Source organism: Pleurodeles waltl, chromosome 3_1 (assembly GCF_031143425.1).
Source record: "Pleurodeles waltl isolate 20211129_DDA chromosome 3_1, aPleWal1.hap1.20221129, whole genome shotgun sequence".
Taxonomy (NCBI): domain Eukaryota; kingdom Metazoa; phylum Chordata; class Amphibia; order Caudata; family Salamandridae; genus Pleurodeles; species Pleurodeles waltl.
The window spans coordinates 949366733-949438821 of record NC_090440.1 but is presented as its reverse complement, the minus strand read 5'-3'; positions in this window follow the sequence as shown (position 1 = coordinate 949438821).

Below are 72089 nucleotides of genomic sequence, written 5' to 3'. Positions count from 1 at the left end.
CCCCATGGGATTGAAAGAGAAATGCTTTGCATTTCTCTTTCAATCGCGCTGGAAGCAGAGCTTCCAGCGCGATGGGGGAGACCCTGTGACTAATCAGCACGCGCTCACGTGCTGACGTCACAGGGGGGGTTGGAGGGGTCGGGGTCGGGGGTGGAAGGGGAAGGGCTTCCCCTTCCATCCCTGACTTGGGGGGATGGGGGGGAACCCCACAGAGGGAGCGCTAGCGCTCCCTCTGGGCTCTGTGCACAGGACGTAATGGTTACGTCCTTGGCACAGCAGCACTGTGCCTCAGGACGTAACCATTACGTCCTGGGCACAGAACCGGTTAAAAACAGAACATAATTTTAGAAAATAATTAATTGAGGAATCCAAGTAAGAATGACTTGAGCATCCCAAGCAGAGATTAATGTACGGACAGATTTAAGAAAAGTGGCGCTGCACGCAGTGCCCCTTAGCAACCCCTTAATACCACCATATGTGTGCTGTATCTAAGATACGTGCCTCATGGCGGTAGTTAGGGAACTAGCATCAACATTTTTGAAGCTAGTTTGGAGATTTGGCGCTAATCCTGCAAATCCCAGTGAGGCCCATTGTATACAATAGTGTGCCTCCTTTTAACGTCTGCTCTGAGCAGGCGTTAAAAGTGCTGAGAAAAATGACACAAAGAAATCCCTCAGATTTATTTGGGCCATTTTTCCAGCCCCCATAATTGGGAAACGCCCCCTTTGCATACATTATGCCTGGCACAGGCATAATGTAGGGCAAAGGGTTACTAAGTGGAGCAATGCACATAAGCATAAAACAACTATGCTAATGTTGTGCAAGGAAGTGCTAGGGGCTTTTAAATCTGCCCCTTAGAATTCCAAAAAGCAACTGTCAGGGGGTTCTAAAAGCCGTCTTCACTGTTGTTTGCTGTCTTCTGTAGGAACAGCCAGGCGTCTCTCCCGGTCCCGGACCACGTGAGGAGCTGCAGCGGGCCGGGCCATCTGAGGCAGGGGGGCACAGGAGAAATGTCTCTCTGGACTGCAAGTGGACCACATGAGGACCTGCAGGAGCTGCGGGAGGAGCTGCAGCCAGCAAGGCAGGCTGAAGAATCGGGATTTGATATATCTCTCCTGGACCGCGTGAGGAGCTGCGGCTGGCGGTGGCCAGCGGCTTTATGGAGGAGTAGGCAGGCATCCCTCCCAGGCTGCAAGAAGAGCTGTGGCCGGCCATGCCAATTTGGAAAGGCAGGCAGGCTAGGAGTCTCCCCCCGATCTTGGGAGGAGCTGTGGCCTGCTCTGCTGTGCCATGCTGGTTGGGTAGCCTGATACGGTGTGTTGAGGGGAGCGAAGGGTCAGAACAATTGGAGATTGCGCCTGGTCCCACCCGTTCTGTCCATGCCTGTCGCAGAAAGTTGCGAGGGCAGATTATGCCGTGGAGATACCCCTGCAGAAGAAAACAGGAGTAAATTAGGTCTTCCTGGGCCAACTTAGGAGGATTTAAGAGGTGAGATGAGTGTGCCCTGTGTGCCCTGTGCCTTGTGCTTTGTACTGCTCCAACATTGCCATACATATTAAACTTTACTCTACCCTGGAGTAGAGTGACTTGCCCCCTCATACTCTGGTTAAAATAGAATTACCTGCAGAATCACCAGCAGTTAATTTGAGAGTTACGGGGATTTTTTCTTTGCATCACGTATATTCCAACTTTGCTGTACCGTGCTCGTGCCCACCACCTGTGCCTTTGTGTCTCCATGCCCCTGTGTGACTGCATTACGATCCTGACTCCGAGATCCCCTATCCTGGTGGAAAGTATAGGTGTTGTAGAAAAATACAGAAGTTGTGGGTTAGCAGGTGCAGGAGTTGAAAGTGTTGAACTGTGCTGGGGCAGAGTATTAGAGACTTAACTCTGAATGCTTAGTGCGGAGTAAGATAGTTGGTGGATAAGAAACTCGGGGCTCTATTTATACTTTTTGGTGCAAAACTGCACTAACGCAGTTTTGCACCAAAAAGTTTTGCACCGGATTGCACCATTTTTAAGCACCAGCTGGGCACCATAATTATGGAATGGTACAAGCCGGTGCAAAGGGTAGGCTAGCGTAAAAAAAAAATGACGTTAGGCAGGTTAGAGTCAAAATAAATGACTCTAACCAGATTAGCGTCATTTTTCAACGCTAAGGGGCATATTTATACTCTGTTTGCACTGAATAAGTGTCATTTTTTTTAACTCTAATTCGGTGCAAAACTAACTCCATATTTATACTTTGGTGCTAGACCCGTCTAGGGCCAAATTGATGGAGTTAAAGTCATTTTTTGGAAGTGGAAACCTGCCTTGCCTTAATGAGATGCAAGGTAGGTGTTCCCGTGCAAAAAATGACTTTATGGCCTGAACGCCATATTTAGGGGCATATTGATAATCTGCAGAATATTTATACTCTGTTTGCACCCAATTAGTGTCATTTTGTTTAACTCTAATTCGGTGCACAACTAACTCCAAATTTATACATTGATGCTAGACCCGTCTAGCACCAAGGCCCTGATTTATACTTTTTTTGCGCCGCATTAACATCATTTTTTGATGCAAAAGTGGCTCAAACTTACAAAATATTGGCCCTTATTTATACTTTTTGCTGCAAAACTGCAATAATTGCACATGACCTTAACTCCATAAATTTGACGCTAGACGGGTCTAGCACCAAAGTATAAATATGGAGTTAGTTTTGCACTGAATTAGAGTGAAAAAAATATATGCTAATTTGGTGCAGACAGTGTATAAATATGCCCCTCGGTGTGTGGAGGCGGCGGTAGCAGCATTCAGAATTTGGAGGTAGAGGAAAGTTCCATAAACCATATAGTCCAATTGTCTCCTGAGAAAATGTAAATATAGTATGCCCTCAAACAAAATGCGGCATGTGGGGCATGTGGCCTGAAGATGGGCCTGAAATACATCACTAGGAAAAAGGAAATCCCTAAGGAGTGTCATCACTTTGGAGATATTGATATCAGCCTGAAGGAGGAGATATGTTCCCTGCTCTGCATCACAAGGATGCCATCAGGGAAGAAACTGCTGTAATGCCAGTGTGTGCGTCAATTAAAGAATTTGTGTGGAAGTATTTTAAAATGAAAGGTAATGTATCCCAGGATACTGAAAGTAAAACATATTTTAAAGTGGGTCAGAGAGAAGATGAACGGATTGTAGCAAGTGATTCTATTATTCTGATTTCCCTGCAGAATGAGGATCTACCCTTAGGGGGAGGGATGGACAAGAATATAGTGGTGGTGCTCTTACTGGACCTTAGGTTATCCTTATCGCATTGCCACTCCCCCGTTATGGTGAATGATCACATGATGACCCCTGTTTTATACTACATTAGAGAAAGAGGGGTTTAAGAGGAGGGTAGAGGTGCCCTCAGAAAGGATCCTTCCTCTTTCATTGATAGGCAGTGTGTTTTAGACTCAGATACCACTGCAATTCCAGCAACATCCTTATTAGAAGCAATGTTCTTAATGCAGAAAACCTTACAGGCCATTTTAGAAGAATTAACGGTGAATAATGACCTAGGTAATTCATATAAAAACCAGCTACAGGGGATTACGGAAGAGCTAAAACAAATAAACAGCTGTATGCCAGTACTGGTGAGGTCAGTGCCAGAGAAAAGTGACTAGGAGTTGGGTATTCCTGTAGAAGATAGTGAAGAAGAGCCCATAGATACAACGAAGACAATGAATCTGCCAACAGACTGTATTTCTCAGCAGCCTGTGATAGTGATAAAAAGGGGTCGAGGTTGGGGAATAAGGGGTTATACCCCCTATTTCAATATATTAAGAAGTAAACATATGAATATTAGAAGGAAAGGCTCATGAAAAGAGGGGTGAGGATACATTGGCGTAAGAAATTAGGAACATCCCCAGGACAGAGGCATGTAGTGGGCTTCCCCAAGAGAGGGAGTGCAACTCAAAGGGGACCTAGAGTAGTAGAAACAGAAGACACACAGTTAGTTAAGGAGAATAGGTATTCCCAAAGGGTCATTATGAAGGAAAGTAAGGAAAATAAGAAAGTTACTGGAATCAAAAGGAAGGTAAATAAGTGAAAAAACAGGGGGGAAGAAAGGTTAGAACAGTAGAAGGGTGGCCCTTTATTACTATCTAAGGGTCACGGAAACACAAGGAAGATGGAGGACTATAATGGAAGTGAGAGTTTGTGGGTAAACCTGGAATCCTGTGGAAGGGAGATTGGGAAGAAGAAGCGTGGAGGAAGCTTAAGCCCTTGAATCGCTCACGCCTCTTAGAAGTTATGGGTAAATGCCCCAGTCTAAGTGGGATCGGGTCAGAGGATATAAGGCGAGTAGGATTTACAACAAATCTTATAGGGAATGCAGTGACAAAGGCCCTTTTTTATTCAGGATGTGTTAGACAATTGGTTTTGAGGGCAGAGATGGAATTAGAGAAGGAGGGCATAAGACTGGTCCAAGTGAGGGAACTGGAGAAAGAGGAGAGAAATTATAGAGCCCTCAACTGCCATGCAGGGCCGCTTCCAGATCAAATACAATATAGTCTAGTAGGTTCTCAAAATCCAAGAACCTGTGTGGACGAAAGTAAGGGCAGGCTAAGTGTAACCATAGCAGCCGACCCTAAAGGCACAACGTTGAGGAATTGTTTTGAGCCCTTTTTAAACGCCCTTGATAATTATAGCAGGGGAGTTGAGTGAGTTGGTCTAGGGATCAAGCATTTCGCACAGCCTCTTGATTTTTGCATGGACCTTAGGATGACATAAAAAACATTTTAAACAGGATTCATTTAAAGTGAGGTTGGAAAACTATGATATAGTGTGTTTTCCGGAAACTTGCCTGTGAGAAGATCCTGGATCAGTAGATGGCTTTCTGAGACTCTTTAAGGATTCCACCTGTTTGGGCCCAGGACGACCCTCGGGTGGCCTAATTACTTTGACCTCGACTAGAATAGCCAACAGATTTACAAAGATAAAAACAAAAAGTAGCTGGCTCGTGGCAGATCAGTTAGACCTTTATAATGATGTTGGAGGGTCAAGGCAACTCACTGTAATTAATGTATATATCCAGCCAGGGATGACAGCTGATTATAATACCCAGCTGGGTCTGCTTGAGGAAGATTTGGAGGCAATATGTATAAATAAAGCAGAGCAATTGGTATTGATCCTAGGAGATTTTAATAATACATTAGATCAAACAATTGTGATAAATTGCACAAAGAGTTGCTGGCTGCTGCATATGTGTCGCAAGCTATTTTCCTGAGATCAGAGGGTGCGGCACGTGATAGGGCCTTAGTAAGAATTTTAGGGTCTCTAGATAGTTTTGCATCAATGGACGTATGAACACAGACCACCCTGCAAAGCAGACCGTTTGAACAGATAATCAGGTTTGCCCTATTGATTATGCCTTCATAAATGTTTGGCATTTCAAGGAAGTGGCGGGATTTAAAGTAATGCACCTAGAGGGTAGTGATCACTGGCCCCTGCAGTTAACAATCAGAGCAGGGAGTAAAGATTTAAGAGAAAGAGTGGTTGCACTGCAGGTGGAATGGAGTACCTGTGCCAGATAACTACCCATATCACAGAGAAGAGCTTAAAAGTACTTAATGATCTGATGATAAATAATATGGGTCTCAGTGTTATTGAAGATCCTACCAATGTGTTTATGGGATATGAAAGGGTAATTGAACAAATAGCAGATTGTTTGAAATTAAAATAAAAAATAATGCATTAGAACAAAGATCAGGGAAATGTTAGAAGTGAACATAAAAATACCTGGTATAATCAAGACTGTAGGATTCAGAAGCTGAAGGTTGAAAGTTGGAGAGGGAATTTAGGAAAAGGCGTACTAAGGGAATAGAACAGAAGCTTTGCATTCCCAAGCAAGACTATAAATATATCTTGAGAAAAAGGTAATGCGAATATATAAACAGGAATTGAAAAGTTATGTTAGACGTGATATGAACCCACAATATTAGAAGGTTTTGCCAGTTGATGAGGGATGGAAAAGCCTTTGGGAATATGTGGCATTGGTTGGAGAAGATGATTGGAATAAGCTTTTGTGCAATTTATATGGAGGGAAGGATGTTGGTTTAGACCAGGAGAATGAAGTTGAGGTAGGTGGAGATATAAGGGCATATTTTTCCCTTCAAAAGATAAAAGAAATAAATGTGGCTCTTAAGTTAACTAAAGCAGCTGGCCCAGACAACATTCCAGCCATAACAATAAAAAATAATGGGGGTCATTTTGATCTCGGCGGTCTTTTTGAAAGACCGCAGAGGGACCGCCGTACTGAAGACCGCCAGTGGTGGCGGTTTTTCGCTCGGCGTATTATGACTGTTGGCAGCTCTCTGTCCTTTTTCGGACAGAGAGCCACCAACAGCCATACTGGCGGGTGGCGGGGAAGTGGAGGTTGCTCCACCTCCACTGCCACGTCAACAGAACACCGCCCACAGAATCACGTCCTGTGATTCGGCGTGGTGGTGTTCTGTTGACGGTGTGGTGTCGGCGGAGCAGCCCCCATGGATCCCATCCCCTCCCGGAGGATCGACGGACCAGGTAAGTTGATCGTCCGTTAGGGGAGGGGGTGGGGGGGTGTTGTGTGTTGTGTGCATGCATGGGGGTGTGCGTGTGTGTATGCAGAGGGGGTGTGTGAGTGCGTATATGCTTGCGGGGGTGTTGTATGTTTGGGAATGAGTGCATGTATGTCTGTGGGTATGTCTGTATGGATGTTTGCGTATATGTTTGAATGTGGGTGTGCGAGTCTGACTGTGTGTGTGGATGTTGGCATGTATGTTGGTGTGTGTGCGTGTATGTGTGTTGGTGGTGCCTGCGTGCGTGTCATGTGTGATTGAGTGATGTCTGATGTTGGGGTTCGGGGTGGGGATGGGGGTCCTGCCACCTTTGCGGGATGGCAGGGGTGGTGGGGGTGTAGGGGAGGGAGTCGGGTGGGGGTGGGAGGTGGGGGAGACCCCTATCAGTGCCAGGGAAGGAGTTCCCTGGCACTGACAGTGCTTTCCGCAATGGATTTCATGGCGGTTCCAAACCGCATGAAATCCATGGCGGTCAGCCGGGTCCAAATACCGCCGGCAGTATAGTGACGACTGCCGGGCTGGAGACCCAGTTCTCCAGCCCAGCGGTCTTCTCCGCCCTGGCGGGCAGAACAAAGAAGCGGCGCATGACCATGGTGGTAACCGTCATGGTCATAATTGCAACAAAAAAAACGCCAGCCTGTTGGCGGTCTTACCGCCGCTTCTCCGCCGTCCGCCAGGGTCGTAATGACCTCCAATGTCAATTGGTGGGCAAGACTTTTTTATGTTATCTTTCTTAAAATTTTTGATTCCACCTGCTTCCTTGAGAGCTGGAAGGGTGCAATAATTAGGCCAATTTATAAGAAGGATGATCCAACACAACCAAAGAATTATCGTTTAACCAGCCTGTTGGATGTAGGCAAAAATATTTTTGCAAAGCTACTGATAGGCCAAGTGATGTCTTGGGTAGAGTCAAATAATATGATTCCAGTAGAGCAAGGTGGCTTCAAAGAAGGTCACTCTACAATAGCCCACTGCTTTAGTCTTTGGGCACTGGCAAAAAAGTCAATAGAGGTACGAGGGTATCTATTTTGTTGTTTTGTGAATTTTCGAGCTGCTTTTGATCTGGTAGATCAGAATTTGTTATGGGATATGCTGAGGTGATTCGGGGTCGATTCTGAACTTCTTTTCCTCCTCCAAGGTCTACAGATGCAAAATTGGGCCCAAGTGTTTTTAGATACCGAGGGGTCGTTATCAAAGAAGATCCCTATAAGGAATGGGCTTCCACAAGGTTGTGTTTTGGCCCCACTACTGTTGCTATATTTTTGTCTGACTCGGAAAACATATTAAAGGAGGCCAGGAATTTTTGCCCAAAAATGGATGGGACCCATATCTTTTAGTTAATATACGCTGATGACTTGGTGATAGTTGATATGACAGAGCAGGGATTGCAAAGAAAATTAGATGCTTTTTATAATTATTGTCAAAGTAAAAAAAATATTGTAAATTTTGAAAAAACGAAAACAATGGTGTTGGGAAAAAGGAATAGGGCATTTTCCTAGTACCTGGGAGGTGACAAAGTAGAAATGGCTGATAAATATAAATATTTAGGTATGTGGTTTGACTCGGAATTAAGATGGAAAGAACATATAGAGTGACTAAAATCCATGGCATTAACATCGGTTTGGGGATTAAAGCAGTTTAGTCAGAAGTATGGCGGACCGTCTCTGTGCCCTGTACTGTCCACCTTTAATGCCAAGGTGCATCCTCAATTTCAACATGGGGTGGACGTTTTAACTCTTGCTGGAAAGTTGGATTGGGATGCAGAAGAAAGTAAATGTGTGAAACATATGCTTACGCTTACCCCCTCAAGTATGATTCAGGCTATAAGGACGGAATGCCAAATGACGGCGTGGAGTTACCAGGGAATGCAAGCCTCATTGAAATTTTGGTTGGGTTTGTCTGAAGACGGTATTTCTAAAATTGCGCACTTATGTAAAAGGGAAGTAAGGACAAGCGATTTGAACTGGGCATCCCAAGTGAGAGGTCAGCTAGAGAAGATCTGTGCTACTTTAGGTTTAGCAGATAATCAGTGGCGCAGAGGACAAATCCCAAAGCAGGAGCTGTGCGCTGTGGCAAATAAAAGTGTTATAGAAGAAGATTTAGGCTATTTGGAGGGGAAAATATCTACTCAGTTTATGGTGCATTAGCGGAGAAATGAGGAAAACTTCCCCTATTTAGAGGGTTGGTCTAACCCCAAGTTAAGGGATACAGTGTTAAACTTTATGGTCAGGTTCAACTCATGTTATATGAAGCTGAAAACAAGAGCCATAATGAGGGATGATTTAGGCTTCTATACATGTGGCCTCAAACAAAAGGTAGTAGTGCCCAACATATTTTATTGGATTGCTTGCGGTTTTTAGAGGAATGGAAAATGTTTTTAAAGCAATTTTTAGGGAATATAGGGCCTGATTACAACATTGGAGGAAGGTGTTAATCCGTCCCAAATGTGACGGATATACCACCAGCCGTATTACGAGTCCATTATATTCTATGGAACTCGTAATACGGCTGGTGGTATAGCCGTCACATTTGGGACGGATTAACACCTCCTCCAAAGTTGTAATCAGGCCCATAATGTTCAAGCACTCAACCTATTGGTAGATATGAGATTTTTGAATGTGACATGTGCCTGAGGCTGATTTTTAAATGTAATCCGATGTTCCGTAATGGTGCTCTTTGGTGCTTTGTGTGGGATAAGAAAGCAGGTATGCGAGGTATTATTAAGTAGAGGTATTTCATAAGGTATTTTGTAAGGTTTTGTAAGGTTTAAACTATCCTAATGATTGACTATATGATAAGGAATGCGTAAATGTTAACCAAAATACATTTAGGGTTACGTAGGTCTGCATCCCCAAGTAATACAATTAGTGGTACCTTGGGGATCTGTGAAGAATTGTTGTTATATTATATTATGCTGCCTTGTATGATTTAGTAAGACTAGGAGATTATGATACTTTAATTTCATATTGTGAGCATATTGTATTTTAAGTAACGATGTAAACGTGAAGTTAGGTTTAAGCTATTGTTCTTATTTAACTGTTCTTAGATTAAAATTGTATGTGTGTTAAAGCTGCTCGCAATCCGAGGGACTTGGAAAAACAATTTATCTCCACGTTATTAGAACTTGGTTTTAAAGTAAAGCACATGTCACTTTATCTAGTTCTGTGTGCTATTTGTAATACCTAGATCAATGCTTTTATTATCTTCACTGGGTCTGGCTGGTTTCGCTCCATGAAAGTCTGCAATGAAATCTATAAAGCCTTATGTGATGAGGGATATGTTAGGTATTGAATTGTATTGAATTTTATCAAGAGGGCATTACAATCCCAAATCAAGATCAACTAAGAACAACTATGAGGTTGTAAGCTATGCGTCAGTTCAGTTTTATGAATTATTATATTAGGTATTCATGTATTATGGTTTTATGGCTTTTTATGCAGAATAAATAATTTATTGACTGACTGACTGACAAAAGTCAGAATCCCCAGTAGAAGTGAACTCATTATCTAGTGCAGGAGTCACAGAATTCTCTTTCAGAGAATGACCAAAACATGCCCAATAAAAATGAATCAAACACATTAAGTGAGATGCACCTAAAATCTAGGTCATTAAATAACATCATCCTGTTAAATAATGAACTTTGCAGACATAACATTAGTATTTTGGCCAGGAATGAACTTAAGATCCACAGAGCACAAATGACCTCAGTATCCCAGACAGGAAAGATCTCGGCATGTCTTACAGGGAAAACCTCGCCACATGCACTGGGAAAGATACTAACATTTATGGTTCAATTACCTCACAAATCCCATTTTACATTGGAAGTATTTCTGTACTTCAAACAAGAATAACCTCTGCATCACATTCAAACAAGACCTCCACATTACAGGTAAAAAAGAGCTTAGAATCCAATGAGGGAAGAAAGTTTCCTTCACAGCATGAAAAAGTCTTTATTCAAGCAATGATTAACACCAACATACACAAAAAGAATGAGGACAGTCTCTTAAACAGAACTATATCTGCATTGGAAAAAAAATCAATATCCTCAAGCAGCGACAGGAAAACAATACCATTCTAAGAGCGGTAAGAACACTGTTTGCCCTCAGTCTGAAATTTGAAGTTGGGTGCATATTAAGCCCTCTTCTGGAATTCTTTTCCATGAAAATTCTTCCAAGAAAACTGGATAGAGAAACATGCCACAAAAGAGGTAGTAATATTAGTCACCCAGACTTCACATTTCTTCTGAATCCCACAGGGAAAAGTAATTATCATAAAAACTGTTGGGTTGATACTGCTGCCATGGGGTAACTGTATTTCCTTCGGTGGCCTTTACTACCAATACTTGCCCGGTAAACATAACGCATGCCACTGTGGTCCATGACAGAAACTAGGTACACAATGAAAAAGAAGAATGTTCACCCTGAACTAGTTTGGTATATTAGATATAACATTTTAAAGCTATATAGCAACAAGTCTCATGTCAATGAATAGTTCTTGAGTGTTTTAAACAATTAAAATTGTCAAAAATAGCAAGAAAGACCTTGAATGTAAGGCATGGGCATACACAATCCCCCTTTGCACCCCTCAGATTTCCTGACATTTACTTTCCTCACTTTTTGGCTCTGTGTGACTACTACATTCATGAGTTTTCTGATCTGCATGCTGATTCCATCTTTAATTTTTGTATGAAATGATGATTCTGAATTCATTGATGGTCAGGTATTTTTTTCATGGGTGCTTCATTTCTCCTGATTGTCATTTACCAAGGTTCTTCTGTCACTAGCCAATGGTGTTTTTATTCCAGAACCTAGTTCTTGCAGCAGATCTCCATGGGATCAGTCTTCCCTCCACCAGAAATGGAGGGAGACAAACATGGTTCTCTTTATTTCTTTGCTGCACAGTCATGGCTCAAAAAAGTGACCCACTTTCCATCCACTGCACAAAAGCACTCCCCAAGAGCTCCCCTCCTCCCTTGTGCTGCAAAGGAGCACAACCCACTTCTTTTCTCCTCTGCTGTGCAGGAGTGGTTTCAATCAGCTGCCTTTGACTCCGGCAAAGCATGGGAACAAGAGAGGGGAATGGTCCAGTTAACGGATCGCAGACTTCCTTGTTCCTTCTAACCAGCGGTGGTGACTCCGCTATGGCGGAGGAGCATCACCTCCAGCCAGCAGCAGCAGCTGCAGATTTTTTTACAAAACAGTGATAATAAACCGTGTTTAGTATTGGTTTCTTGTAAAAGGGGTGTCTCAGGCCGGCAAAACACACATGCACAATGTGCTTTCTCCAGCCTGGCACTGTGTTGCCAGGCTGGGGAGAGCAGGCACAGGCTCCCAGTTTGCCTGGGGGCACCCAGCCAAACCTAGAGGGGCTTTCTTGCAGCATTAAGATTGACTGCAAGGCAGGATGGGCGCCTGAGCCTCCAGTGACCAGGAATAAGGAGAGGTGGTGAGGCAGGTACTTTTTTTTTTAAGCTTAGTATTTATTTTGCCCCCTTTGGCCTCCTCTCACCTCCCCACATGCGCCACCTTGCCCCTTCACCACACAGCGAGCTGCAACTGCTTCTAACATAGGCAGATGGGGGATGAAAAGAATGGGTGATTCAGTGAAATGGCCCATGCCATGCCTTACTTGGGATTTCCTGGTGTCTCAGCTTCTCATGTGTTGAAATGGTGCATTAACAAACAAAGCCATACATTGAGCACACAGCTATGTTCACAGTCCCGACCACACTAACTTTTTCTAAAACAAGGGAGGAACTAGGATTTATAGGGGGGAGGGCAGACACAGCCTTATGGTAACTCAGTTACACACAGTGTAGAAAACCTTTGAAGTGAGGAGCTACTCATTTGAATTTCCTATAGGAAATTTGTGGGACAGGTTAATGGCCACACCTCTGAGTTGCCTATATAACCAGCACCATCTTATCAGTCTTTGAGAAGGTCTCAGTCAAGGATACTCAAAGTACGGCCCAGGAGCCACATGCAGCCCTCCTAGTCTGCAATTGCAGGCCCCTGGTGAACAGCAGTACTGGGCTGCTGTGCACTTGCCAGAGCAGGAACATTCAGAAAGCTGTAAAACAGGCATATTTTATTTCCACATTAACTAAGGTAACAGTAATAGAGAGTTGGTGGTAGATAGAAGTCACATGAAGGCTCGGCTTGTTGGCTGCATCTGCTTTGTGTCCCCTTATGCCCACATTTCAGCACCATGATCCTCTCACTGCTGGCATAGGCGCAGCACTCGGGAATGAGGCAGACAGTACTTTGTGGCCCTGTGGAAATGCTTGTGAGTACCCATGGTCTAAGTTGACAAGACGAGTGAGGATGGGAATGTCTTTCTCACAAGCAATTAGGAATTTTAGAAAAAGTCCTATGGAACAAAGGAGGAGAAGACCTGCAGGTTTGATAGGATGAGTGCTGAATGAAGCTTTCTTTTCCTGAAGAGTGGATAGAAGCACACACCAAACTAAGAATAGGAAGATAAAGAGGGGAGGAGAAATGCAAAACTACAATGATTACTCTTGAAGAGTATAGGATAAATGGACACTTTGACACTTGTGAAACCACTAAGAGACAGTATTTGACATCATTAAACAAGTGAGGATATTAAATATTGACTTGCACTATTGAGGCCATATAAGAAGGAATAACGACCTCAGACCCATAAGGTTCCGTCCACTGAGCACAGTCTTTTTTCTGGGAGGTCTATGTGAGGCTTTAAAGCTTTTTCTGATAGTGCTGTCCTGAAGAAAAACTTGAGCAATACAGATTGTAACTAATTATTTTGAATCTACTGCACCACAACAATAAGTTTTATTTCCTTTTAAAACTAATTGATGTATTTTGGTTTTCTTGTTTGTTTGGCACAAATGTGTTGTAAATTAGTCTTTGACAATACAACATCAATTAACTGCCACACATTAATATTTTATTTCCCAGGCCTCTCATGCCATCATTTTTTAACTTTATTATAATTGATGAAATCATTCAAAGACTTTCTGTTGACGTTGGATCGGATGTTGTAAGTTTTCATAGCCGATTTTATCTTAAACCAGTCCAGACAGATTATTGTTTTTTTTATGATATTTCTATTAGAAATTCTTGAGTCCAATATTCCTTTTAATTCTGGAATGAGAGGTGAAATTTTTTAGAACACTTATGCGCTCCACTCAAGGGCAAGGGAGGGTTTATTCAAACAACAGTCAAAGACCTTTAGAAGGATAACTGTTGGGCAGAGAGTGAACTACATTTCAGTCTTCTGTAGCATAAGAAACTATGTCCGAGGCAAAACGGTCTTTTAAAAGCACCCATTGGTTATCTAACCGCTTAATTCCCCAAAGGCCATTTTAACTCCCTATCACACCAAACAAAAAGCACCAACTAGCTCCTTCAGTGTCACCCTGTAGTAAATCCATTGCAACGTGTTGTATTGTTATTCCGGGGTCATTTTACTGCACATTCAAAATTTCTGAGGTCAGAATGTGTGATAATGCGTGCATAGGGTCATACACATTTTGGTGGTGATTAAATGTTTGGCGGTCTCGGGACTGCCATGTTGGCGGCGGCGGTCGCACCACCAATGGCCTGAAGGTGAGCATGGCGGTCTTCACAACTGAATGCAGTGAATACACAGCCAGTACCGCCAGTGCGGTTTAGTCCAACCACAGGGGCTGGTGATAGGCATCTTCAGACCAGCAGGGCGCATGTTTCCTCCAGACATATTATAGAGCTGTACACCACCAGGGTTTCTGCCACGGCCACACCACAACCAAGACCCTAGTGGAAATGAATGCTATAAAAGGAAATGCTCACCTTCAGGAGCATACAGCTGACCTGAGCAGCCACCAGAACTCGAAGTCCTCCCACTGCTCTTGCTCATACAATGACTCTGTATCCGGCAATGGTGATGAAGACAACTGTGAGTACACACTCCTAGCACACACTCGAGGGAAAGGCATTAGTACACACCCACACACAACACACGCAGCCAGGACGCCTTGCGATGGGCACAAATACCCGCACACCCATACAAACACACACACACCTCGACCTACACACACGCACACACATACTACACACAAACTACACACACCACAGCCAACACACACATGACATACACACACCAACCCACACACACAAAACAGCGCCACTGTCAAACACATTCATACACAACAACACTGACTCACACAACCACATCACAACCACAACCACAACCACACAGACTCTCACTGCACACCTCCACATCACAACACATACACACAACAACACGCAACACCACACAACCAACCAACACCAACACACACCCTACATGAATGTGTTGTCACACCGCACCCACACCAAACACAACAAATAAGACATAGCCAACACCACACATTTGAATGTACACACAACAACCACACAATGGCACACAACACCAACATAACATATCACACCATGAACAATACACAATATAGCTGCACACATGCATGTGACTACACATTCATATAACAAACACAATACACACTCATCACAGCGGGACTGATGCCAGGGCTTCACACACACCCGTAGGCCATGCACAACAGCACGCACAGCCAACACACACATATCACACGTACAAACCAAGGATCAAAAACAGAAATCTGACTTGGAGAAAGAAAGGTAGGACAAGTAGTGTTCGATGGATGTCAACATCTAGTTGGTCCAGATGTATTAATTATTCATGATAAATAGAAAAATATAAACATGTACATATTAGGCCTTAGGCAAGTCCAATGTCTGACATTCCAAAGGCACATAAGGCATCTCAATGTGTCCCCCAACTTGACTCCTGGCAGCAAAATGACCTCCACAGGGTAGGGGCATCAAGTGGGCAGGGAGGCACCTCAGTGGCGGGGGTGGTAGGCGGTTTGGGCTTGGATGGGGGTCCTTGGGTTCGGGGTTGTGCTTGGAGGGGATCCTTGGATTTGGGTTTGAGCAGGGGGTCCTTGGGTCTGGCTTTAGGAGAGGGGGCCTTAGCCTCAGTGGGGTTGGCTTTTTTGCAGAGGGAAGGGCAGGGGCACTACCAAGGGTGGCAGAAGAGGACTTTGAGGTGGAAGACCTGGACTTGGGGAGGGACACAGAGGGCTCCAGGATCTCACAGGATGGAAGAGAGGTAGGGAACAGGGAAAACTCATACAGGAAACATTTCTTTAGCACACAATGGCGGTCATGGGAAAAGGGTTTGGGAGTAGAGAGAGGGAATGGTCGTACAATGTGTCTTTGTGGTTGTCTTGGGTGCATGTGCATGCGAGGAATGATTGTGTGTGCTGAGTGTCTGTTGAATGCGTGAGTGCTGGTGTTTGGGTGTTTTGGGAGGGGGTGGGGAGGAGGTGCTGCGAGATGCCATGCTGGATGGGTGACTGTTTGTTGGGGTGGTGTCTGCAGGTATGGTACGTGTGCTAAATGTGGGGGTGTCTGTGGTTGTGGTGCGTACTGATATGGTGACCGGAGTGGATGCCTGAGGGTCTGATATGATGGTGACTGTGGGTAAGATGGGACTGGTGGCTGGATCTGCAAATGATGATTTGTTACCTTCTGGAGTGTTAGGTGTAGTGTTCATGAAGGAGTGGGTGGTGGGGGAGTCTGTGCAGGGAGTGGATGTTGTTGTGTCTGCAGGTGGGTGTTGTCTGTGTGCATGCCGGTAATGGGTCATGTGGTGCTTGTGTTTGTCAGTGCCAACCATGTCTGTTGAAGTGGATGCATGCCTGTGTGAATGTGTGCTCTGGATGGGAGTAGGGAGAGGGGTTTGGGACTGGGAAGAGTTAGGTGGAGTGGGGATGGCTGCCGTCAGTGAAGAGGCCAGAGCCTGAAAGAATCTCTGGAGGCCAGCCATGACACTGTGAATGCCTTCCAGGAACGCATTGCTCTGTTGGACTTGAGCTGCCAGTTCCTGGATGGAATTCACAATGGTTCACTGACCCACAAATATGGACCTCAGGAGGTCAATAGCCTCCTCACTAAGGGCAGCAGGGCTGGCTGGGGCAGGGACAGGGACAGAGGTGCCTGCAGTGAAGGCGATGCCCATACTCCTGGGTGAGCAGGCACCAGCAACTGGTGGGGAGCAACTGTGAGGGCAGTGCTAGTAAAGGGGGTGGCAGACAAAGATGGTGGTTGAATGGTCACCAATGGGTCCACCAGGGAGTGTCCACGGGAGGAGGATTCTGAAGATTTTGTGTTGGATACGGTCTCCTCCGTGGTGCTCCCCTCACCCTCTGTCCCACTGGGTCCCTCGGTATTGGTGGTGCCACCTTCCTAGGTCCTGTGGGCTGCTACTTCCCCACTCACCTGTGCCCCTTCTCCTCCGCCAGACGATGCTGATGCACACAATGAGAAACAGAGAGAGGCAGAGAGAGAGAGAAAGGGGGCAAAATGGTTAACATACACCTCCCATTGACACAGCTAATCATGTACATCCATCACTATACATATCATGGCTTGGCAATCTCATTTGCAAGGAACATTACCTACATCATCTTTTGACATGGGACTACTTCCCACACGTGCCAGCCAACCCTCACACCTACAAAAAGAACAGTTGATGGGTGAAATGTTGACCAAATCAAACATTCTCCCCCAGTCACAGACCTGGGTTTAATCCATCAGTTTTTTTGCTCACCATGCCATTCCAGTTTGGACCCAGCCATATACAAATCAGTCTTGACCCTGCTCCCCATGGGAACAGCCCAGCCCGAACTGCCAGGCCAGGTCATCCCTGGACCAGAAACAAGCATCCTGAGACAGGTTTCGGAGTATCACCCCTCTTCAGCCAGGTTAGCTTGAATCTGGTGGCATAGTGAGCACGAGACACATGTCTGGGCATACCCTTCCCACATGGATTGACAAATGCAAAAAAACACCTACAGCAATACCTAAGTAGTACAGCACTACTAGATTCATCCCCATGAAGCCCTCTTAAGCTGGCACAGCATGCCCTGGAAGCACTATCAATACCATACCTGATTACACATCTTACCTCACCATACCCCTATCACCCATTGGATGTGCAGATTACACAACAATACACTGCAGTCCCCTGCAGGGACAACACCTGAATAGTCCATGTCTGCTGTCAAATGTCCATCACAGTGAATACAACTCAAAACACTGAGCACAAAACACTTACCTGTCTTTACACATGGCTGCCCACTCAGTATAGTGAGGCCATCATGAAGGACAACTCAGATTTGGCCAATACCAGTCAGGCACCTAGACACTTCACATCAGATGTGTCATGCAATACCCAAACCACTCCCAATTTGCCACAACTCAATAGCCAAGCTGTAAGAGTCACAGGCCATCAGAAGTTCCCCCAGCCATCCATGTCGACATAATGTAGGAAGTTAGTCAGCAATTCAGCAGAGGACAAGCTAGGGCTTTGTTATACATGCCGTGTACACACCATGGTGACACATCAGGGATCACCAAGGGAATTTACCACCACCAATACCAACCCATACTTTGGAAAGACACATCCCCACAAGTATAGTCCCTAGGAATGTTAGAACTGTGCAATCATACCTCATCAAATCTACATATATCAGTGTCCCAGGTTGCCTACCTACACATACCCTACAGTCAGCATGTTAGACTTGGCATCATTGGCATGGTCTCCCCTAACTTTTTGCCTCTACTTGCCAGGTTGTTTCGTTTTTGCTGTTTTGTTTGCTCTGGACACTTTACCACTGCTGAACAGTGCTAAAGTCTAAGTGTTCCCTGTATAAATTGTATATGTACATTGGCTTATCCATGATTGGCATATTTGTGTTACTAGTAAGTCCCTAGTAAAGTGCACTAGAGGTGCCCAGGGCCTGTAAATCAAATGCTACTAGTGGGCCTGCAGCACTGACTGTGCCACCCCCCTCAGTAGCCCTGTAAACATGGCTCAGACCTGCCACTGCAGTGTCTGGGAGTGCAATTTTAAACTGCCAATTCGACTTGGCCAGTCTACATACTTGCCAGGCCTAAACCTTCCCTTTTTATACATGTAAGGAACCACTAAGGTAGACCCTAGGTAGCCCCATGGGCAAGGTGGAGTGTATGTTAAAGCTGGGGCATGTATTTATGTGTTTTACATGTCCTGACAGTGAAATACTGCCAAATTATGTTTTCACTGTTGCAAGGCCTATCTCTCTCATAGCTTAACATGGGGGCTGCCTTAAAATAATATTGAATCGGAGATTCCCTTTGGGAGCAGATAGACATGTGGAGTTTGGAATCTCTGAACTCACAATTTAAAAATACATCTTTTAGTGAAGTTTTTTTAGATTGAGTGTTTGAAAATGCCACTTTTAGGAAGTAGGCATTTTCTTGCTTAAACCATTCGGTGACTCTACTTGTTTGTGGATTCCCTGTCAGGGGTCAGTTTGGCAGTTGGGTTTTTGCACCTCTCCTCTAGACAGTGACACAAAGGGAGCTGGGGTGTAGCCTGCATATCCTGATGGGCCATCTGGGCTGAAGAGAGAGAAGGATTGGTCACTTATACCTGAAAAGGCTGTGCCTGCCCTTGCACAATGCAGTCTCCAACCACCTGGTGTGTGTCTGGGGCCTGCCCTGGGCAAGGCAAGATCTTGAAAACAAAAAAGACTTCTCTTTGAAGTAGGCCTACTTCAAATGCAGAAAGGGGTATAAGAACAGCACCCAAAACCCCTGAAAATCGGATTATTTCTGGAACCAAGAGGAACCTCTGCCAAGGAGAAGAGCTGAGAGGCTGGAGGAGGAGTACTGACTGTGTTTTCTGGTTTGGCCTGCAGTAGCTACTTCTGCCTGAGAGAAGACAAAGACTGGCTTTTGTGTGCCTTCCCACTGGTGAAGAATCTCCAAGGGCTTGAACTGAGCTGGCCTCCTGTTGTTGAAGTCTCAGGGACAACAAAGTCTTCTCTCTGCCAGTACTTGGGCTTCCTGCTGAGAGTCCTGCCTGCCAAGTGGTGCCCTAACCTGTCTCTGGGCCCTTGAAAGGTTCAGCTGGTGGAAAAGGACAGAAATCCACACAAAGACCGCTGTGCGAGGGAACTTTCAGCGCACCAGTCACCTCGCTGCTGATAAATGACGGGCCGCCGGCCTCGCAGCTAAAATCGATGCTCCACCTCCATCGTACTTTTGAGCGCTAACAGCATTCTCACTGTTTCCTAAGGATTTAAGACTAGCGTATGTTGGATTTTGTTTAGATAAATATTAATTATTTTTCTAAACCTGTGTTGTGTCATTTTGTACTGTTTTCACTGAGTTACTGTGTGTGTTGGTACAAATACTTTACACATTCCTTCTGAAGTTAAGCCTGCCTGGTCGTGCCAAGCTACCAAGGGGGTGAGCAGGGGATAACCAAGGGTGATTCCTCTTTACCCTGACTAGAGTGAGGGTCCTTGCTTGGACAGGGGAAGACCTGACTGCCAACCAAAGACTCTATTTGTAACACAGCACATCACCTATATATACCTAGTCAGCTCCCAGGCCAGTACACCTGTCCCATGAAGAGCAGTGCAGTGGTGGCACTGTAATGCCAGCCTCACAATCTATCTATACCAGTTACAGTATATGATTTACACAGTCCCAGGGATAGAAGGAGAGTCGCACAGTTGCATATACAGTTTGGTTACACAGATGGGAGTGGACTGACACCTCAGAACCACTGATGCACATGGCTGGAGCCAGTTATTTCAGCCAGGCCCTCGTGATGCAGGTTGTGTCTAGGGTGCAGTGTAAGAGCTTGGTGGAGTGGGGGTGTTTAGCAGTGACTGGTGGTAGATGCTGCTGTTTGTGTTTAGTTGTGATGTGTGCATGGTGTTGGTGGTGCTGTGTGTGGTGAGTGTGAAGTGTATGAGTACCTATGGTTTATATGTGCTTTATGTTTGAATTGTGGCTTCTCCAGGTCTGTGTTAATTGTTAGTTGTGTAAAGGATTGTGGGTTTTGTGGGAGTGTGTTATATAGTGCTGTGAGTAGGTTGCCTGGTGTGTGTATGTTTGTCTGGTGTGAAGTATTCAAACTATCCAATGTGGTGTTGTGTTCAGACAGGAGTGTGTTCTGAGCGCGGCAGTTCAGAATGCCATTGGTTTTCTGACCATGGAAGAATGGTGCTGATTTGTGGGTCATAATCTGGTGGGTGGAAAGTTATTGCAGTGGCGGTGCAGGGCGTGCAACCGCCTTTTTCCCGCCCTCCTATGTCCTGGTGGTGTCAGATTTGTGGCTAGTTTTCAGCGGTATACTTTGTGGACGGTTGTAAACTGACAAGTGGAATATCACCAATACTGGCTGTCTTTTCGCGGACGCCAACGCGGCGGTCTTGCAAAAAGACTGCCAAAGTCGTAATGAGGGCCTTTATGTATGCTGTGAAATTGGGAATCAGAAATCAACAGTTTGCGCTGGACCTCCTGGGACCATCCCAATGAGAGGCCAAGACTAGTATATGTTAAAATACTAATGCAGACAATAAATGCAAATGTAACACAAAAGAGGGGGAAGCCAAAACGTGTATAGCTCAAGCATTAAATTTAATGTACCCAAAGCTGACTCACGAGAAAAAGTGTGTTTATTTGTGATGAGTAGCTATCTTGGAAACACAGAAACACGAAAGAACAGTTTTGTCCTGTAATAAACATACGATGATCAACTTAATGTTCCATTTGTCCAAATTCTCCCTAAAAGAAAATCCTGTAGCTCTTATTATCAAGCACGTCAACTGAACATTCTGGCAAAAATAAGGTATTTGGAAAGGTACACAGGAGATCTAGGGAGATATTTTAGAATAAAAACCGGGCTATGGCTAGTTGGGTCAGCTACTACTGTTACACACGCTATCCATTAATGAAATATTTTACAGTATTTCATCTTTGAACATGAAGTACATTTCGCATACTGCATCTACTATGCATGATATGGGAATAACTGGCATTTAGTCTTAAAAGTGCAAGAATCAATTTTTAATGCTTGTGGGTTAAAGGAGCAAATATATATTTTTTAGAGTTTGCCCTCCATTGAATGTGGTAGGCTACAGCAGAGATTAATGTTCAAAAGATACTGTTAGAGGCATGAGATATTCATTCATCATTGAAAATTAAAGAACACAGCTGGAGGTTTTCTGTTGGATTTAGAAATAAAAATTACTTCATAGACATTTTCAGTTTGGTGTTTAAAATATGATTGCATGTTCAGATATATCGAACTTGTTGCTGCAGAATGTCAAATATATTATTTCGTTTCAAATATCATGTCTCTTACACCCATAATGTTTTGCAGTGGTGTGTCTGAGTACGAGTTTGTCAGTTTCCTACAATCTTGCTAATTTAATAAATCTTGCTCTTATAAACATAAATCAACTCAGAATTTTGTAGATAAAGAAATTAAGGTACAAGTAGAAGATGCAATTTTCCCTTAATATCGTTTGACTAAGACCCTCATGTAGAGGTTGATGGAGGAGATGTGGGCTAGTGGCTGGGGCTGCAGACCTTGGACCGCAGGGAGACCGGTTTACCTCCCATCCTTCACTCAAGATGTTGCGATTCTGGACAAATCACTTAGGGCCATATTTATACTTTTTGACGCAAAACTGCGCTATCGCAGTTTTGCGCCCAAAAAATTAGCGCCGGCTAACGCCATTCTGAAGCGCAAAGCGGGCGCCGTATTTATTGAATGGCGTTAGCCGGCGCTAGCAGACCGGCGCTGCCTGGTGTGCGTGGAAAAAAAACACGTACACCAGGCAGCGCCGGCGTTGGGGAAAATGGCGTTAGGGCGTCTTAAAATGGGGCAAGTCAGGTTGAGGCAAAAAAATCGCCTCCACCCGATTTGCGCCATTTTTAACGATGCCCAGACGCCATTTACATGACTCCTGTCTTAGTAAAGACAGGAGTCATGCCCCCTTGCCCAATGGCCATGCCCAGGGGACTTATGTCCCCTGGGCATGGTCATTGGGCATTGTGGCATGTAGGGGGGCACAAATCAGGCCCCCCTATGCCAAAAAAAAAAATTAAAAAAAAAAAAATTATACTTACCTGAACTTACCTGAATGTCCCTGGGATGGGTCCCTCCATCCTTGGGTGTCCTCCTGGGGTGGGCAAGGGTGGCAGGGGGGGTCCCTTGGGGCATGGGAGGGCAGCTGTGGGCTCATTTTGAGCCCACAGGTCCCTTAACGCCTGCCCTGACCCAGGCGTTAAAAAGAGGCGCAAATGCGGGTTTTTTTGCCCCACCTACTCCCGGGCGTGATTTTTGCCCGGGAGTATAAATACGACGCATTTGTGTCGCAGTCATTTTTTTAGACGGGAACGCCTACCTTGCATCTCATTAACACAAGGAAGGCGTTCACGCAAAAAAATGACGCTCATTCCTCATACTTTGGCGCTAGACGCGTCTAACGCCAAAGTATAAATATGGCGTTAGTTTTGCGCCGAAATTGCGTCGAAAAAAACTACGCAAATTTGGCGCAAACAGAGTATAAATATGCCCCTTAATTTCCCTGTATCTAAAAAGAAAATCTACTACTGTTGTAAAGTGCTAGAATGACCTTGAGCCACGTTTATGTTAGAAAAAAAAACTGAAAAAATCTGATTAGGTAGGAAACAAGGGCCCATATTTATACTTTTTTAGCACCGCATTTGCGTCATTTTTTGACGCAAAAGCGGCGGAAACTTACAAAATACAATTGTATTTTGTAAGTTTGCGCCGATTTTGTGTAAAAAAATGACGCAAATGTGGCGCTAAAAAAGTATAAATATGGGCCAAGGTTTTTAGTCAAACTGAGAGTTACACGTTATGAGTCCCGGTTCAGTGTCCAGGGGCAATTAGAATTGACTAAGCTCCCACTGCGACCACTGAAGCAATTCATAACAGTTGTCCTGGGGCACCTTACTACTGAAGCCCAAACAGGGTTTCAAGTACTCCCCTTTATAATGGTCTCTCAGCGGTAAAATAGTAGCTCTGGCCATGATTTACTCAAGGAAGTGATGAGGGTTGGAACCTCAGAACTCAAAATAACACACTGTTGCCTGATTACTGAATGTCAGCCAGTACATTATTTTACATTAAATTAAATACTGTATATATCCTGAGATCCGAGGTCAGTTAAGTTTATATTGGTATTTGCTAAGTGCTATAAAAGTGTTTAGCATTGAATACAATGGCACAGGCAAGTTTCAGGGGATACTCATACTCGGTCCCCACTAACACAGCGCAACAATCTCAAAACAATTATTCTGGTTAAGTCTCCATTGGGGTGCGTAAAAATGATGGTTAAAGTCATGGTCTAAGCCCTCCTAAAAAAAAAAAAACCTGGACCCCCTTTGTCGAAGGAACTACAGACCAATCTCACTACTCCATGGTCGGGGAAAAGTCTTAGAGAAACATGTCAATCAACATCTCTCTGATTTTTTAGAAACAAATAATGCCCTACCACCTACCCAAACCGGGTTCCCCCTAAACATGGTATAGAAACCTCCCTCATGGCAGTTGTAGAGGAGTCACAAATGTTGCTTGATCATGGTGGCACTGCTGCCATCATACTTCTTGACCTCAGTGCAGCATTCGACACAGTAAACCATGATATCCTCATTAACATAATTAACAGTATATACCTTAAAGGACTGGTATTGAAGTAGCTCTCCTCGTTCCTGAAAGACAGGACATTTCAAGTTTTTAGGGATCTTGTGCCTCGGATACCATCCCACTACAGTGCAGAGTTCAACTGAGTCCAACACTTTATTTATATATATATATATATATATATATATATATGCATCCACTAGCAGATATTGTCCTGTCACACAACATATAGTTGATGTTGTGTGCCGAAGACACACAACTGTAACTCCCTCTAAGCCAAGGACAGGATCCTCTTGTCCAAACTTTGGGACCATGTTTGGAGAAAGTAGCAAGATGGATGGCAGATTCCTGCCTCAAACGTAATGGGGAGAAAACACATCTCATACTAATAGGGAACAACTTCAACTCCCATCTAATCCTAGGCTGGCCAAATTGCCTGGGCAAGGTGGTTATCAAGAGTCTGGGTGTATGGTTGGACAAATCACTTAGCATGGAAGTCCAAGCCACTAAACTCTCCACCTGCTGTTTTGGCATTTTAGGAATGCTCCGCAAAATACTACACCTGCTTCCCCTCCTTTCTTGGAGACTCATAGTTCAGGCATTAATTCTCTTCCACCTGGTCTACAGGAATTTGCTATACCTGGGTGGCCTGGAGTTGTGACCAAAAAACTGCAGGTGGTGCAGAACGAATCTTCAGGAGTCCTCCTAAACATTCCTGGATGCAACTCAGCTTGGTGGGCCCTAGCCACTCTTCACTGGCTACCCATTGAACAGAAGGTTACATTTATAGCCCTTTGAATCAGCCATAGGGCCTTTCAACAAAATGGCCCTTCCATCCTCAGACCACTGATCTTCCCCTACATGTCAAACAGAGCTCTTCAGTCCTCCAGCGCCCATCTGACTACAGTTCCTTCCAAGTGAAGTGCAAGAAGTGGGGAGTGCTCCTTTGGCTACAATGCAGATAAAATATGGAACACCCTCCCTCTCACTCCAAGACCCACTGACAATAAACACAGATTCCACAAAATGCTAAAATCATGGTTATTCGACAGCTGATCTTACCCCTGAACATAGCAGTTGGATTCTGTGTTGCATTTGCCAGCACTGGGGTGCCCACAGGTAGCCATGCGCTATATAAATGAAATAGAATTGCATAGAATAAGTTAATTCAAGCATACCATCTGAGCGCAACCATCAACAGCCCACTAGTCCACTGCAACATCCAAAGCTGAAAAGCATCCTTTGCTGAATATTTACAATGCACCCATCAGTTGCCACCAATTGACTGCAGCTCTTTAACCTACCGCCATTTTGAAATACAGATGAGAAGTGGTCTTACCGTATTACTGGTTTCTTAATGAAACCCCAAACCAAGTCTAGTTCCCAGCTTCCAAAATGAACAGAAGAGGCCACCCAAAACCTTTATAAACAAAATAGAGACTAAGGAGAGGGAAGGGTAAAATCCACTGCCCTGTCACAGGTGTTCATCAGGCAAACAGTTGTTTAGTGGACTAAAGGAGCTTTCAGTACATAATCACCAGCATCCTTGTGCTTGACATAAGGGATCCCTGTAAAGTCCAGTGTCCATCTGCCCACCCCTATAAATGGTCTGCCCCAACATGCCCAGTCTCAAGTGGGGACTGATTTCACATTTTAAGGAACATTCCTAAGTAAACTGTCTGCCAATTAGCCTATGTAGGAGTGTTTTAAAGATGTATATTTTGGTGCATATTTAACAACATGTAGTTTGCATTTTTACACACAACCTTACATTTACAGCCATAGTGTAATTACTTTCAAATGAAATTTCTATGATGCATAGATGTTAATGTAACAATATGTTTTAGCTATGCCACATTTCTGTGCTAACACCATCTTGAACATGATGGACACCACCTCTGTCACTCATTTGTGCTCCCCCCTCTGGCACACATCCTCTCCTCACATGCTCCACAGCACGCAGTCAAGTAGAGGTCATATTAGTTTATTTTCATTGATGTATTTTTTTGTTTAATATGAACTTTTGCATGGTGCAGATGTAAACAATTGTTACTTGTAACTAGGGGCCAGATGTACAAAGCCTTTCACTGGGCACAAATGGCCCACTGGGCCGTTTGTGACTAGTAAAATGTTTTTTGGTATGTACCAACCCTATTTTGCGAGTTGTAACCAATTACCGACTTGCAAAATAGGGTTTGTGACTTTCTATTAGGAAGGGGCGTGCCGAGGGCATCTGTAGGAATGTTTTGCGACTGGGAATGCGATCGCAAAACATTCACAGATTACCACCAACTTCAAGTTTGTGGTAACCCATTCCCAAAGGGTCCCTTTCCCTTTGTGAATGTGGATGCAAACAGCTTTAAGAGCAGGCAGTGGTCCCACAGACTGCTGTCCACTGTTAGAACATGAAATGAAAACTTTTCATTTTAGTTTTTGCAATGCATCCGGTATTACTTTAAGGAAAATGGGCAGCATTACAAAAAAAAGATTGCTTTATTGAAAAAGCAATCACAAACATAGTGGTCTGCTGACCCTAGCAGCCCACAATCTCTGTGATTGTGGCCATTCCCAATTGGGTCTCAAATTGCAACCTGCCTCATGAATATTAATGAGGCAGGTCTCCTGTGACCCATTTGGGAATTGCAAACAGTGTTAAACACACTGTTGTATATAGCTGTTTCCGATTTCCTTATAGTGAATCACACAAATTTGCTGTTAGGAAATCATAAACCCTAAGCTATGCACATCTTGCCCTAGATCTTCCATTTCTGCACTGGATCTATTCACTCTAAGAAAGTCTTATTGCCAATGTTTCATATTTTCTCTTAACATCTCTGGGTAACATTAACATAGAGGGTGCTAAAAAATATTTATAAAATTGGTTAATGCTTAGGTGCTAAGGCAATTTGTCATTTATTTTCTATGTGCTCTTATTTGCTGAAGAAATTATGCATTTGCTCACCCTATGATGAAACTTCAAAACGTTTAATTTAATATGCATGAATTGCGTATAAAAAGCTGCTGATATTGGAGGTGAGTCCGAAGACTTTCCTTCTCTGCAAGGGATGCTACCCAATTTCCTAATGATTTTGCTGCCCATTGGGAGTTCTTACATTTTCTGACTTTGACATACTCCCTGCAACTTTGCATCTGAAAGCCTTCATGGCATGAATTCTCTACTTAAACTTAGGTCTTTAGAGGGAATGAATTTAAAAAAAAAAAAATTGGAGAGAGAGGCAGGTTGCAAAGATGGTTACATTCAGAATTTTGGAGATATGCTGCTTTTTAGGAGAATTAATATCATTAATAAGATTTTTATACCTGCCAAATGTGGGAGGATGTTTGATAGGTAGGGTTGCACGTGCCTACCAGCTTCTCATTTTGTCCCTTATTCCTTTATCACTCACAAAATATCGTCTTTCTTGCTCGGTTCTTTCCTCTGTTAGCATCTCTCTTTATCCATCTTTTGGTTCCACCGCTTTTACTCTTCCTATGCATCCTCCACTCTCATGTGCAATCCATAAGGTTTGGCAGCTTGTATGAAGGTCATGCATCTGTGGCCCACCCAAATTATCACTAGTGGTGAGGTGTGGTGACGCTGCTGCCTGGTACACCAGAAAAATGACACAGAGCACAGATGTGAGCCCAGGTGGATAGGTCACTCTCAGTAGGCCAAGGAATATATTCTTCCAGAGCTGCAAACTGACCACAAACACTAGGTGAAACTTCACTAACATGTCTAACACAGCAACAAAGGCTATACATTCAAACAGGTCTCCAACAGCAACACAAAAACATTCTGCATAGAAAATGTTCCCAGATTCACAAGAAAAACACTTGCCAGATAGTTTCACAGATTTGCACAAACAGCAGCATCACAAGACATATGGATGTTACATGTGACACTGTTCAAGAATACCCTACTGGGAAATAAACAACTTTTGCTCTCATAGAAAGATAAATCCAAAGGTCCTTTGACTCACCACTAGAACACACATGAAACACATTCTCAAACCACAACTATAACCCTAGAAAGACCAATGCAATTGAACATTCAAGAAGTGCCAACACCACACACTCATGCCAATAACTTAACAGTAAACTCTTCAAACACAAAACACATTTCTAAAATAACCCCACACAACATCAGAAAATCTCTCAAACTACACATTACCAAAAGCTATATAGATGTTAATATCATGTGCTCTAATGACACAATCCAACATGAACCGGCTATATATTTTCCTAGATTCACAGATTACGATAAAAACACCATTCTACACCTCACACAAGCAACACTAGATCTAAAAGTATTGATGGCCTTTTCATACGTCAGCCTAGCTCCACATGTTAGGCATTGGAAAAGCAACTTCCTTGCAGAATGATAAACAAAACAGTAAAGTCTTATAGGAACTATGGGCCTCATTTACAAGAATCTGATGCATCAGCATTGATACACCAGATTTCTTGTGCTGCCCCGTGTTCCCCTAACTACGCCATGGATGCACTGCATTTACAATACAGAGCTCCATGGTGCACATTTTCACAGATGCGTCTGTGGCGCTAAACTCACACTTTCCTGGACTAGCATAAAAAAATGACACTACTCCAGCAATGCCAGGAAGGCTCCCATTGGCAAAAGCCCTGCATCAGGTCAACGCCTTCTCTGAGCAGGTGTTACATTTTTGACGTAGTTAAGGTGCAGAATGACGCAATGAAATCCTGTAAATTTCACTGCACCAGTTCTGCGTAGTTTTTAACGGGGGAGCGCCTACCTTGTATTCATTATACCTGGTGCAGGTATAATGTGGTGCAAGGCTTTACAAACTGGGGCAATGGTCCTATTGAACCAGTTTGTAAATGTGGTACTCAATGGAACTGCTTTGTGCCACCGCTGCATCAAAAACAATGATTCAACCATGGCGTAAGGGGCTTGTAAATAAGCCCCTATAACTTCTCTTCAACAAGAAAGGATGAAGTAACTAAGCCTGAGGCAGGTATTCAAAACATAGAAAAATTTGCTAGTTCACAGATGCATTTTACATATTTAGGGCCATATTTATGAATTTGTGATGCAGGGTAGAAGGTTACCTTGTTGCGCTATATCACAGGGAAAGGGCAGGAATGTGCTGAATTAATCCCAATATGGCGCATTCCTGTCCTTTCCCCAGTGCCGGCGCACAGTGGGCTGCCTAACACTAACACAGGCACCCTTGTACCATAGTGCAAGGGTGACTCAGTAGCCTATTAGATTGTTTTTCTGTAGGAAGGGGCACCTTTCTGCACAAAAACAATTCCCTGAGGCTTTTTCCTCTTTCTAAGTGTGCTGCAGAAAGCAGCACACTTAGAAAGAGTGAAAAACATGGAGAAAGAAAGATATTACTCCTTCTTACGCCTCACCTGGGAAGGCATAGATTTTTGGTGCATTCCTACCATGCATTGCCCTGAGTGGTTTCATAAATCTCAAGCAAAGAAGTGCAGCGCAAAATGCTGTGTTGCTTGTTCTGTTTTGGGAAGGCGTTCCATCTGTGAAGCGTGGGTGTTCCCACGCAATATCCATGGATTTTTACACAGTCCCAGATTTACCAGAAGTGGTGGACCTGGGAGTGTGCCAAAAAACCTATGCCTTCCCATCTGAGGAATAACAAGGAGAAATACCTTTATTTCTTTTTGTTGTTTCCTCTTTACATATATCACACATAGTACGAGAAAAAGCCCTCAAGGGATTGTTTTTGTGCAGGAAGGTGCGCCTTCCTGCACAAAATTAAACCCACATGCAAGAGAGGCATCCTTGCCCCATGGTGCAAGGGTGCCTGAGTGAGTGCATTGTGTGCTAGAGCTGGGGAAGGGACATGAATGTTTAGTTTCTGGGATAAATACAGTGCATTCTTACCATCTCCCTGTGATGTAGCACAGCGCAGAAAGGTGACTTGCTGCGTTGTGCCAAAAATTCATAAATATGTCCCCAAATTATTATTAACATGATAACCACTGGGTAGGACATTGAATTACTGCGTCGGTTCTTTGACTGTTTGACACTACCTACATGAGAAGCCTTAGACTGCTTACCCTCAATAGCCAGAGAATCAAGGGCAGAAGTGGTGTTCTTGGTACAGTTCGCAGACCTAGAGTAGGGCAGATGCCCAAGACCCCAGAGACAAATGACACAAGCCATCACAGTTGTGATCTTGAAACCTCTGGCTAGCGCTCTGCCTCTCCAAGAATGGACCATGATAAGTCACACATGACAGAGCAGAATTTCTCATGGAAATTCCACTCCATTCAACTAATAATCAGGGCCAAAGTGGTAAAACTCTCATGACTCACTCTCTGGCAGAGTTAAAACACACATTGTTAACGTCACAATAATCCTAGCTGGCAAGTATACAGCACAATTACATGGCTGACCTCCATCAACCATAGAGAATCCCCACAGATAAATCCACACCACACTCAATGGACAAATTAATCTCTCCTGAACCTCACGAACCACTGCAATCAAAAACGCTAAAATTTTGCAGCCAAACAGAAAAACTATATATGTGGGTGATTACTCGAGTCACGGAGAAAGCTCAGAAACGTGTGTAAAAACTCTAACCGACAGGATGCTGTGCCACGAAGACTTGCAGCACAGCACATAGCACATAATTATGTGTTCTCGATTGCCCAAAGAAGAGATGTAGTGTGGCCTTTTATCCTTCAAAAGCGCTTCGAAACACCTGTTCATAGATGTGAGAAAGCTGCCACACGCAGACCTGTTATTGCTGTCATCTAAAACCATTGCAAAGTGTAACAAAATATATTACTAGGGACACTTTTACGACTGAGATCACAAGTCTTTCAGGTCAAACTATAAACGCAGATAATTAATGGAGAGGGGGCAAAAATCGGCTCACGCTCTCCTCTATTTTAGCAGCCAACACACCAGATGTGCACAAGTCAGCAGGAACAGTGTATTGATTAGCCATCAGCAACATTGTTGTGCCCACGTGGGCCACGGTTATTGATTAGGGGGACTCCAGTTGCCTGGTGAGCGCACACCCCTCAGCCTTTGTCTGTAAGATGGAAGACTGCTGCAGTGACTGCTTGGGCGGAGGGGGCCTGCGGGGCTCTGCTGCTTAAGAGATGAAAAGTCTCAATGACAAAGAGGATGGGCCAGCTGCACTTAATTCCTAGAGCAGGGAAAGCAGAGATAATCCCTTAATCTTAAAGCGCGAGGAGCGGAGCCTGTTTACCACCCAGGCTGTCTGGAGGCCATTTACACATAAATAAGCGACTTTCCCTTTGACAGAAGAGGTCAGAAGGGGTATTTTGGTTTGGGATTGGTCAGGTTGCGAACTATTCTTCACAGTGAGCTCCTATTGGCTAAAAGGCTCAGGACTCTGGGAGATTTTCAGTGCGAGATATTTCGTTTCTAGTTACCTAGCAATTTTAACTGCGCAAATGTGCGAAAAATGTTCTGGGACTATAGAAAGTGACATATGCTTATTTGCTCTCCAAATGTCTATTTGTCTGGATTTTAAATCTTGCTTTCAACGATCTCAATGTACCCTTACCTATCACTTATTAGTCTAGACTGGTGTTTTTTCAGTGAAAACATTTCGTCTTTTTTTCTACAGTGCTCTTAGTAATAAGAAGTAAATGAAGTTTTAAATATGTTTTTCCCAAAAAGACTTCAATTTAGAACGTCAAATGTTTTTACCCGGTATTTCCAGCTAACAAAAAATCTAAAGTTAAGTAATGATGGGTGCATATAAGCAAAGAGAAACCAGAAAGCGCTATTTGATACTGACAATAATTTCCAAGATACAACTGAATCCAACAGAGCATTAAATGTCCGAAAACATATAAAATGGAGATCCTCCCCAGATGAAACTATTTGTTAACTGCTGAACTGGATTTTCCACCTAGTGTGGCTTGCCACCGCAATTTCACGGAACCCCAATGTAATTGGTTTCAAACATTTCGTCCCTTAATACTCGTAAACTTACTTCAACCCAGTGTGGTGCCCATCTTGGTAAAAGAGCTCCACACTGCACGGTGAGCTGGGTGTTTGGAAAATGCGCAGCAGAGGTCTGCAAGTGAGCAAAGTAAGAGGTACTGTGTATGGATGAGCAGCCCGGCATAGCATAATGGGCTTTGGGCCTTCTGCCACGCCACGCACTGCTTTTCAGTTCCAGAGTACAGACCTAACAGTGAGAACATGCCAGCATAGCAACGCCTCATAGGGCCACAGCAGTAACATCTTTTTTCCTGAAGTGGTGAGCTTCTACATCACATAGGTGATGCTACCCTGTCCATCACATGCTGCTATCAAGTGGCCCAGAACCCCAGAGCCTAACAGGCAGTTGGAAAAAAAGTCCTTCGACTCTGCCGTGTAAACCAGCAAATGTTCTTGCTTTGCCTGATAAACAAATAACAGACAGGCAGTCCCATAAGGATTTATTATGATCTACAGGCTCCTTATCAATGCCTAAATCATTTCCATACACAAACCCAACCTCCCCTCCCGACCAGCCGCCCCAAACTCACTCCACCCCATTCGGTGCGCAGTAAACATCTCAGTAACAAAATACCACCCTGCATCCTGCACTCACCCACTAAAAAAATCATCCCTGGATCCCACCAATACACTGTAGCTCCTAGGAAGGAATATGCTTCTTATTTGAAGGAACAGAACATGCACTTATATCCAATAACACCAAGACTAATCACATTCTCTCGGTGACAGAATTTCTATCACCTACAACAGATGAAAATATCAATTGTCAGTGAGCCTCAAAAACTGTAGAGAGGGATTACTACTGCCACACCATGCCATTCTTCTGGTGCTCCAGTAGTGTAAGAGGTGTGAATTAGACTCCTTGTCCAGTGGTATTAGTATGGTAGCCCTCTGCCCCAGCTTAGGAGACCACTGCTGCACCCCAATGGTCTACCCATATTTATAGCACCATAAGGCTGGTCTAAATTCGAATAGAATTCTTTTTGCACCCAATGACACTGTAATTCCAAGAGTAGGAAGCATTTGCAATGAAGGCACTTGCATACAAATGTAGTTCACCCACAGCTAGCAAAGCGGACCATTGTGTGGCACAAAAGGAAAACCTTACTGATTGAGAACACATTTCTGCTCCACCAGCAGTTCTGTAATGGAGAGAGGGTAGCATCAGGTGTAAGACAGGTTGCTGGTCCATGGTTCTCTAGTGTCCATATATGCAATAAGGGTTTCAGAACAAGACGGGCAGCGCAGTATGTAACCCACCAAAGAACCTTGGGTAATTATAAAAAAAAGATACATTGATTCATTGTGGATTCATTTTACATATATATATAAATATATACATACAATTACTGGGTAGCAATTTAAGCCAATGCATATTAAACGGTGCAAATAATAAATATAATGCCAAATTCAATCTCACCAATTGAAAGTAGTGCAAACTTTACTCACAAATACAATTAAATTCAAATACATTTTTGTCCTTCTAAGTAATCACATATTACACACGTGAAAAGTGTGTGGAAACAAATGAAAACTCGACTTGTGACTCATAAAGGTCGTGGAAGTTGTTCTTATTAATTTCCCTTTCAGAGCTACATGCACCAATGAAAAGGTCCAGGAGTGAGCGTGATTAAGTCAATGGCATTTGAACCTTATTCAATAATTAATTGATCATTATGAGTGTGACATCAGGAGCCTCTGAAAACAAATTATTTTAGTGGGAGCCCACAAAGGAAGGGGAAACAAGCTGCATTGCATTGGGTATACACCAGGCAAATCAGGGATGCTGGGTCAGTTCATGATGCCAGGGTTAACACATCCAAGGGAGGCAGAAAAAGCAGAGCTCTCAGGAAAAGATCTTCAATTAGCAAACCACCACGTGGAATCTTTCAGGAGGTCCAAGAAGTGTGCAGACGAACTTCTTGACAGCTTCACTATAGTGAGGATAAGAGATATGTCCCCTCCAGGAATGGACAACTTTTTTCTTACTACTGCCTCTTAATCAAGCAAAATCAGGATATTTCAGTTCTCACGAAGTTTACCGAAGTCACTCTACAACACGAGACATCAAAAAAAATAAAAACTTGGCAACATATCTTAGATGGGACATCTTGGTGCAGAAAATCCTGAAAAGAAAACTGTACTCTTCAATACTCACCGATTATATGACGGAACACCGAATTAAAAACAACTACTAACCTTAACAACGAGGTCGGAACACCGACCTCGTCCTTACTACTAATGATTTTACCACGAATGCCTTAACAACGATATTTTCGTTGTAAAGTCATTCCTGATAAAATCATTAGCAATAGGCACCATTCACCCTACATCCCTCACCCCACCCCACCCCCCCAACCCCACCCCAAAACCTAAAACCCCCTGACCCCCGACCCATTCCCCAAAACCAAAAACGCCCCACCCCCCCAACCCCAACCCCACCCTAAAACCTAAAACCCCCTGACCCCCCACCCACTCCCCAAAACCAAAAACGCCCCACCCCCCAAACCCCACCCCAAAACCTAAAACCCCCTAACCCCCCACTCCCTCCCCAAAACCAAAAATGCCCCACCCCCAACCCCACCCCAAAACCTAAAACCTAAAACCCCCTAACTGGCCACCCCCTCCCCAAAACCAAAAACGCCCCACCCCCCAACCCCACCCCAAAACCTAAAACCCCCTGACCCCCCACCCCCTCCCCAAAACCAAAAACGCCCCACCCCCACAACCCCACCCCAAAACCTAAACCCACCACTTACCTTCGCCAACTCCCTTCTTTGTACCTTAACCACGCATGTTCGTTGTTCAGAACATACGTAGTTAAGGCACAAAAATACGAAGTCGTGGTTAAAAAAAGCGTTGTTACGCTTTCGTTAACCACGACTTTCGTAATAAAAAAGTCGTAAAAAAGGATTTTTCCCATATTCACCAGAATGAGGTTCCCGTGCGGATTGCAGCAGGAGACAGATCATGTGGTGGGCATGCAGTGTGGAATCAGGACAATGTAGGGTGTGTGCAGGCATATGTAGATGGGGAAGTATTGGAGCCAGTGAGGCAGGGTACCATGGCACATCATGGACGCAGGAACCTTTCCACAAAGTGCTGATGATGCTGTTCTCTTTCCACTAAAAAAATGAAATTTGCACATTGCAGATCTCCTGAAGTTTTAAAACATACATGAGAAAACGGGTCCTGGAACTTCACAACCTTGTACAACCCTAAACATCTCCCCTCCTTCAAGTATTATGGAGGGCCTTCGCCTCGCCTCAGTGTTGGAACACAGTAAGAGAAAATGCAGAGGTGCTCAGAATTCTCATTTTCCCAGAGAGGAAATGAAGATGGTTCGAACAAGGAATGGTGCATTAAAGGGCCTCATTTACCCTTAAGCATACCCTCGACCTGCCCCTCTACTGGTGTGGAGCGCATGAAAACTTCAGCTTGGATAATAGAACAGCTGCAGGAGCTGTCTACTTGCAATTGCCCAGGCAGTGCACGTTTACCTAATATGTCTCCGGCTGTCAATGATATGATAGCATGGGGGTTTGTGCTGTCGGACCACCAGCTAATGCAAGTAAAAGAGTAATGAAGTGCTTTGCAGTTAGACAAAGAGGCCTATTTAGAAGGAACTGGCGCATCAGCTCAGATGCGCCAGTTTCCTTGCGTCGCCCTGCGCCTATCTAACAACACCATGGTAGCTCTGTATTCACAATACAGCACACCATAGCGCATGTCAGCACAATAATGTCCACATTTTTGCCACTACTGTGGCCCTTTGCTTAACTAGCACCAAAAATGTTGAAGCTAGTCCAGTAAAGCTCGGAGAGGCCTGTAGGAAATAGCCTAGCGTCACTTTAACGCCTGCCCTGGGCCGGTGTTAAAAAATGATGCTAGAATGTCACCTTTTTTTTGGGCCTCTCTATGGGGGAATGTACCCCTTGCATACATTATACCTGCAGCAGGTATAATGTGCTGCAAGTGTTTACAAAGTAGAACAATGCTAGCATTGCACCATTTTATAAATATGGCGCAAGGTGAGGGTCTGTTTAGCGCCACCGTACCATAAAAAGAAAATATGCTACGGCAGCGCTAAGGTGTTCTAGGGGTTTGTAAATATGCCCCTCAGTATTACTCTGTGCATAAAGTAGTCCTTTTCTTGGAGGAATTCCGCTTAAAGCTGTGAAACTACAGAGAGTAAGACATTCTGTCACGAACCACCATACACAAATGCTTAGGATAAAACGTTTTTTGCCTTCTGTATCCCATTCCTCTCGTTTCATTTTCGATTTTGAAGCACAGGTATTTCAAAAATCAAATGTTTCCCCATCAATGCATTTGAATTGCATTGTTTCTGGTTTAAAAACCGAATACTACTTCGTGACCTGGCAACTGTCCTCAGGCAAATGAACAACGATACGAATTCCTGTTACTAAATGTATTTCATTCCACTTACCTCTATTCTGCACTTGTGCATGTATTGTGGTAAACAAGTGTTTTTGCCACTTCCAGCCAAGATACCTGCACTGGATGGTAAAAAAGGCAGTTCTTCGTGCAACACACATTTCACAACTGTATTATTAAAAAAACTTGTGGAGAAATTATGTGGCAAGAATATTTGCGCATACCTGTGTTTCATTTTGTTATGTCGATGTGTTTTTTTGTGGTGTTGAGTTTTGTACTGCGTTGCTTAAAGCATGTTTTTGTGTTGTGTTCTGTTTTGACAGTCTGTTAAAACCGCAGTTATGCCACAAGTTTACTACAAGCATTCTGCTGCCTGCTATAATTTTTGTGTTCACAGTTTTTATTTTTCCACTGCTAGCCAGCCCTAACCGAGAGCAATTCAATTGCTGGAGTATTCCAAAAAGGTATGGCCATATGTTTCATAGCACCTTCCTGTATGGATGTAAATGTACTCATATTTTGTTAGTGCTGATTGGTGTTCCTAGATTTTGAGCTTGAGAACATGATCACATTCCTTTGTCAGTTCCTCACTCTTTGCACCCTATGGACACTTGTGTTTACGATAGTCAACATATGAGCAATTAAGCAATATGCATTTATCTTATTTAACACATAATAATTTGTAGCTCCTAACAACTGATTCACATTCCATAAGTATCGCTACGGTGCAGTCGCTCTTCTTTGGATATGCACATGCCCCTATGTTTTTTTCTACTCAGTGTACATTTATAATGCACACCGAGAACTCTTTGAGAGCCTATATACTGTTTCAAGTGCACTACAGCATAACTCTTTGGGGCATATTTATACTCCGTTTGCGCCGAATTTGCGTCGTTTTTTTCTACGCAAATTCGACGCAAAACTAACTCCATATTTATACTTTGGCGTTAGACGCGTCTAGCGCCAAAGTTCATGGAGTTAGCGTCATTTTTTTGCGTGAACACCTTCCTTGCGTTAATGATATGCAAGGTAGGCGTTCCCGTCTTAAAAAATGACTCCGATGCATATGCGTCGGATTTATACTCCCGGGCAAAAATGACGCCCGGGAGTGGGCGGGTCTAAAAAACCCGCATTAGCGCCGGATTTTAGCGCCTGGGTCAGGGCAGGCGTTAAGGGACCTGTGGGCTCAGAATGAGCCCAGAGGTGCCCTCCCCTGCCCCCAGGGACACCCCCTGCCACCCTTGCCCACCACGGGAGGACACCCAAGGATGGAGGGACCCACCCCAGGGACATTAAGGTAAGTCCAGGTAGGTATTTTTTTTTTTTTTTTTTTTTGTGGCATAGGGGGGCCTGATTTGTGCCCCCCTACATGCCACTATGCCCAATGACCATGCCCAGGAGACAGAAGTCCCCTGGGCATGGCCATTGGGCAAGGGGGCATGACTCCTGTCTTTGCTAAGACAGGAGTCATTTCAATGGGGGATGGGCGTCGTAAAAAAATGGCGCAAATCTGGTTGTGGCGATTTTTTTGCCTCAGCCTGACTTGCACCATTTGTGGACGCCCATACGCCATTTTCCCCCTACGCCGGCGCTGCCTGGTGTACGTCGTTTTTTTTAACGCACACCAGACTGCGCCGGCGGCTAACGCCGGCTAACGTCATTCAATAAATACGGCGCCCGCATGGCGCTTCAGAATGGCGTTAGCCGGCGCTAATTTTTTTGACGCAAAACTGCGTTGGCGCAGTTTTGCGTCAAAAAGTATAAATATGGGCCTTTATCTCTGTAAAATAACTGATTAAATGTCCATGTCCTAAGCTAATTGTTTGTTCTGCTGTATTCCCATAAATGGTTGTAGTACTAATTCTGGTCAGGATAATTAATTGTGTCATGTTTAAAACAAATATTTTGAAATGAGACCTTTTGGATACCTGCAGCTCAACAGAATTAATTATAGGGGGGCTAAACCAGTGTTTAATGTGTTTGAAAAAAAAGAAAAGATAAAAAAAGAGCCACGGCTCTTATCAGGAATCCACTGTGGCCTGCTCAACATATTGCCCCTACCAGTTCTCCCAATGACAGTACCAACACAACTATTGACCATCATACAGCTACAAGTGTAGCAATGCAATGCATTCAATAAGAATGGCTTGGGCAGCAGGTATTAGCAATTTTACTGTCTACTGAATTAGTAAACAATTGTTATTGTGCCCATCTCTAAAGTAAATAGACATCGCCACCAAGTGGCAGAATGTCAGAAGTGCAAGTGTTGACAATTAGGTGCTGGTGTCAAGCACTGGAAACCACAGATCAAATTAAGTACTGAGCTAGACTGTCTAGGAAGTTATGATCCCTGTTAAAGCATTACCATACCTGAACCGAGGAGCAACACAACAACCCAAGACAATGAGCCTGATTGATAAATTGCAAGCACATTTCACAAACTTAAGAAGGAATATAGAGAATGGTGTTAACTAAAAGTGGCCATTTTATGCACTCAATAAAAATTAAAACAATTAAAAGCACTCACCGATGCAACTCCACTACCAATGAATTTTAACAAGCCTTTCATGTTGCACCATGCATTTCATTATCATTATTTGTGAAGGATACACAAATCACAAACTAAGCACTCAAATTGAAGGCTGCTACAATGTTACAAAGTCACATAAACACACTTTATAGCAGAAAGCACCTAAAGTAAATAGCCAGCATTAGCAGTTTAGATACAAATAAAAATAAAAATGCATGCTTTGAACTAGCTCTGCACCTGAAGATAAAAGGACAATTTTTGGCAGATGTGAACAATGTTCAGTCAGTGAAAGTGAAGGGAGTCAGTGGGTAAAATGGGTTGACTTATTGTCCCCTGCTGTATACTGTGGTGGATGGAAGGAAAATGACCGTCATGATTAAACAGATGAATCGAAGTCTGCTCCAAAAGCCCCTCTATGAATGTGAGTTATGTTTCTCTTTTTGTGATAACTGATGAAGTACTTGTAGAAGAAAATGAACAGCACAAAAATACCACCCTTTTGTGTTCCTGTGGCCCCAACAATTGAGAGGGGCTCTGAAATCATCACAATCCTCATGGCAACCTTCCGGGTTCCTTCAAGAGGCCAAAGTGCTTCTACAGTGATAGTACAAGGGCAACCTTTGCTCATTTACTTCATTGAGGCAACCCAGGACACATTTTAAAGTGGTCACAGGACATGTGACTTCACTATCCCCCACCTATTGGATCCCTCAGCACAAACTCGGTGGTGCACTTGCTACCTCCCCTCCCAGGTCCTCTTTGCCTGGGCGCATGCTGGAGAAACATGGAGATTAAGCTCGGGCAAAAAAATTTCTGCCTTTACAGAGAGCCACACCTGACTGCAGAAAGGGGAACACCTACTTTTGAAAATGTACCTCATGTAACACCCTGGACCGGATTTAGAACTTTAGAGTCCCTAAGCACTTATGATTTTGGTGTTCCCCATATATATCTGATTCAAAATATAAATAATAATAAACCATAAAATAAAAATGTATTTTTCAAAATGAAACAAAACTTACAGTAAGATGGAAAATAATGGTTTTTTTTGTATACTTCCACTTTATTTATATTTGAAAAGTTTTGTCCTTCTTTTTCTAATTGCAAAGGGCCTGACTTAGATCTCAGCAGAGGGGTTATCGTCACAACCATGACAGATATCCTCTCCGCCAAAATCTAAATAGCGTTGTTTTCTTCTGTATTTATATTTCAGCAGACGGGATATCTATCACGGTTGCGACTGAGTAAATCCTCCTCTGAGATATAAATCAGGCCCAAAATCTTTGATCAGATCCTGAAAACTAATGTTATGTGACACATCTGCTTCTATACTTAGTAGAGATAGGGCATCCAGTCTGCCTTGTTGCATAGTTGTTCTGTTAGGATATTTAATATACTTCTACTGAGAAAATGAACGCTCAGCTGAGCAATTAGTGACCATTAATGTTAAAAAAATATGAAAGCAAATGCCTACATTTGGAAAGGCACACTCCTTATTGCCTTCTACAAAAACTTTTTAAAGTTCAGCATGACTGCACCTTGTCTCATTTTTTGTTGCACCGAACTTATGATGCACATTTGAGTGAAACATGCTGAAGCTGGGCTGGGAAATTAGTGTTTAAGTCCTCTGGGTACGCATCAATTGGCTTTTGACAACGTTGTGAATACCTTGCAATTTCGGTAGATGATGAAGTGACATTATGAGGCCCATCGCTTAGAAAAGAAAATCTCTGCACTATTTGCTTGTATATCTTTCCTATTCTTCGCAACTCAGTTTTAAGTTTGTCAACAATTGTGTAAAATCGGGTGATACAAAATTTATCTCTGACATTCAGATACGCTTGTGTTGCAGCATCACAGTCACTGGGTAGCTACTTTCTGATACATATGTGAGATTGCGCTGCCTTTTAATTAACACTTGGTCGCATTTCCTTTGTAACTGCTTCATATCTTTGAAATGCATCTCGTGAAGTGCACAGTTGCTCAGCTAATGGCCCACACAGATCTGTACATGTTTTTACATTCACATCCTCATTCTGTACAACTTGGCTTACACTATGACGATTGTGCAAAATCTCATCCCAGAAATTCTACATAAAAACGAATTCTAGCTCTTGCATCTTATTTGCAATAGTATTTGCTTCTCTCCTATCGTCTCCCTTTTGTGACTGGTCTTCAGCTATACATTCTAATGCTTCTAAAATGTCTTTGCTTTCCCCTTCCCTTGATAACACCTCTGCAAGGCTGGCTGCTCTTTGCACCATGTAGAGATAAACCGATATAACCTACAGAAAAAAATTCCAATCATAAGGATAGGTAGATGACGCCTTGCTAAACGCAAGCCTTTCCATAAGTGTGCAAAGGGTATCATTTTTGCAGCGCATTTACAAATTCGCAAGCCGTGCTCTAGGGAAACCGAGCCTCAGAAGAGTCAAGGACGACGCTTTACATGGAGTACTAAGCAAAAAGCAAAACATTTCAAATGAATCCTCAAAGCTGAAATAGGGGAATTGCTCTTTTGCATGATTGTGATCGCTAATTAGGGTTTGCAAGTGAAATAATTACCACGCACCTGTGTGAGATTGCACTCTGTGCATACGATTATTCACTGTTCCAATTATCATGATTGTGCTGAATTGAGAGTTAGTTAATCTCTTATTCGCTTATAGGATAACTACAGCCCTACCAAATGAACACAATCAGTGGTAGAAATGTGTTTCATGCATAATCTTGTTTGGCATCAGCTTCCCAAGCAAATGACATGTCTTGTTCGCGGAAGGGTGTTGTGGGGGCTAATGGGAAAACGTGGCTCTGAGTTTTTCATAAGTAATTTGAATAGAACAGTTCTTAAAGTGGGGAAGAGAGGAAAGTAATTGGGAAAACATAACATTGTCTGTCATTTTCCCCACCCCAAATAATTTACTTACATTTCTAGTTGGACTTTTCAAGATGATCAACTGTGTTGATGTAATGTGTGATCTTGCTCCTAACAAGAACAAACGCTTGCTAAGCCAATCATCATTCCTATACGTTAGATTAGGGTCTCCATCATTTTCTTTAATTAGAGCTACTTATGCTCAATGATTATCTGGAGCTACTAACATTATTGGCATTATTTTGTCGTGATCGTGACCACAGATAAGATTACATTAGTGGGCACCTTATGCAAGATTACCATCAGTGATCACCTCCGTGAATCCAACAGAGCTGCTAGCAGTAACATAAAGGATCTGTGTATAGAATACCTTTGTATGGGAATGACACAACACTCAAAGCTGCAACACCCCTAGCACTAAGGTAATTATAGCAGTAATAAGACTCCTCAACACCAAATGATTTATCACTCAAATATAAGCATTAAATATATTTTGGAAATTCAACCATTTTCTCTTCAAACTTAGGAGTTCTAAAAATACACACATTTAATCTAAACTGCACACTTTTCAAAGTTGATGTACATAGATTCCTTCAGCCAATCAAAAGCCTTCCATTTAGTAGGTTGAGCTGCACAATGGAGAGCTACTTGCAGGTAGCTAAAGAACTACTAGTAGTTCACTAGCTACTCATTGGAAAAGCCTGTATTAGATATATCTGGCTGCATCAATACATATATGTGACACCATACCCCCTCCTTTAAAGTAGAGAGGCTGTTCTTCTAAAGTGGCCTTCCCATACTCTGCTTTGTGTCTTGTGAAAGTACATTTGGAAGTCATAAATAATGTGTGTAGGAAAGTGGGTTTCTGATTGATGGAGGTAAAACCCAACTCAAACAGAAACCGCAATCCCTGTCGGGGTGATGTCACAAGCAAACCCAAAATTAATCTGCACTTAACCCTCTGCTAGCTTGGCACAAGCAGTCAGACTTAACTTAGAGGCAATGTGTAAAGTATTCATACAGTCCTTCAAACAGTAATGAAGTGAAAACACAACACAGGAAAAATCCCACATCCATTTAGACAAATGGAGAAAAATGTAATAAATTTTTTGAGACCAGAACAACAAAAATCTAATCAGTAGAACCAGCGATTTGCAGTTTTAAAGTTATTAGAAACACTAGTCCCCAGAATTACAAAACATCAGCTGTGAATATCTGGTCGTGCCATACTGGAAAAAGTCACAAGTTCAGGCCCACTGCGATGGATCGCAGGCCAGATGCTAAGATCAAATTAGGCCTCGTGAATAAAGTACCTTAAACCCTGGTTTACAGAGTGTGTGAGATCCCATGTCAAGGACGTGTCACACAGTGGCATTTTTGAGAAAGCTGCGGGGCTGTGATGCGTAATCTTGCATCGTCATTGAGGATGCCGTTGACGAAGGGCTTGTAATGTGAAGTCCATCTTTGAAGATTAGTCGCACACTTGTTGTTCCGAAGAAGTTGTGGTGGCAGCAATGCATCATCATAGAGGATACCATTGATGAGGGACTTGTGATACAAAGGCCTGTATCGAGGATGTGTCAAACAATGGCAGTTCCAAGGAGACAGCAATACGAGGTCTGGCGTCAGGGATGTGTCTCACTGCGGTAGTTCTAGAGTGGAGTTGTGAGAAAGTGTGTCACGCTGTGTTGGTTCCGCTCAAAGGACCACAGCTGCATTGGTAGAGCATTTTCAGGCCCACTTCAAAGGGTTTAGGACTGGGGTGATACCACTTGGGGAATAGGTTTCACAGCAGACAGAGTCCAGGTGCTGGGTTCCTGGTGGTTGGAGTCTTTTCTGCCCCTGAGGCTGTGATCGAAGGCTAGCTAACTAGCCCTTGGAGTCACTCTCGTGGACCTTGATTCAAGATGCAGGTCCAGTCCTTTTCACTCAGGCAGCAGGGCAGCAGTCCTTCTTGAAGAACAACACAGTCCTTCTGAGTCTTCCACCGTTCCAGAGGTGTAGGGAAGAGTTGGGTCTCAGGGTCCATTATTTATACCTAAGACCATTTTGAAGAAGAAAAAGGTTCTGGAAGTTTCCACACCCAAAGGTGCTTGAAATTTAGTGATCCCCTGATCTGCTCCCAGCATGTCAGGGGTTACAAAAGATTACTGTCAAACCCTTTGTGAGTAAAGGGCCATTTTCAGAAATGTGACTTAAAATCGTACTTTACCATTGAAGAGGTATTCAATTATAATTCTTTAGACACCAAACTTGAAATTCCTCCTTGCTCCCGATCAAAAGCTGTCACCTATTAAATGTAATAAAGTAACCCAATGTTACCCTATGGGATAGGGAAGCCTTGCAGTAGTGAAAAATTAATTTAAGAGTGTTTCACTACCAGGACATGTAAAAGATAAAGGTGTATGTCCAACTTTTCAAATACACTGCTCCCTGCCCTGTGGGCAAGTAGGCGCTACCCAAGGAGTGACCAATATGAACTAAAAGGTGGGTTAAGGCCTGGCAAAATGTTTTGCTTACAGGTCAAAATGGTACTGTAAAACTGAACACAGTCTGCAATGGCAGGCCTGAGACATGTTTAAAGGGCTTCTTAAGTGGGTGTCTCAACCAAAGCTGCAGTCCCACTAGTAGTGATCAATTTACAGGCCCTTGGTACCTGTAGCACCATTTTACTAGTGACTTATAAGTACATTAAACATGCACATTGGGTGTAAGATGTTTTCACATGTTTAAAGGGGGAGCAGAAAAACTTTAGCATTAGTTAGCAGTGGTGTATCGTGCTAAGCACTAAAGCCAGCAAAAAAGCCTGAGGGCCTGAGTTAGATAACAGCAGACGGGTGACTCTGTCACAATGGTGACAATACCCTGTCCGCCAAAATCTAAATCCAAAAGGAGACAATGGGATCTAGATTTCAGCTGACTGGATATCCGTCACCCTTGTGACCTTGTAACCCGTCCACAAATATCTAAATCACGCCCTAAGTCATCAAAAACAGGAGGGTGGAATGCAAAGCTTTCGGGGGGAACCAAGTCAAGAATGCCAGGCCCAACATTGTGTGTTTAGTTAACAAAATGGTTGCAAATAATACATTTGAGCTGTATTTAATTTTAAAGTTTTTTAAATTGACAGGACTAGGCCTCAAACGCATGTCAGTTTGTTGTACTTTGCAAATTTTAAAATGAACATGGTTTCTAGTTTGTCTGTGCAGATCTGGTTACAAATGTGTCCTTCAGCATTTTAAAAACAATGTTTTCTGTCTTACTACTGATATTGTGATGTGTCTTGTGTTTCACATCATGTTGATAGTGTGACTTCTCTGGATGAAAGCTAATATAGCATGATTGTTAGAAATGGGGTCTTTGGTTGACAGTCAGGTTACCCCCTGTTCAAGCAAGGACCCTCACTCTAGTCAGGGTAAAAGAGAATCACCCTCAGCTAACCCCTGCTTACCCCCTTGGTAGCTTGGCAGAGCAGTAGGCTTAACCTCAGAGTGCTAGGTGTAAAGTATTTGTACCAACATACACAGTAACTAAATGAAAACACTATAAAATGACACAACACCAGTTTAGAAAAATAGGAAATATTTATCTAAACAAAACAAGACCAAAACGACTAAAATCCGACATACACAAGTCAAGTTATGAATTTTTAAAGATTAAACTAAAAAATAGCGCTTAGAAACAAAAATGCTTCGATGAGATGTTAACACGGCGTTGTGACAGAGTCGTTCCCAACAAACCAACACCAGCGGCGCCAGACACGGAGTCGTGTAGACCCCCAAGTACAGTACCTTAGGTGAAGAGTGAAAACAAGCCGATGCGCGAATTCGGGAATCGCGGCGTCTGTACGAAACGTTGAATCTGTGCACTTCGAGTGGCGTCGGTCACGATGTGGTGCGGCGACTTCCACGGAGTCACGGACTTCAGCGGGGCTGCAGCGACGTCGGGCCTGCGAAGAGCGTCGCGTTCCAGCGAAGGTCACGGCGTCGGGTGCAGACGGCGTTACCGGATTCAGCAGCGGCGACGGTCCGGAGTCGTCCGAAGTCGATTTCCTTGGATTTCCACCAGCTTTCCTTTCAAGGGCCCAGGGACTGAATAGGGCACCACTTGTCAGAGCAGGAGTCTCTCCAGAAACTCCAGGTGCTGGCAGAGAGAAGTCTTTGCTGTCCCTGAGACTTCAAACAACAGGAGGCAAGCTCTAAATCAAGCCCTTGGAGATTTCTTCACAAGATGGAAGGCACACAAAGTCCAGTCTTTGCCCTCTTACTCTGGCAGAAGCAGAACTGCAGGAAAGCTCCACAAAGCACAGTCACAGGCAGGGCAGCACTTCTTCCTCAGCTATCAGCTCTTCTCCAGGCAGAGGTTCCTCTTGGTTCCAGAAGTGTTTCTAAAGTCTGTAGATTTGGGTGCCCTTCTTATACCCATTTTAGTCTTTGAAGTCACCTTTCTTCAAAGGGGACTCACACCTACTTGTGAAATCCTGCCTTGCCCAGGCAAGGCCTCAGACACACAGCAGGGGGTTGGAGCCGGCATTTTCAGAGGCAGGCACAGTCCTTTCAGATGAGAGTGACCACTCCACCCCTACCTCCTAGCAGAGATGGCTAATCAGGAAATGCAGGTTACACCCCAGCCCCCTTTGTGTCACTGTCTAGAGCGAGGTGAAAAACAACCCAACTGTCAAACTGACCCAGACAGGGAATCCACAAACAAGGCAGAGTCACAGAATGGTTTAAGCCAGAAAATGCTCACTTTCTAAAAGTGGCATTTTCAAACGCACAATCTTAAAGTCAACTTTACTAAAATATGTATTTTTTAATTGTGAGTTCAGGGACCCCAAACTCCACATGTCCATCTACTCTCTAGGGGAATGTACACTTTAATCATATTTAAAGGTAGCCCCAATATTATCCTATGAGAGAGACAGGCCTTGCAACAGTGAAAAACGAAGTTGGCAGTATTTCACTGTCAGGACATATAAACCACATTACTATGGGGGTCATTCTAACTCTGGCGGGCGGCGGAGGCTGCCCGCCAGAGTTCCCCCGACAGAACACCGCTCCGCGGTCTGAAGACCGCTGCGGTGATTCTGTGTTTCCCGCTGGGCTGGCGGGCGACCGCCAGAAGGCCGCCCGCCAGCCCAGCGGGAAACCCCTTCCCACGAGGAAGCCGGCTCCGAATGGAGCCGGCGGAGTGGGGAGGTGTGACGGGTGCAGTTGCACCCATCGCGAATTTCAGTGTCTGCTAAGCAGACACTGAAATTCTTTGTGGGGCCCTCTTACGGGGGCCCCTACGACACCCCATACCGCCATCCTGTTCCTGGCGGGCGAACCGCCGGGAACAGGATGGCGGTATGGGGTGTCGGAATCCCCATGGCGGCGCAGCAAGCTGCGCCGCCATGGAGGATTCCTGAGGGCAGCGGAAAACCGGCGAGAGACCGCCGGTTTTCCTGTTCTGACCGCGGCCAAACCGCCGCGGTCAGAATGCCCTGCGGGGCACCGCCAGCCTGTTGGCGGTGCTCCCGCCGACCCCGGCCCCGGCGGTCTTTGACCGCCGGGGTCGGAATGACCCCCTATATGTCCTACCTTATCCATACACTGCACCCTGCCCTTGGTGCTACCTAGGGCCTACCTTAGGGGTGCCTTACATGTAAGAAAAGGGAAGGTTTAGGCCTGGCAAGTGGGTACACTTGCCATTTCGAATTTACAGTGTAAAAATACACACACAGACACTGCAGTGGCAGGTCTGGGACATGATTACAGAGCTACTTATGTGGGTGGCACAACCAGTGCTGCAGGCCCACTAGTAGCATTTGATTTACAGGCCCTGGCACCTCTAGTGCACCTTACTAGGGACTTACTAGTAAATCAAATATGCCAATCATGGATAAACCAATTACATACAATTTACACGGAGAGCATATGCACTTTAGCACTGGTTAGCAGTGGTAAAGTGCTCAGAGTTAAAAAGCCAACAGCAACAGGTCAGAAAAAAATAGGAGGCAGGAGGCAAAAAGACTGGGGATGACCCTGCATAAGCAAAAGTCCAACAATGATGTTTTTGAGTTGCTTGCCAGAAGATTTTCCATTTACTTAGAAGAACAATCTCCATGTCAATCTGTTCTTGATGCAATATTTAAAGACCTTTCTTTGCTTTCTATGGAAGTAGACATTGTCAGATCTCTTGCTAATGCTCTTTCTAATGCTCTATTCTGTGTTGTGCTTGACAGTATGTGGTTCTGGCATCTTAACTAGGATAGAGTCTGAGCCATATGCTAACTCCTATTACTTTGCCTTTGGAGAATTTATTAAGATTATGATTTGAACTGACTAGCTACGTTTGCCTTTTGTAACAACTTTGAAGTTTAAATAAACTTTAGTGGTTTTGACATAGAATCTTGCTGGTGTAAGTTTGATTTTTACGTGGTTTATCTCTGTTCCATGGTCATTTCCTTTGAGATTCACACAAGGCCTCCGATCACAAAAGTGAATGCTTAAGAATAATAATTCTGTGTTAACAATTTTTGGGATAACTAATCAGCGTCAACATTATTTCAACCACTTGCATCCACAGCTACATTCCATGCTTGCCCACCTGCATCTAATCTCATTTGCAGTTGATGTGCCTTAACTTCATGCATCAGGAAGAAAGGTAAGAAAGCTTCTCATCCAGTTCAGAAAGCAGAAAAGATGGAGTACAGGCCTACCAAGTATGCAGTGTCATTTTTACTTACTTCTAGGGGTGACACAGAAAAGAGATGATGGTAAGATCTCTTCTTTCACTGCCAGAGCTTAGACCTGCCTAATCCAAAAACAGCTCTTATTGAGGGATTTTGCCTAAAACCACTCAGTCCATTTGTAAGGTACTGTTACAGCTGCTCAGGGCACATGGAACAACAAAAGGCTACAAGCTAAAGTATCTACTAGTGCCTTAAGAGAGCTGCATTATTCTTTTTAAAAGATGTCAGTCCTTGCAGCAGAAGATGTAGCTGCTTCAACAATGCATGCCTTTCAGTTAATAGTCCCTTCTCAAAATGTCCATACCTGGAGTCGGGACTGGGCTTTGGCAGGGACTCGCATGGCTCACACCAGTGCACCGACTTTGAGAGGGATGTATGGAGGTGCCTGCATCAAGGTCATGCAAGCATCACAGTATCACTAACCTGGCTCCAGGGATCAAGCCCACATATTGCAGGTACCTGTGGTTATCACTCCATCAACTTTCTTCCGCTCCCACCTGCCTCTCACCCAGCTGCGTAAGTGATGCACTAGTACCACGATTCATTCCTCTCTTGAGGATTTGCAATCATTTTGAGGAAGTTGCAGACCTAATATTTACATTCCAGAAGTTACTCTTAGGCCAGAGATAGGGCTGTGTGGAATTTAAATTCCACTCACAAAGATGTTAGAAACTTGAAACTGTTTTTTGTGCAGTTGTGAAGTCTCTAGACTTCACACAACCTTACTGACAACACATGGTTCTGCAACAAAAAGCTTTAATGGGAAAAAATTGCTAAAACTAAACTTTATTTTGCTGGAGAATAATTGTTTTGGAAAATACTGCTGTAACCTAGCTGTGCGAGCTCCTGCCTTCACTCCTCGGAAAGGTAACATTTGCTCTTAATTGAGTTGATGTAGAGAGGATGAACCTCTGTATATGCCAAATGAATTATCAAAATCCTCACCAAAGTGAGCAAACTGTCAAATGAGCTATCAGAATCAAAGCATCCCAAAGTTCTAGAAAGGGAACAACAAGAGGACATACTGCTAGAATTGGTGCCTAGCCAAATAATGGAGACTAGTTTGAAAGACCTCATCTCAGCTCCTAATAAATTTAGTGAGATTCTCCAAATCACAGATCTGGAGGATCTCACTCAAGAAACCCAGGAGCAGGAAAGTCATCAATAGAGAAAACATCTCCTATGTAACATTTAAATCTTTAAAGGGCATGGAAAGATATCATATCATAGTATGGCTGGCATTCCAGGGTTCACCGAGGTGTAGGTACTATGGGCCAGATGTAGCAAGGCATTAGCGCCTCGCAAACGGCGAAAAACGCCGTTTGCGAGGCGCTAATGCCTGTGCGCGATGCAGAAACACATTTTGCGAGTCGGAACCGACTCGCAAAATGTGTTTCCGACTTGCAAATAGGAAGGGGTGTTCCCTTCCTATTTGCAACTCGCACCGCGATGTAAGTTGATTTGTGACCGCAAAAGCGGTCACAAATCAACTCGCAGTTACCATCCACTTGAAGTGGATGGTAACTCATTCGCAAACGGGAAGGGGTCCCCATGGGACCCCTTCCCCTTTGTGAATGATCACAAAAATAATTTTTCAGAGCAGACAGTGGTCCAATGGACCACTACCTGCCCTGAAAAATACCGAAACAAAAGGTTTCGGTTTATTTTTCAAAGTGCAGCTCGTTTTCCTTTAAGGAAAACGGGTTGCACTTTGAAAAAAAAAACCTGCTTTATTGAAAAGCAGTCGCAAACATGGAGGTCTGCTGACGACAGCAGGCCTCCATGTTTGCGAGTGCCCATAGTCGGTATGGGGCCGCAATTTGCGACCCACCTCATTAATATTAATGAGGTGGGTCATTGCGACCCCATACCGACTCGCAGAAGGTGTCTGAGACACCTTTCTGCATGTGGTTTTGCGAGTTGCAATTTGCGAGTCTCTATGACTCGCAAATTGCAACTCGCAAAACCATACTTACCTACATCTGGCCCTATGTTGTCCACTACAGTAATTTCACACACACCTAACTATTTTCCTACACCATAATCTGTAAAAAACTAGCCAGAGAACCAAAGGCAACTTGCAGCCACAGAAAGCTGTCTAAAAAGATCCCCACTAAATAGAAGTGCTTAAGTCTCATCACCATTCATCGTCCACTACCTAGACGTCAGTCACTGGAACCCAGGAACTGAAAAAGAAAAGTAATTTGGCTGTCATGCTTCACGAATTTGCCTATTACCAAGACAATGCCACATAACCATTCAGATCTTTACCTCTTCAGTGAAACATCTCTTAGACTCCCTTTTGAGACATGTGTATATGTCACAAATAGAACAGAGCTGTGGAACCTGAGTGTTGCTTACCTAGGAACCTAAGAGAGTGGAATGGACTGTAAACCACCCATCTACTCTTGAAGTCTTTAAAAATAAGTTCAGTCCTACAATGGTACCAAATCACTTCTGTGTGTGGGTCCTAGACACTGTCCATCCACCAGACTCCCCAGATCTTCTGAGCATTGCTTAAGCTTGTCCTACCAATTTGGGAGAACCGAGAGAGGGCTCAACAATACATGGCTGCATTTTCTTCCTTCTTCTTTCACTGATCTATTACAAGAGCAGGGCAACCAAAGCACTGTGCACAGTTCTATCTCATTGATATTCGTGAACAACGACCTGTACAATGCAGGAATAGCATGAGTACAGATGACCTGGGGCAGGATGGAAAACAGAATAACAGAACGGAGCTCCTGCGCCCTTTTCCACTTATTAATTGGACTTGAACTGCTGCAGTTAGGGAACAGTCAGAACACTACAGAAAAACAGCCCAACTAAATTTTCAAGCATGGTATCCAAGCACACTCTCGGTGGAACCAGGAAACATCAATGCCACCCACTAACCATTAGGTTAGCTTCAGCTGAGCCCCATTGTGTCTTTTGTGCCCCCCGCCCCAAGACAACCTCCAGATGATGCTGACCAGCAAGATCACTGGCTGGTGCAAAAGAAAACTGTGCATAGTGGGCAGGAGTCTTGCACATGGTGCAGTCCTTGCTCACCCCCAGATGGCCACCTACCTTTGCCTTAGGGTAAATGATCTCTGGCACCATCTACCCTATGAGAAAGCAATGCACAGTCCATGCCATCATGTAGGGGTTAATGCATCAAGGACAGATGCAGTTCCCAAGAGGCCCCAGTCAAAGCAACATATTGCCAAGTGGTCCACTCACCAGTACCACAAAGAGCAAGGGCCTCAGCTCTAGAACCTGCCACAGAGGACTGATAACACTCACTTGAACACAATATAAATGACAAAAGTCCTGATTGTGACAGACCCACCTGTATCCTGGAGACGAATATAACAGGATATTGTTGAGGGGAGAGGATGAAAGGTTGTGTTTCTAATGGCATTACTATTCATGTAGCACTGTGCATCTTATTGTGTTCAGAGCTTTCGTACTGTTCCACAACGTCAACTGTTGCTGTGAAATGGGGTGTTCCACACTGCTAATTATAACTATTTGTTCCTCAGTGTACAAAATGTAATGCTGTGTCCATTCCTATTGAAAGATTGTTGTGATTTTGTATTCACCTCGCAAGTCCCCGACGATAAAATGTGTTGCACTGAAAGTGGTGAGGCACACTATGTGTGGTGCAATTAATTGATCTTTTCTTATGTCTAACAGTGTTTTGTGCATTGTGCGACCTGTAGTATTTTTCTCCATTATAATTAACATTTTGAGAAGTCTACACAGCCTGAATGCCTACAAGGTGGATGATGTGTAGGGCCACCAGGCAGCATTTTTCCTCTATCTTTGCAGGTCATGAGAAGACATAGTATAACATATGCATTAACCTTGACAGATCTTACCAGCAGTCTACTGAATTACTTGTATTTTTCTATTAGTTCTATATACTGTACCAATGTATACCTTGCATCCCAAGTACAGATTGTTAAACAAAATTAACTTACTCAGTTATTGGCCTGCGGTCAAGAATGAATATTGTGGGTGCTGACATGACATCTTATATTGATTACATGTCTTCTCACATCTTTTCATATTAATTTTATTTTTGAATAAGAACGCCAATGTGAGAGCGAACTTTGCTGTCGAAGCATATATTGAAAACAAAAACATTCAAATAAGCTTCATATTTCCAGACTCAAATGACCCACTTTGCAATGTATTTATTCATTTTGTCACGAAAAATGCACCTCATAATATTGGAGCATTTTTTTTAATGTCCTGCAAATCAATCAGAAAATAGGGAGAAACGGATCAGAGGACCTAAATGTCACCCACGAAAAATATACAAATTGCATCTGATACCAATCATGTAACAAACCGCTTCAATTAGGAAACGTCTTTGGCTCAACCAATTAGGGGTCTGCACATAATTCATAGACATTGCCCAACGCTATAACTTTCTGGAATACAATCTTTAACCAGACCTTCAGGATCTCGGTAGGTAAAATCTTACCTTTAGTTGAAAGAAAACATTTGCGGCTGAAACGAAGGCTCTGGTTCTCTTTGCCTTCTATGCAGCTTACTAACATTGATCCCAAAAACGCACCTCTTGAAGAAGCGGAACAGAGACAATTTGGGTCGCATTGATTGGACAACATACAATATGAAAAATCAGAGAGATACGTTTCACAACTGTTCAGGTGCCCATAAAACAATAGAATAAAATATCATCAAATGAAAAAAAGTATTTGGAAGAGGCATTTGACTTAAGGGAGGGGGCGTTTTTCTAGCGCATGCCTGGGTTTGACAGCACAGCTTTCAAATGATCACAGCACTAACATTATACATGGAGTGTTCCTTGGTCCACTCCTTCCACCTATTGGCTTTGTAGGACCCACCTGTTTTAGCCACTGACTTGAAACTGTCAATAAAGGTTTTAGTTCAGCCTAGTAGAGCCTTCATCTCTAATTTAATGCTATTCACTTTTGGATGTTTGCTCTTCCATTTCTTCTTGAATGTGTGCATTGAACTGGATGAGGGACTACTTTATAATTATAGCTCTCTCCTGTGTGTCTTTCTCTACTGTCAATGCTGCATGCATCTGCAAATTAAAAAACACCTTTTGGTTTTGCCAATGGCTGTTTAAACCCGTTTCTCATTGTTATCTCAAATTTACTTTACCGATCGGTCATTGTGTACTCTATCACATCTCTTTTGCCTATATTGTTTCATTCATATTATATTTGCATGCTGAATAAAAAAAATGTTTGAAGTACTGTCTCTGACGGTCCAAGCAGACTTATTTATCTAGTTTTATTTAGTAAATAGGAATAAAGACAATAGGAAACAATTATGAGGGCTATGAAGCTTAACACTGTAACATGGCCCTCTTTCCTCAGTAAAAGAAAGTTATGGGCAGATTTATGAAAAGTGGGCTGCACTTAGCGCAGCACCACTTTTTTTGCACCCTTTAGCGCCCCCCCCAATGCCATCATGTGTGCTCTGTATTTAAAATACAGTGCTCCATGGCGGTCGTCAGGGGTACTAGCATCATAATATTTTAAGCTAGTCCGGTGCTTTGCTGGATTAGCGTAAAAAATTATGACGCTAATCCTGAAAGCACCCAGAGGCCCATTGAAAATAATGGAAGCCTTCCTTTAAGGCCTGCTCTTAGCAGGCATTAAAAATGGCAATAAAAATGACACAAATAAATCTCTTAGATTTCTTTGTGCCATTTTTTCGTCCCCTCTTGCACCAGAACGCCCCCTTGCATAAATTATGCCTGGCGCAGGCATAATGTTATGTTATGTGAGTTTATATAGCACATGGCTACCCAAAGGCCTCCTAGCGCTCAGAGCTAGAACAGTAGCATCAAGAATGAAAGCGATGGGAATTAGGTTTTAAATAGCCAAGTCTTTAGAGCTTTACGGAAGGATAGTTCATGGCTAGTCGCTCGTAGGCTGAGAGGTAGGGAATTCCATAGCTTCGCCCCCTGGTACGCTAAGGATCTTCCACCCCATCTGGCTTTCTTCACTTTAGGAATCACTGCTAGGTAGGCTGAAGAGGATCTGAATGGTCTGTTAGTTAATAGAAGGAAGCTAAGGTCCTCAGCATTTATGGACCGCTATTATGCAATGCTCTATGCATACGGCACAGTTTTTTAAATTGTATCATCGTGGCTACAGGAGGCCAATGTCTTTATAGATTCATGTTTAGGTATGTTCAGCAGCAGATATGCAGAAGCATTCTCGACTATCTGCAACCGTTTAATCATGTATCCAGGTGCACCAATAAACAATGCATTTCCATAGTCCATTTGTGAGCCAATCAATGTCTGTATAATGATTCTTTTGGCTGTGAGAGGTAGGATTGTAAAAACCCTCCTTAAAAGCCTGAGGTGGCCAAAGGAGGTGGCAGCTGTTTTATTAGCTTGATGGGCCATTGACAGTCGTGGATCAAGCCATACATCAAGACATTTAATAAGTCCTTTGGGTGGGGGTAGAAATCCCAGGCCATCCGTAATTGATGGACTGGGGATGGGCTTTATGTGTTGCCCGACTATCATCACCTCCATCTTATTATCATTAGGTTTTAGCTTGCTTCTGGTCATCCATGCTGCCACAGCTTGGAGGCATGGGCCAAGTGCTGAACCTGTAGTGCAGGAGTCATTAGATAGTGATACAACTAGCTGTGTGTTGTCTGCATACGACACCAAGGCGAACCCAAAGGGTTTGACTATTTCTGTAAGTGGTAACATATAAATATTAAAGAGTGGGGCTGACGGAGGACCCCTTTGGGACTCCACAGCTATTAATAATACACTCTGAAAAATATGATCTATCTAAGACTTGAAATGATCTATTCTTAATAAAGGAGGTGATCCGGTCTAAGGCCAGCCCAGATATTCCAATCTCTTGTATCATATCAGTTAATATATCAAGATCCACTGTATCAAAAGTGGCGCTGAGATCCAGGAGGATGATAGCTGTCTCCAAACTCTGGTCTAATCGCCTTCTGGCTTCTTCAGTAACAGCGATCAGTGCAGTCTCAGTACCATTTAGTGGTCTGAAGCCCATCTGGGTGGCGTGTAGGATATTATTATCCTCCATGAAACAGGAAAGATGAGTATGGACGTATTTTTTAGCTATCTTAGACAGAACAGGCAACAGTGAGATGGGCCTATAGTTGCTAAAATGTACAGGATCAAGATTAGGTTTCTTCAGGAGTGGTTTAACAATCTCTTGTTTCCACTGTTCTGGCACTAAGCCAGAGCACAGTGAAAGATTAATAAGATTTGTAATAATAGGAACCGTCACTGGAGGGCCAAAAGTCAGTACCTGGGGAGGGACTGGATCAAGGAGGGATGCTGATGCTAATCTGGTGTTAGTTAAGGGTATTCACAACTTACTGACGAATTACAGGGACTAATGATTGATGAGTTATCTTGCTGGATTCAATGTACATTATATCCTTGTCGCAGCTGACTCTGCTATTGATTTGTACTGTAGCTCTTGAATGTGTCCTGATCCAAGCTTTGATTAGATTGCATTTCTTCCACCGCTTTGGACAACCAGTATTGCTTTTATATGTGTTTCATTTGATTTTGAGATTAATCTACATGACTTTAGTTTTGTTTATATAAGGGAAATAAACTTACTGAACTTTTACTAAAGGTGTGGTTATTCATGACTGAAAGACTGAATACTAATGATTATTGATTATTCTGTGTTGATTATTGATTATGTACTGGAGCTATGGTAAGAACTTCTTAAATGAGTCAAAAGGTTCACCGACCTGTCCGCGTACCCTTGTAAGTTTACTTATTAAGGTCTGACATGCTAACAGCTCTATCAAACAGTGCGGCTGGTACCTAGAAAAAAAAAGTAAATAAGCATAACAGGCACATGGGTTCAATAATACCTATCCTCAATTGGATCGGCAAGTTAAGATAGTCTTCGTCATCAGGACATCAGTTCAGTCAGCAAGGCATCAGGATTCAGCTTCAAAGTTAAGAAAACGCAAAGTCTTTCAGTAATAAAGTTAAGCACATCTCTCGTCAAGATGGAAAATGGGCAAGAATGGGCTATCTTCTCTAGGTGCAGTCTTGTTAAGTCAAATTCCCTAAATCTACTTCCCCAAATCCCAATTGGTCAAGGGATCACAGGTTCACACTTTGTCCAATAAAACTAAAACTTCAAATCTATGAATTCTACCACTACTCTGTTCATATGTATCTGATTGGTTTTTCCTGCAATGTTCTCATCATCTGGCTTGTCAGGTAACAATATTGTTACAGCTTCTACTCCAGTCAGTGTCTCCATTGTTCTCCTCCTGAGAAAGTCAGTCTCACATACACTACACACATATTGTTACATTTAACAAGAACAGCATCTTCTAGTAGTCAGTTCTCATGAGAAAAGATTCACAGCTACAAAGACATTTACACAGTACAATGGAAAATCACAATTTAACTCTCTAGGACAGCCATTTATAAATGTTAAGAAATACAGCTTGACATGAGGCCTGGCAACTAGGCCAAGACCCACGCTAAGTCAAGGCCTATAATCAATAATGCTAATTCATAATGCATAACTCTTAATATGACATATTACTACACTAACCAAACAGATGCTCAACATTTCATATTAATAACTATTAGTAAATATACTTCGTGAACATTGGCAGCCAAACATCGTCATCACATTTTCAAATGTGTGTATTATTTTTCTACGGTATTATATTTTCTATGCAAATCCATTACTCAGAATACATGAACACCTATTAATAAATGTTATTAAAACACCTGCGCTAGCAATGTCTTGTCCTGGCAGAACCTCCTGCTTCTTTTATCCAGCCCCTTATGCTCCCTGCTACTTTATTTCACTCTTGCAGGTTCTTTATCTTCCCTGTGCTCTTCCTATGTCACTGTGTTCCTGTTTTTATCTTCCTCCTTCTTTCTCACTTTTCTGCCTTTAGCTCTCCCGTTCTGGGCTAAAGTCAGACATTAAAAAATAGGTTCCAGTCCCCACCATCTGCAATCTCGGCTCAAAATAAGCACTCTTTCACTCTAGTGTGAAAAACGTGGAGTAAACAATAGGTTTATAAATTGTAGGTGCAGTTTCTGCCCAGGAGCTGGCATTTTATTGTCACCTCTCAGAAGAAGAAGCAAATACACTCTAGTGCTAACAGAGCTATTTGCAACTATTTCTTTCCGATTAACAAGCTGCAAATTGTGTTATTATGAACCACAGTAACGTGTGTCATGATTGAGCAGCAAAAGCATCCCTGTGACTTGGAAACAGCTGCCAATTGTTTGCAGATTGAATCCCCCAGTAAGAAGGAAAAAAATATCACACGGTTGCTTCATTCTCCTCCCCGCTAATCTTTTTTGACAATTATAGAAACTGCCAAGATCCAACATGCCAATGAAGTGTTGCCTTTCTCTGAGCTGATTACAAAATGCCATATTATTCACATACTTAATAGGGTCTATGATTGCTGGATGAGCATTTTCTGTTCCTGCTAGAGTAGGTATTGTGAACGGATTGCTGTTTTCTCCAAAGGCGAAGGAGGAGATGATCTTAGTCACTTTTTTGTAAGCTAACACCCTGCCTAGGATTCATATTCTTCTGTCCATTGCCGGAGGAATCCATCTTCGGAACCAAACAAAACCGCTGGATTATATTTTTCGGATTTAACATTTGCACGCTACAAAATTCAAGGATGTAAACCGTTATATACTGGGAGAAAAATTCTAGGATGACGCTGACTGAAAATACATTTTACAAAAAGGCAGCTAAAATCGTTAATAATTTTTGGCCTTACCAGAAGTCTTCAAAAATACTGATCACGAGTATCTGCAAGGGAGACAGTTTTCCCCACAGCTTGCATTTATTTTATCGCAATATATATTATTCCTCTGCCTGATCACCGACAAAAGTGGGCCTTGGCATATACTCTTAGGTTAGTCAATGGCTTACATGTGTCATTGCCTTCGACTCTAAAATGATAAATTCTTAAATCCAATATTACGAAAAGTAAATAAGGCGGGAATGCCCTGAACTAATCATACCATTCCCAGAAGCTCTTTCTTCTGTTTTTAGATCTGGGCCTGGTAATTTGAGGCATAACTGATGAAAAGATAATTTCTACCTGTAATTCTTCAAGTTTTCTCTAATAGTTAAAAAACCTCCAGTAAACATCTATAAAAACAACAGGAAGATATTCAGTGATACAGAAGCGGCTGCTGGTGTTACAGGGGGAGCACCTCCGGAAAATACCAGGGATGTCTTCAAACAATTTGTAAAATAGCAAAGATGTACTGTAGACTAATTACTATTTTTTTCTACTTCATACAGTTAGTAGTAAGGGCATAATTGCCGAGCTATTGCTCCCAACGGTACCAGTGCTTGGACATTTTGAAAAGGTTTGAAATCTTCGGATTTCAGTCAAAAGCTATCACTCCTCAAGATGGTACTCAGTTAACCTTCTAGAACCTGAGAATTTGCCAGTGTTACAGAAAAGGGGTTCTCTGTATGGATAAATTGAACAATGACTTCACCAACAATAATCATATCGTTATTGTACCAGCATACTTATATAGCCAAAGTACATTGAGTCAGATTTCTGATACATACATTCTTTCACCTCAAAGCAACATCGCAACTCAATCTTTTCATACAGCAGTTCTGTAGTATCACAGAATAATTTTATTTATCATATAAAAATATTATTGATACAAAAGTCCATTAGCACTTTACCCTTCTTGTCCGGTATTTGAATATGGAGATGTCCACGTAATAACTTCACAGTATGGTACAACCTTATTAGTATTATGCTTATAATTCGTAAAGGACTAACAATGTCCTGTAAACGATGAAAGTAATCTTCTCAAGGTACAATCTTTTGTGTAGTTCCTTAGTAGTAGTCATTCTCCTATTGGTATATGTCAACATGTTTCGGCCTCTTGTAATAGCCTCCTCAGAACAAACAATAAGGTCTTGTGTGACTATGTACAAAAAAGTGAAAAGAAAAATCACTACATATGTTCATACCTTGAATATATACAGAACATGCCAACTAAATTTCTTGTGTGGTGCTTGGTTAGCCACGGAAAAATGAGGTAACCATTGATGTACCAGGGACTTTAGTGCTGTCCCTCGTATCGCAGAAATCTTCCATATGTGTCAATCTATGCATTATGTTAATCAAAGTACTAATAGTTTGGTTGTAGAATGATGCACTGAGAAGCCATTTTTCAATGTACATTTGTTTAGACTAATGTTAAAGACACAGGTGATATTGAAGATTAATTAAATGTTTGGAAGGTTTAAGTGATATGGTGTAATTTAAAGTCTAAAGTAATAGCCTGTTATGAAACAATATTTGAATTTCTAATGTTTAATGTTTGAAATATGTGTGCAAAAATAGAGAAATGCAGTTCCATATTATTCTGACTGAAATGTGTCAACAGTCATTTTGAATACTGCAACATGAATATTAATGAAACATTATTATATTAATGCAGAATGTATAGTTTACATATTACATTTATTTGAATGTATTAATGTGCTGTATTAATTCCTTGCATTAGCCTAAGTGAGACTTGCTAGGCCCTGTAGTTCATGATTGTGCAGAAAATGTGAAATCATCATGCTAAACTGAACTCTTCGTTCAGACTTTGTTCCCATGACAAGATTAGTTTGGTAATAAATGTCTATTGGTTTACACATAGACAGTTGTAGGCATTCAACCTTGGATGTGGGATATGCTGGACCATGGACTAGTAATTTAAACATTTGTTTCACTCTCGTGTGCAGAAACACGGATGGGTGCTGTTCTCATAACAGACTTGGGAAAACCCGAGCATGTTTACACTTGGAGTCGTATGATTGATTTCTATGGGAGATGCCCCTTTAAAGTCAAATGAACAATTTTCTTCTGACAAATCAGATTGTTGTATGAACTTTGTTATATTGATATTGAGCAGAATTTGGGTCAGATTCCCGTCACAATCCAGACAGATGCCTTGCAGATGAAGAATACTGCATGCTAAGCCCCTTGAAGAGGTATCTTCCTCTCTGCCCTGCCCCATTGAAATGCCTTGCTGAGACTTAGAGATTTTCTTTCTAACGCTTACAGGAGACTCTTGACCAAGCTTCTGACATGCTGACACTTTCCCTTTTTATCTATATTTTGCCCATCCTAGTTGGTAGCCTGTTGCCCGAGATTACCTTTATCCAGATTCCTTTTTTGTAATTTTGTCTTTTACCCTCATGTGTTCAGCCCAACACATGTTTTTCCCTGATTGGCTAACTGTTGGGTTTTCCCTGTGCCCAGCTAAATTGATCTTTGATGATTTGACCTGCCTTGATGCTTAATAAAACTGAGCAACATGTATTATGAGTACATTTAATTGTCTTATTGATGTTTTATATTGTCTTTGTAGAGTGCCTAGTTCTTCTAAGTGTTGGTTTGCCTCAACTTGTTTCATCACCTTGGGCAATACTTGGTCATTTTGGGCCTGATTACGACTTCGGCGGAGGGGATTACTCCATTCCAAATGTGACGGATATCCTGCCCACTGAATTACGAGTCCATTATATCCTATGGAACTCGTAATACGGCAGGCGGGATATCCGTCACATCTGGGACGGAGTAATCCCCTCCGCCGAAGTCGTAATCAAGCCCTCTGTGTCTTTATAACTTTATCTTGTGAATTGTCTACATGACTCTGATCTTAAATTTGTGAGAAATCTCTTAACTTTATTTGTGACTGGAGTTTTCCTTGTATGACAAAAGTGGTCATATTGTGTAACTTAATTGGTTGGTATTGATATTTTGCTGTGTAGTTCTACCAAATCCAACGCAGGGTCCTAAAATCTGTTGACCTTGTTGAGCCCTGATTCCTGCAAAGGATAAAAATGCTCCAGCACTATCGTAACCTATTAACACATCTCTGGCTGATTAGTGAATTTGCAAAGCGACTTTCGGACTGTTTGTGTAAATAGAAATCAGTTAAATGACATGAACCTCTGTCAGAGATCAGGAAGTTAAGTACATTTTACCCAAACCTATATGCTCGTTATCTCTGATTGAATTATAAACTACAATTTGGCAACACTTGAAAAGATTGCAAGAAGACATTTAGTCACATCTGTTTTTCAATTGTGTTTTCTAAAATTAACCATTTTTTTGAAAACCCGGTTTGAGAATGCAACAATTCTTTTTTTGTAAATTTTATGGAGCATCAACTGTCACTGACGTGGAATCTGTGCACCATGTTTCAGTGTATAGGTAAACTGATTTGATTTTTTGTTAAAATCTTGTCTAGTGATAACACGCACCACTTCATCAATTGGTACCATGGCTTTTCTTGTAAAAGGAAGTGGCAGGACCTGCATTATTCCTTTAACACTGGTTTACACCCCTTCAAAATGGATGCAGCTTTCTACTGTCATAATAATAAACCCAATGACACGTTTGATTGACAATGTTCGGAGATGTTTTAAAGCTTAGGCAAGGCGGGCAATTGCCCAGGGCCCCACCTTCTACCAGGCCTCTTGATAACGTGATATTTCAATCACTCTAGCTTACCTTGATCGATTTTCCTATCAATCTACAACTATTTTTGACTCTGCCTCTCTCTTTTAGCACATGTAGTGCCAGATATACAACCATTCCATATTGCAATTCTCTAATTGTGATTAATTTAAATGTATAAATGTGTCTCAGACACATTTAGCGATTCCCAATGGGGTAGCAAATGACCTACCTCATTAATATTCATGAGGTAGGTTGCAATTTGTGACCACATTGGGAATGGCCACAATCACAGGAATGGTGGCCAGCTGGGGACAGCTGAGCACCATGTATGTGACTGCTTTTTAAATAAAGCAATTTTTTTTTAATGCAGCCTGTTAGAAATGGGGTCTTTGGTTGGCAGTCAGGTTACCCCCTGTCCAAGCAAGGACCCTCACTCTAGTCAGGGTAAAGGAGAATCACCCTCAGTTAACCCCTGCTCACCCCCTTGGTAGCTTGGCACAAGCAGGCAGGCTTAACTTCAGAGTCTAGGTGTAAAGTATTTGTACCAACACACACAGTAACTCAGTAAAAACACTACAAAATGACACAACACAGGTTTGGAAAATATCCATCTTAACAAAACAAGACCTAAACAACAAAAATCCACAATACACAAGTCAAGTTATGAATTAAAAAATTAAAAAGCAAAAAGAGTCATAAATCCTTGAGGAAACAGTAAAAACACTGTTAGCGTTTAAAAGTACCTGGATAGTGTCAAAATAACACGCACGGACGAGTGTGTGTCGGAAAGGGCTAGCGATGCGTCGATTTCTCACCCGCAAGCCAGACGTGCAAAGTTTCTTCTCCGGTCGCGTCGGCATGCGTCGTTTCTTCGCTTCGCAGGAGAGCGATATGTCGTTCTTCTGCGCCCATTGATGTTGCATCGAAAATCCGGCCTCACAGTGTCAGGAAAACCGCGCTGTGGGAGATGCGATGTTATCAGCCTCTGTCAGCGGGTGTTGCGTGTCATTTCTCCAGCTGCGTGCATCGATCTTCCAGCCACGATGCAGGTGAAGCGTCGATTTCAGCCGTAAAGTTGGCGGTGCGTCGTTTCTCATCCACGTCTCGGAAGGTGCGTCTAAATTTTCCCCACACGCCAGTCTGTGCGTGCATTTTCAGTCTTGGTCTGCCAGCTTCACCTTCCAAGGCACGGCCCACCACAGGGGCAGTGATTGATCTTAAAGGAATGGCTTCTGGGTACCAGGTGGCATGGTCCACCAAGACCAGGATAAACATGTTGCCCATGGCTGTCTTGGGATCCAGAGGGCCCCACAATGCCAATACCAACCCTTTCAAAGGGGGCCCTAACAACAGGAAAAGGTTGGAGAGGACCTTTGCATTTCCCTCTACTCTTGCCACCTGCCTGACAAGTTGGGCAAGACCTACAATGGGCATCAGAGTTCCTGCACATCTGGGGCCAATAGAAGTGGGTGACAAGCCGCTCAGAGGTCTTGTTCTGCTCCAAATGACCAGCTAAAGGCACGTCATGACTCAGACCCAGTAGGAAGGCTCTGAAGCACTGGGGTGCCACCAGCACACAGGCTGACCCAGGCTCAGGAACCTTAGGCTCGCTATACAGGAGGCCATCCTCCCAGTAAATTAAATGTGATCCAGGCTCCTTGCCAGATGCCTGATCTGCAGCCTGCTGCCGCAAACCCTCCAGAGTAGGGTATGATGTCTGTGCCTCACAGAATGCTTCTCTGGTGGGCCCCTCTTCCTGCTGCCACTTTGACAACTCAGGAACCTCACCCAGTACAGCCACCTGTTCCCCTGCAGAATCCAGGACCTCCCCCTCAGGTTCAGCCTCCTCCTGGACCGTGGGAACTTCTGGGACCGGTTTCCCACACCCTTTGCCCTTCCTCCTTCTGGCAGAGACCTAGGCCACTCCTTCAGGCTCCAGGGTATCTTGATCATCCTGACAGGCTGCCATAGACCTGGTGGATATGCATACCCACCTGGGCAGACCCAACATTTCCAAGTGTGACCTGTGTTCCACCTCCTTCCAAGGGGAATCCTCCATGTCATTGCCAAGCAAACAACCTACAGGCATGGTTAGACTCACAGCTACCTTCAAGGAACCTGAGACCCCCCCCCCCCATTCAAAGGGAACCTGTGCCACTCTGCACTGGTGCTCTGAGTTGTCTACCACAAATACTTGCTGGAGTACCAGGGGATCTATCTGCTCTTCAGACACCAGGTGACTCCTCACTGTAGTCACACTGGCTCCTGTGTCTCTCAGAGCCTCCACCCTCTGTCCATTGATGGTCACCCACTGCCTGTACTTCCTAGTGTTCTCAGGCCCTATGGTTCTCTAGACCATCTCACTGTCCCCTAGTGAGACAAGGCTCATCTCAGCTGGCTCCCACCCACCTGGAATCAACTCCTCTCCAAGTGCTACACTAGCCAAACCCTGGGAGTGCGCACCAGTGGGTGCCGGTGTACTCTTGGGGCATTTGGGGTCCCCTTCACATGATCCACCTGGTCACATGCATAACACTTACGTGAGGGACCCCCTTCCACAGGTCTCCTTTTGGGGAACCATGGCTTCTTTTTACTAGGGGGTTGAGAATCCTTGACCTGTGAAATAGGTTGGGGCGCTTTTGAGAACTCCCCCTGTTTACCCTTTCCCCTCCTTTCTTCTCAGAGGGATGCTGCCCACCCTTGGCCTGGTCTCCCCCATACCTTCTGGACCCTGGTGCTCTCCCAGCGGTCCGCTTCTTCCGCAAGCTTCCTGGGGACAGTCAGCTTGCTGTCAATCAGGTGCTGGTGCAGCTCTGAAAACGTAAACTGTACAAGTGCTCCCAAGCAATCAGATTGTAAATCCCCTCATACGTGGTCACCTTACTGCCCTTCACCCAACCATCCACTGACCTGCAGAATGAATCAACACGTTCCAACCATGTTTGGGATTCATTCTTATAGGACCTAAACTTGTCCTTATACTGATCGGGGTGAGGCCATACCTAGTCATCAAGGCGTACTTCATGATAGGGTAAGTGAGCCCCTGGGGATCCCTCTAAGGATGCCTTCCCTCTACCTCAAAGTGCTTCTACAGACCCAACCCCAATGAGCTTTAGGGCCAGAATCATATGGAGAGCAGACTCATACCCCTCAAACCACAAAAATATGTCATCCTCCCTCTTGTAATCCTTCGTAAGCTCCTTAGGAATGTGTACCCTCCTCTCAGGCTGCACTGTGATGTTGCTGCCACAATCCCTACTAGACTGGCTCCTCTGATCCAGCTCCCTCAAGCTGAAGTCATGAGCCAACAATAACTTTTTCTCCTCTATGGCCATCCTCATTTTCTCACCCGCAATCGAGACTGTGTGTCATTTTCCTCCTCCGGTCACGTCGGTGTGCGTCGCTTCTTCTCTCCGCAGGAGATCAATGCGTCGTTTTTCTGTGCCCAGCAATGTTGCATCAAAAATCTGGCCGCACGGTATCAGGAAAGATGCGCTGTGTGGGTTGTGACATTATCAGCCTCCGTCAGCAGGTGTTGCGCGTCGTTTCTATACCTGCATGCGTCAATCTTCCAGCCGCGATGCAGGTGGAGCCTCGATTTCAGCCGCAAAGCCAGCGGCACGTCGTTTCTCAGCCACGTCTCGGAAGGTGCGTCAAAATTTTCCCTGCACGCTGGTCTGTGCATGGATTTTCAGTCTTGGTCTGCCAGCTTCACCTTCCAAGGCCCCAGGAACTGGATAGGGCAAGACCTGGCAGGGCAGGAGTCTCAGCAGAGAGTCCAGGTGATGGCAGGAGAAATCTTTGATGGCCCTGAGACTTCAACAACAGGAGGAAAGCTCAGGTCAAACCCTTGGAGATTTCTTCACAAGCAGGAATGCACAACAAAGTCCAGTCTTTGTCTCCTTGCACAGGCAGAAGCAGCAATTGCAGTATACCTCCATAAAGCACAATCACAGGCAGGGCAGCACTTCTCCTCAGCTCTTCAGCTCTTCTCCAGGCAGAGGTTCCTCTTGAATCCAGAAGTGATCTAATTTTCAGGGGTTTGGGTGCCCTTTTTATACCCAGTTCTGCCTTTGAAGTAGGCATACTTCAAAGGAAAGACTCTCTTGTTTGTGAAATCCTGCCTTGCTCACAGCAGGCCCCAGACACACACCAGGGGGTTGGAGACTGCATTTTATGAGGGCAGGCACAGCCCTTTCAGGTGTAAGTGACCACTCCTCCCCTCCTTCCTAGCACAGATGGTTCATCAGGATATGCAGGCTACACCCCAGCTCCCTTTGTGTCACTGTCTAGAGATAGGTGCAAACAGCCCAACTGTCAAACTGACCCACAAAGGGAATCAACAAACAGGCAGAGTCACAGAATGGTTTAAGCAAGAAAATGCCCACTTTCTAAAAATTGCATTTTCAAACACACAATCTGAAAACCAACTTTACTAAAAGATGTATTTTTACATTGTGAGCTCAGAGCCCCAAAACTCCCCATGTCTATCTACTCCCAAAGGGAATCTGCCGTTTATCATATTTAAAGGTAGCCCCATTGTTAACCTATGAGATAGATAGGCCTTGCAACAGTGAAAAACGAATTTGGCAGTATTTCACTGTCTGGACATATAAAACACATTGGTATATGTCCTACCTTAAACATACACTGCACCCTGCCTATGGGGCTACCTAGGGCCTACTTTAGGGGTGTTTTACATGTAAGAAAAGGGAAGGATTAGGTCTGGCAAGTGGGTACACTTGCCAAGCCGAATTGGCAGTTTAAAACTGCACACACAGACACTGCAGTGGCAGGTCTGAGCCATTTTTACAGGGCTACTAATGTGGGTGACACAACCAGTGCTGCAGGCCCACTAGTAGCATTTAATTTATAGGCTCTGGGCACCTCTAGTGCACTGTACTAGGGACTTACGAGAAAATCAAATATTCCAGTCATGGAAATTCAATTACACATACATTTTATAGGAGCACTTGCACTTTAGCACTGGACAGCAGTGGTAAAGTGCCCAGAGTGACAAAAACAGCAAACACAGAGTACTGCACACATCAACAACCTGGGAAACAGAGGCAAAAAAGTAGGGGACACCACGCCAAGGATACCAAGTCTAACACAGCCATTTTCTTTAAAGGGAAATGGGATGCATTTCAAACAAAAAAATGAAAAGTTTTCTTTCCAGTTTTCAGAGTAGGCAGTGGTCCATGGGACCATTACTTGCTCTGAAAAAATATTTTCGCTTCCATTCACAAAGGGGAAGGGGGCCCATGCATTTGTTTTGTGACCACATACACGGTCTGAAACCAATCTTACATACCACTGAGGCTCGCTATTTGAGAGGGATGCCCTCAGCACTCCCCTTCCAAATAGCGACTCGCAAACCTATTGTGCGATTCAGGAGATAGATTACCGAATTGCAAAATAGGGTTTGTACATACCAAAATGCTTTTCTCTTGACTCAAATGGCCCAACTCTGCGACTTGGGCCATTTACAACAAGAAAATTGCTATGTCCATCTGCCCCATAATTTGATGATGGTGCCGGCTTGAAGTAGCAGAAAGTAGGCAATAAAAATCAAAGTTGCTCCGAAGAGGAGGGCATGAAAAGAGGTTTGGCCTGGGGCCCTAAAAATTCTTAAGATGACACATTATGTGTTAATGACAATTAGATATAAAATGTAAAGTGTTTTGAATAAATGTACTATAAGATATACAAAATATTCAACACAATCGGCAAATTAGATTTCTTTTCACAATAGCACCCAAGCAGAAGAGGTGCAGCCACAGTTACAGACAAGCTGCTGATTATGACCTTGATGCTCATCGATCAATATGAAAATCTTTCCTTAACTAAGTGCTTTTTGTACAGTTAGTTGAACGCAGGACATCTGCTAAAAGATGGCATATGTCGTAGCCACCCTATCTAGAATGGATAGGGTACTATGGGGGTCATTCTAACTCTGACGGGCGGCGGAGGCCGCCAGCCAGAGTTCCCCCCTCCAGAACACTGCTCCGCGGTCATTAGACCGCTGCAGGGGTTCTGGGTTTCCCACTGGGCTGGCGGGCGACCGCCAAAAGGCCGCCCGCCAGCCCAGTGGGAAACTCCCTTCCCACGAGGAAGCCGGCTCAGAATTGAGCCGGCGGAGTGGGAAGGTGCGACGGGTGCAGTTGCACCCGTCGCGAATTTCACTGTCTGCAATGCAGACAGTGAAATTCAAAGTGGGGCCCGCTTACGGGGGCCCCTGCAGTGCCCATGCCATTGGCATGGGCACTGCAGGGGCCCCCAGGGGCCCCACGACACCCCATACCGCCATGCTGTTCCTGGCGGGCGAACCGCCAGGAACAGGATGGCGGTATGGGGTGTCTGAATCCCCATGGCGGCGCAGCGAGCTGCGCCGCCATGGAGGATTCAGAAGGGCAGCGGAAAACCGGCGGGAGACCACCGGTTTTCCTCTTCTGACCGCGGCTGAACCGCCACGGTCAGAATGCCCTGCGGGGCACCGCCAGCCTGTTGGCGGTGCTCCCGCCGACCCTGGCCCCGGCGGTCTAGTACCGCCGGGGTCAGAATCACCCCCTGTGTGCTCTAAACAGGTTAGTTTTTGGCAGGTGTTCCACATCTGCCAAGATCTAAACAAGCTCCAGGTTCATTTTATTATTCACAAATGTTTTTCGTTTATTAGTGTGTGGGAATTTCAGCACACATAGATAGATCATAAAACCAGGAGGAATAACAGTAATTCTCTTTGTTGTGCCACTTTAACGCCACCCCTGGGGAGGCGTTAGTTTTTGGCACCGCCGCAGGTTTACGATTTATCCAAAATCTAAGGCAGCTTAAAAAAGCAATGGATTTGCGTTGGTACACCCACAGTAACACCCACTGCATGCCCCTTTGCCGCAGAAAACTGTGTAGGGCGGCCCATATTTACAAGGTGGGGTTAAGTCATGAAAAGTGGGTTAATGCCACCTTTCAAATACGAAGCAGAGCACAGTGCCACCGGAGCATCACTGGAAGTGATGCTCCGGTGGTGCAAGGGCCTCGTAAATGAGGCCGTAGATCTCTTAAAAAGAGGCACTCAATTGAATTTGTGTCATTTTGTGGTTCCTTGGGAATGGAGTAGTGGTGGTAAAGTGGGTTGGAAGAAGGTTTGCTGGAAAAGATTTGCATTTGTCTTCTTGTCTGAAGGCACACTATAGTAGGGTGTCTTGAGCTGACAAACTAAAGAGGAGGAAAAGGTTTTCCCTCTAAGAATTTCTCTCATGTCCCTCTGAGGATTTCTGCAGCACGATCGTAAAGGAATCATGCTGCAGAAATGCTCACTAGACACCAGGGAGATTGTTTTTATTTGTAATTGGCATGAGGGGAGCAACCCCTTGGGCAAGGTTCGCTTCCCAGGGGGCAAATTTATTTTAGGCCATTTCTGCCCACTTTGGGGACAGATCAGCCTACTTTTCTTAGGCCAATTTGCTCCCAAGGGGGGGCAGAAATCAGTAGACACCAGGGATTTTTGTTTGCACCAATTCTACACAAGGAGAGTGACCCCCTAGGGAAGGGTTGCTCCCGTGGGAGGCAATTTTATTTTAGGCCATTTCTGCCCCAGCCTACTTGTATTAGACCAATCTGCCCCCAAGGGGGCAGAAACCACTAGACCCTAGGATTTTCTATTTATTTTTATTTTTTACAGATAGGAATCAACCCCTTAGGCAAGGTTCCTCCCCTGGTGAACAAATTTATTTTAGGCCATTTCTGTCCCCCTTGCGGGCAGATTTGCCTATTTCTATTAGGCCCATCTGCCCTCAAGGGTGGCAGAAACCACTTAGGCACCAGGGATTGCTGTGTGTGTGTTGTTTGGGGGGCAGCCCCTTGGGCAAGAGTTGCTCCCGATGGGGCACATTACTGTCAACCATTTCTGCCACCCTTGGGGGCAGTTTAGCCTATTTTTGTAAGGCCCCAAGGGGGGCAGTAAGGCCACTAGACACCAGGGAAGAATTTAAAAAAAAAAGATGGTGGGAGTATGGCCATACCCTCACCCCAAATAAATGGGGACAAAGGTGTTCTTCCCACCCGTGGGCAGATGGGGCAATAACCCCCGATCCACTCCGGGGGGCATAAAGCCTACTAGATGCCAGGGAATTAAAAAAAATGGTGGGGTGGTGGCTACCAACCAGTGTGGGCATGGTCAAGCCCCCACCCCAACTGAAGGGGGTAACGGTCTTTCAGCTCTCCCCCCACACACTAAAATATCCTATCCCAATGGCAAGCAAGAGGACATTTGATTATTTTGGGTTTTGGTTTTACATTTGGGTCATAAGAGCTTGACTAACTCTCAAAATCATCCCACTTGGAATGGTGAGGGCTGCACTTTTTAGACTTTGGGACGCTGCTATGCAGAATAATCTACGAGACCTAGACACATCTGAAAACTAAACACCTGGGTGAGTCTAGTGTCATGTGCTTCACATGCACCCCACACCATTTTCTTTCCCACAATGCCCAAACCTCGAACTTTGCTTGAAATCACACATTTTCTCCACATTTTTGTGATGGAACCTTCTGGAATCTGAAGGAATTCACAAAATTCCTACCACCCAGCATTCTGCTATCTATATAGATAAATATTATGCCCCATCTATACAGATAAATATTCTGCCCCACTTGTCAGCCTAAAAAACGTTTTTTTTCAAACTGCCCTTTTGGACCCGCTTTGGTGCCCCTCAATTTCAACATGTTTTTGGCTCTTCCTTGTCACAGCACTTGGCCCACCTAACAAGTGAGGAATCATTTTTTTCGGGCAACTGAGGGGAACGTTGGGTAGTACGAGATTTGTGTAGGTGCAGTGATCCCACTCAGAAATGTGGAGAAAATGTGATTTTCTTAGCTAAATTTGAGGTTTACTGGATATTCTGGGTAAGAAAACACTGAGGTATCCATGCAAGTCATACCTTCCTAGACTCCCAAAGGTATCTAGTTTTCAAAATGTCTGGGTTGTTAAGTTTCCCTACATGACTGCTGAGCCAAGGACCAAAAATGCAGGTGCCCTCCTGCATCCACGTAGTGTTTTGGGGCATTTCCTGTTGCGGGCAATAGGCCTACCCACACAAGTGAGGTACCATTTTTATTGGGAGATGGGGGGAATGCTGGGTAGAAGGAAATTTGTGGCTCCTCTCAGATTCCAGAACTTTGCAGCATCGAAATATGAGAAAAAAGTGTTTTTTTGTCCAATTTTGAGGTTTGCTAAGGACTCTGGGTAATAGAACCTGGTGAGAGCACCAAAAGTTACCCCAGTTTCACCTGGGTTCCCCAAGGTGTCTAGTTTTCAAAATGCACAGGTTTGGTAGTTTTTCCTGGGTGCCGGCTGAGCTAGTGGTCAAAATCCACAGCTAAACACGTCAGATTTCAATTAAAAAATGTGATGTGCCCATGTTGCATTTCCTGTCACGGGCGCTGGGCCTACCCACAAAAGTGATGGGCCATTTTTATTGGGAGGTTTGGGGGAACACAGAATAAAAGAATAAGGGGCATATTTATACTCCATCTGCGCCGAATGTGCGTCAAAACTTTTGACGCATATTCAGCGCAAACATTGCCCCGTATTTAAACTTTGACGCCTGAGCCCGTGGATGACAAAATTCCACTGTGTGCATAAATTTTTGAATGCGGCAACCCGCCTTGCGTTAATCATATGCAAGGTAGGCGTTCCCGTCCATAAAATGACTTAAACGGCTGTGCGTCGTATTTATGCTTTCGGGCAAAAATGACGCACGGCCGGGAGGCGGAGCCGGAAAATGACGCACAGCCCGATTTGCGTCAACAATGAACGCCTGGGTCAGGGCAGGCGTTAAAATGGGGCAAACACACCTGTATTTATTCAGAACATACAGAAGCAACAGCAGAGCAGCAGAGCAGCAGAGCAGCAACAGGGAGAC